At 39.3% G+C, this 72089-nt stretch overlaps 4 protein-coding genes across 5 annotated transcripts; 2 read left to right on the top strand and 2 right to left on the bottom strand.

The window, feature by feature from the left end:
• The first annotated feature begins 17733 nt into the window (after positions 1–17733).
• LOC113350166 (receptor-like cytosolic serine/threonine-protein kinase RBK2) lies at positions 17734–20900 on the top strand. Its single transcript, XM_026594257.1, has 9 exons — positions 17734–17989; positions 18534–18649; positions 18739–19107; positions 19186–19437; positions 19519–19676; positions 19760–19839; positions 19925–20060; positions 20159–20308; positions 20424–20900. Exons 1-9 carry the CDS (start codon positions 17958–17960, stop codon positions 20592–20594), a joined length of 1464 nt encoding a protein of 487 aa, XP_026450042.1. The 5' UTR covers positions 17734–17957; the 3' UTR covers positions 20595–20900.
• Positions 20901–21126: 226 nt separating this feature from the next.
• Positions 21127–24929, bottom strand: LOC113350167 (cytochrome c1-2, heme protein, mitochondrial). 2 transcript variants are annotated; one of them, XM_026594258.1, is made up of 8 exons: positions 24770–24929; positions 24597–24681; positions 23925–24127; positions 23436–23715; positions 23278–23349; positions 21852–21968; positions 21654–21719; positions 21127–21563 (listed from the first exon to the last, which is right to left on the bottom strand). In XM_026594258.1, the coding sequence occupies exons 2-8, from the start codon at positions 24654–24656 to the stop codon at positions 21447–21449; spliced, it is 915 nt and encodes a 304-aa protein (XP_026450043.1). In that variant the 5' UTR covers positions 24657–24681; positions 24770–24929; the 3' UTR covers positions 21127–21446. The 2 variants fall into 2 exon arrangements, with proteins under 2 accessions (XP_026450043.1, XP_026450044.1); XM_026594259.1 differs by having other exon boundaries at positions 24597–24670; positions 24770–24925.
• A 292-nt stretch (positions 24930–25221) lies between these two features.
• Positions 25222–27759, top strand: LOC113350168. Its single transcript, XM_026594260.1, has 5 exons — positions 25222–25744; positions 25881–25958; positions 26720–26819; positions 26927–27069; positions 27440–27759. The coding sequence occupies exons 1-5, from the start codon at positions 25376–25378 to the stop codon at positions 27647–27649; spliced, it is 900 nt and encodes a 299-aa protein (XP_026450045.1). The 5' UTR covers positions 25222–25375; the 3' UTR covers positions 27650–27759.
• Positions 27760–28389: 630 nt separating this feature from the next.
• LOC113350169 (RNA polymerase sigma factor sigD, chloroplastic-like) lies at positions 28390–30973 on the bottom strand. Its single transcript, XM_026594261.1, has 5 exons — positions 30184–30973; positions 29790–30020; positions 29556–29696; positions 28967–29170; positions 28390–28839 (listed from the first exon to the last, which is right to left on the bottom strand). Exons 1-5 carry the CDS (start codon positions 30739–30741, stop codon positions 28558–28560), a joined length of 1416 nt encoding a protein of 471 aa, XP_026450046.1. The 5' UTR covers positions 30742–30973; the 3' UTR covers positions 28390–28557.
• Positions 30974–72089: the final 41116 nt, after the last annotated feature.

Genomic DNA, 72089 nt, shown 5'->3' on the forward strand with positions numbered 1-72089 from the left:
GAGAATAATAATAGTGATGATATCACTCGATAGAAGTTTCCTCCACACTTAATTAGTCCTTTCTACAACTGGAAGTGTATAGAGAACACATAATTTGGGAAATTCTATGGATTCTTCCTGGTAAACCTGCACAACGTGAGAATCAAGTATTTCTAATGATGGATATTTAGAAGAAAAGTAATCCAATAGAATTTCTGAAGCAAATACATCCACGCCTAATTGAGGTAATGGAGAAGAATTAATATGCAAAGGATTAGTCAAACCTTGCAAAAAACTCTTGTATTACGAAATCCTCTTCATCCTTAGAGAATTCAAGTGAATTACTTACCTTTCGTATCTCTTGGTCCTCGATCAAACCTTGCGACCATTTTTCGTCATTTTCTGCCTCAACTACAGTCTCAACATCATTATAATCATGGGAAAGTTTAATTGGGTGTTCCACGAATTCATTCAACTTGATTTCATTCTCGAGCATCATCTCTTCAACATTCTCATCATCGGAATCGGGCCATTCTCCAAGAAAGTCCTCCTTGTTACAAATCTTAAGATCTTCTTGTGAGTATGGTACATCGTTTACAACAATAGATAAATTATATCCACTCTCCTCCTTTTGAATAGGTGAAGGATCGTTATTATGATTCGTAGAAGGAATAACTTCCTCATTGTTGTGAGGAATTTGCAAAGGTTCCTCATCTTCATCAGAATCTTCGTCATCCTCATAATCTTCAACATCCCAACGACGTTGGAATTCCATTCGTATGACTTTGTTAATTTCTTCAAGAGTCTCTTCTGATGCTCCGGATTCTTCAAGCTGATCATATTGCTTAGAAAGTTTTCTAATATTAATACGTTTTCTTCCATCACTCACGATAGAGTCTCCGTACCATATCTCTTCTCTTGGAATGAGAGAATTAAGAATATGATAAATAGGAATAAGTCTAGACTCGCTATCATAAGGATTCTCCCACATCTCTTGTTCCAAACGGTGAATACTAAAAATTCATAGTGAACACCAAGAATGGTACCTGAAATAAAAAATTCTAGACAACAAAGTTAAAAACTAAAAATAAAACTATATACAAAAAATAAACTAAAAAGAAATAACAACTAAAGCTACCGACTGCTCCCCGGCAGCGGCGCCAAAATTTGATGCATGTCGTAGGTGCTCAAATTAATTCACTTATATTCTACTTAACTAATGAATAAAATAGCAGTAAAGAAGGTTCTCTCCCACGAAGAGCAGGGAGTTTTAGTTGTCGAAAGTGTCATAATGGGAGATTGTTTTAGATTTTAAAGCTAAATGAATAATAAAGCAATGAAACGTAATTAAGATTGCAAGCAATGGAGAGAAATATGATCAAGGAATCCTTCTTCGTTACTAAACCGTCATCAAGTTATTATATTCATCCATTAATACAATTAATCACATATTATTACCAACCATGGAATAACAGCTAGCTCAGTGTTATTCCCTAAATTCCTTATATCACTGAGTACGGAAGCTCTCCAATACCAGATTCTATTCGTCTAAACCACCTAGTAGTAGCTCACTCAAGGTGTAATTTGTCTGAATGTCTTATCTTTTGTGAATTATAGATTGATCCTAGTAGTTAGACTCTTAGATCAAGGTCCACTTTCTAGTGTTGTTTATATATACAATCGCTACACATAATCCCTCTGCAAGATCTTATATTCTCTACTTTTGTATGAATTATTCGACTATTACTTACCTCCTAACTCAATACTAGCATTGATTGAATCAAAAAATTAGTTCAGTTGGTCAGCAATCGTAAATATTCTAATTAGTATAAACAATCAATAATCATGTGAAGAACTTCAAAATAGATTTATATAATAACTCAAATCATGTCTAGAATTTAGAACTCATCCCCAATCACTAAGAAGTTTACCTACTCATGGTACTAACAAAACCCATGAGTTTCATATGTAAAATGGTAAAGAAATAGTTACGGTGGTGGAAATAGCTCCAAACCCTAGCTTTTCTTCTCTTGAGTTCTCCTCTCCAATGGCTTGATAAAAGATTATAAGATAGCTCTCAAAAATATTAGAAGAGTCTCTTATATAGATGTCCAAGTATAGGCGCGCCCGTGCCCCAAATCCCGTGTCAAATAGTTGCCAAAACTCACAAAAATTCCAAGAACAGCTCACGTCCAAGTCTGGCCGTGTCAAAACTAACCCAAACAGCTATTGGGCTTTCGCATGGCTGCTGTAGAAGTCCAGCCCATTTCAGTTTTAATTAAGGGTGCACACGGTACGGTTCGGCTCGGTTCTTGCCGAGGCCGAGTACCTGTACCTCCCAGGGATCAGTTCTGAAATTTTGGACCGGTACCGTGTACCTCGGTTCCGGTACCATTCGGTACTTTCCAGACGAAAAATAGCACATTTCTTCGCACATTCATGTTTTTTCAACTCCTCAATTACAGGGATAAAACCAAGTCTAAAGCAGTGACTTCCAATCTTCTTCTCCCATTCTTCATCAATCCAATAATCAAAATCACAAACCCATTTATTAAAATCAATAATCAAACACCCCTAACCTATATCATGATCTATTCAAAAAATGGATAAACAACATTCCTAAGTGGATCAAAAGAAGCTTCATTTATGTTGAATGGATCGCACTTAAGTAAATATTCTGAACTTCTTCTCTGAACCACTTTAATCACCACTCTACAATGTAAGTTTTGAATTTACTGATTAAAAGAAAAACAATAAACATGAGTAGCGAACCACCGATTCACATTTCAGAAGAAAAAAGAGAGAAGGAGAAGAACGAGTTTCTTAGAAAAAGGATAGGGCTTAATCGTTGACTCGTTGGGTGTTACAGTGATGTGTTAAATGAACAAACAACCCACATAACTTTCCTAATTTGTGGACACCTGGTTAGCATGCGGTTATTGGAGTGGTACGTGTGGGGTACTGTACAGCAAGGCGGCAAGTGAAATATGGTTATCATTCGGGACTTTCGGTCTGGTACGGCACGGTACTCATATGGGACCGTGTACCTGTACCTCCCAGACCTCGGTTCTTATTTTTCGGACCGGTACATGTACCTTGTACCTCGGTTCGATCCAAAACCAGGTACGGTTCCACCGGTTCCGGGACGGTTCCTCGGTCCGACTCGGTTCATGTGCACCCTTAGTTTTAATTGTTGTTGTCCTATCAGTTCCACGGAACTGATAGTATAAACTGTCATTCTATGGAAGTTGGCCTGTCAGCTCCAGCAGACTGACAAGATATCTTTCTTGTACTCGCGCGGATAGTCACATGGCCGTGAAATATTTTTCTCCCTGGATTCTGGTTTTATCCCGTCAGAACCAAGGACAGATGAGTCTCCGTGAGTTTTCAAAGTTACGAGAATTTTATGTTTTTCGTCCAACTTCCACGGATACTCTAGTAATCGTGAGTTTCCGAAACATCTGAGTTTGCAGCTCTGGCAAATAACTTCACGAATACCAGGCTCTCCGTAAAAGCCATCTTTTCCATCACCCCAATGATAACAGCAAAGCCAACTCGAGTTATTCATCTCTGCCAGCATAAATCGATCTCGTTTTATCTTGAGCTCTTCTCCATTAATCTTCTATCACGACCGATAATATGAACATCAGCATTACCATCGATGGAAGTAGCTTAGACTCAACACCGTAACAGCCTTCATCAACTGCCATACTCCATATCTCTCTGTCTCATCTCTCTCGAGATCTCCATTCAATATCAGCAACATCAACTTCTATGTTATACTCGGGTTTCTCTGAATTTCCTTTACAGAATCGTCCTCCACTTCTTTGTCTGTTCAAACTCCAGTTTTACCATGGAAGCAACTCACGGAAATAACAGCACACCTAAACTCACATCCCATGTCACAGCAACATCTCATAAACAAGACAGCAATGGCAGCATATCCATACTCGAGTTTTGTCACCGTTAAACCTTATCGATACTCTTCTCGACTTCTATCTATGCCATCAGCTTTACTTCCAATAGCTGCAACCCGTCTCACCTGCTAACTCGAGCTCTTCCTGTCTCTCGCCATTGCTGTCATCAAGTACCAGCATCATAACTCCAACCCGATCACCACAGCATCAACTTCTCTTATTCTAAACTCCATCTCGATCATCAGGGTTCAGTTGCATCACCACTACACTGAGAATCACTATCAACTTGATTGTATCCTCTCTTCCAAACTCGAGTTCTCCATCAATCACACATCGCTATACATAACTCGATCCATCTTTCTGTTGGGTGCAATAATCAAAAACAAAGAAAAATCAAATAAGCAAAAAATTATTGATACTTAGCTCCTTTATAGTGGAAGTGATTGCTTTGGCGAAACGAACAAGCTCCCCATATCTCCGCAATAGCAACAGGGCAAAACTTTGGAAAACAGAGTGAGTCGCGTGTTCAACACGCTGTCCTTAAGACATTAGCGTCCGGCTACACTCATAAGTGATGATATAGCCCTCACGGGAAGGATATCTCCAGGATAAAACACCCTAATACACCTACTACTAGCATATGTAGTAGATGCTCAACTTGATCTTGGCAACTCCGAAAAAACATTAAGGAAAATCGCGAATGCTAAAGAAATCAATACAAAATATTTTCCCTTGGGGGTCTCTCTAAAATATAAAGAATCCCCTTGGGGGTCTCTCTAAAATATAGAGAAACCCCTTTACCATATAGGAGTCCCTCTAGAATATAGATCAACCCCTTTTTTCCATATATTTACAAAAGAAGCGAATTTGTTCATATAATTGACAAACTCAAGTTAAGAAGAGATCCTCCCCTATGTGGGACTAAAAATCTTATATAGTCTCTTAAAAACAACTAAAGAGTGGAAACTCCACTATGTGGGACTAATAAGTTTTCATTCACAAAAGAAACACTAAATTAAAATCTTTAAAAAGAATTTTTATTAATCGTTTTTCCAACAATCCCCCACATGAATGAAAACTCAATAAAACGTGAAAAACACAAATAGATCTTGGTAAATCAACAACCCAATCTCACGACCCGAACTGACTGAACAGACAGACAGATCGTGCATGTTGAATTCATATTAGCCATTTCAACGTCCTCTCCTTCACACAATAGTGTGTTGATCCCAGGGTCATACTATGGATTGCATAAATCATAATAGTATAGAGAGCTTTCATCTTTAGTTTCTCACAAGTGAGACTAAAGGTTTCTTTCACCAAAGTGAAAAATCATGAACTAGTGAATCCTTAGTTACCCTTAGGTCCTAAGAACTAGTAATACCAAGACCATAAAAACAACATAAAACTCATTTTCTCAAAATGAATTAAAAATAGATAAAAACGAAAAACAAGAAATACCACTATAGGCAGAGGTGTCCATGAGGTCTTGAACCTTTGCTTAGTGAGAGATTACCCGAACTACTTGCTAGACAGTGAACGTTATGTCTTGAACTGCTAGCGTTTGGTGTAATCCGCGATAATAACCACGCATGATATCTCCAAGGTTGCTGCCAAGCTCGTGCCGTTGTGTCCGTTTTGGCCCTGGACTTATCCTGTTTCTCAGAATGCTCTAGAGAATCAGCTCATATTCTCATAGGAAGCGACCCACTTCCCCATTCAGATAGGTGATATCCATCAAGAGTGTTTACTGCTACACCCCACTTCAATCTTAAATTGAAACTATAGAACTCATTAAGACTTATTAAAAAGTCATCCTCCACATGCAGTCACACTATCACGTCTACACCATAGGGAAGGGACAGAGAATGAAAATCTCTGATAGTGTTTACCTTTACCCACCACAAATTAGTTTCTCATTCGAAACCTTGATCATGGGATCTCCAGTCAGCAAGGTTAAGTATCCTTCATGGTAAGTTTAATATATGAGCTTAAGCCCCAACCCCCTCGATGCATTTTAACTATCTCTTTGTACAAATCTTTCGTCAAAGGTTGCGCGAAATTCTCCTTGGACTTTAGCCAATCAATGGAAATAACGCCGATTGAGATTAGTTATTACTTAGCTTTAACTATTATAGCTTGGCTAACACAATGTATAGATATAGCTGGCACAGGCCTATGCCAGAGAGGAATGTATTCTAAAAAGCATCTTAGGCACTCGACCCCCTCTCGTGCTTTATCTAACGCAATACTCTCAGATTCCATAATGAATTTAGCAATATATGTTTGTCTGAAAAACTTCCAGAAACAAACCCTCTTGCTAGAGTGAAAACATATCCACTCGTAGACTTAGACTCCTCTGAGTCAACTATCCAGTTTGCATCACAAAGTCCCTCAAGGAAAACAAGATACCTTTCATAAATAAAACAAAAGGTAATAGACTATTTTAGGTACCATAATACTCTATTAAGCGCATCCTAGTGCTCTTGTTCTGGACTACAAGTATATATACTTAACTTACTCACAATATAGGTAATGTCTGGACTCTTACAGTTCATTAAATTCATCATACATCCTATAACTCTTTAGTATTCAAGTTAAGATATCCCATTACTCTTATTTTTCTCGAATCTACAAGAAGAATTGTACGGAGTAAGGCATGCTTACAATCATACTGATTGTATATCATAAGCACAAATTTAACACAATGAGAATGACTAAGACTATAAATGTTAGATTATCTTCTAATCCTCATCCTTATGATTACATCAACAAGGTCTAAGTCTTTCAAGTCAACGTTCCCATTCAGCGTATGTTTTAGTGGAATTAATTATATCTACGTTTATATCAAGTATAAGCATATTATCAATATACAAGCATACAATAACATAGGCATCCTTAACAAGTTACTTGCAAATATACTTTTCAGATTCATTACCTTAAATCCACTACTCATTATCACATGATCAAATTATCATGTCACTATTTACGTGCTTATTTGAAAACAATACAAAGATTTGTTCAACTTGCAATCTTTGTCTTCACAACCTTTCACTACAAAGTCCTCAGGTTGGTCTATGCAAATTTCTTTATCTAATTCACGGATTTATAAAATTTGTATTAACATCCATCTGATGTATCTCTAAGTTGTTTATGGCAGTAATAACAATTAGCATCTCAACGGAAGTAATTCTTGTCACAGGCGAATTAGAATCAAGGAAATGTACACCAACTTTTAGTTTATATCCTTTAGATATCAACCTAGCCTCATAACTTTTCCACTGTTCCATCTACCTTACGTTTCCTCTTAAAGACTCATTTACATCCTATGGTCTTACTCCCAGGAGGTAAACTAGCATGATCCCAAGTCTGGTTCAGACGGATTTAGTCCATTTCAATAAATGAAGCTTCTTAGCAGAGTGGGGTTTCGGTAAATGTTATGGACGAAGCTATATTTTTGGGTCCTATATTTTAGTTTTAGGGATGGAAACCTTAGCCAAACACCCACACACTTTGAAGTATGCATAATAAGGTTCTCTACCTTTCCACAGTTCATATGGAGTTTTATCTGATCCTTTAAAAGGTACTCTGTTCAGGATATAGCAGGCTGAGAGGACAACTTCCCCCCACAAGTTCGAAGGTAATCCTGAACTAATTAACATGGCATTCATCATCTCCTTAAGGGTACTGTTCTTACGTTCAGCTATACCACTCGACTGAGGTGAATAAGGAGGGGTAACTTCGTGTATTATGCCATGTTTTACACAGAAATCTCCTTTCGGAATTTTGTACTCACCACCACGGTCAGACCTAATGGTTTTAATGGTAGTATTCATTTGGTTTTCAACTTCAATTTTATACATCTTAAAGGATTCTAAGGCATCATCCTTACCTCTAAGCAAATATATATCACAATACCTAGTACAGTCGTCTATAAAAGTAATAAACCATTTCTTACCACCTCTAGTTTGAACCGGATTCATGTCAACTAGGTTCGAGTTAATTAATTCTAAGGGTTTAGAATTTCTATAAACATTTTTCTAAAAGGTTTTCTATCATATTTTAATTCTACGCGAATTTAACTTTTGTGTTCAATATCCAAATTAAATTTGGGTACGTAGCCTATGCTATCCAGTTTATGCATTGACTTATAATTTACATGTCAAAGTCACACAAAAGAAAGCACAAGAATCAACTATGTTCATTTTATTAGATTTTCTTTTAAGCTTATAAAGACCCTAAGTCTTATAACCGTCGCCTAAAAAATCACTGCCCTTAGTTACAACAAGTTTTCTAAATTCACTTAAGATCTTCAATCTTTTACCATCTACAACATAAAAAGATACAAGATTCTTGCATATGCCCGGAACATGAAAACTTCATTCAATGTGAGAATATTACAGATATGAGCTTCTGCTCGACCTTTTCCTTTTATGCAACCTCTGTTGCAGATGAGTTACTCATATAGAGTTTCTCGACATCCCCTATCCTCTAATAGGAGGTGAACAGGTCTCTGTTTCAGAAAACATGCTTAGTGGATCCAAAGTCCACCCATCAATATCTCTCACATTGGTTATTAAACTAGCTTCCGATATCATGCCACTGAACTCGTTCTAGTTTGTTTCAACTAAGTTAGCATTAACTTACTACTTATTAAGGTTTTTACGTTGTCTACAATTTACTGCCATATGGCTAGGAATTTACAAACATAAAAATCACCCTTAATTAAAGTAATGCTAGATTCAGGTTTAAGAAACATACCTTTATTATGAAGACCATGCTTAATGTTGCGTTCGATGTTCTCACCTTTGCCATCTTTGGAAGATTTGTTTCCAACCACATGCGGCTATTAGCCATGTCCCTCGGAGATGACACCTTTATTCACAAATCACAATTCCAAATCAGAAAGTAAAATATGAGTTTTGAAGATAACATCTAGATATACAAACTTTGTTTGAATCAGCGTTTCAAAAAACTCATGGTTACCCCACAAAAATTAATTTAGTTTACAACAAATTTCTGCTCGTCAGAATTTTTCAGAAACGTTTTTCTGTTTTGTAAAATATCAAAAAAATATTTTTACAACTCCAAAAATTCTGAAATTTTAAGCGAGTAACTATCAGGATGTCTACTACGTTGTGTCAAAATGGGTCATCGAAATTCCTTCTATGTTGAGAGATAAATTCGAAACTCTACAGCTGACCAAAAATTCATTTTTTTGTTTTTCACTCCACAATTAACATCCATGATTCACAAGACCAACCATTTTCAATTATTACAAATAACTAATGTCTTAAGATTGTTGGGCGCAATAATCAAAAACAAAGAAAAATCAAATAAGCAAAAAAAATTATTGATACTTAGCTCCTTTATAGTGGAAGTGATTGCTTTGACGAAACGAACAAGCTCCCCATATCTCCGCAACAGCAACAGGGCAAAACTTTGGAAAACAGAGTGAGTCGCGTGTTCAACACGCTGTACTTAAGACATTAGCGTCCGGCTATACTCATAAGTGATGATATAGCCCTCACGGGACGGATATCTCCAGGATAAAACACCCTAATACACATACTACTAGCATATGTAGTAGATGCTCAACTTGATCTTGGCAACTCTGAAAAAACATTAAGGAAAATCGCGAATGCTAAAGAAAGAAATACAAAATATTTTCCCTTGGGGGTCTCTCTAAAATATAGAGAATCCCCTTGGGGGTCTCTTTAAAATATAGAGAAACCCCTTTACCATATAGGGGTCCCTCTAGAATATAGAGCAACCCCTTTTTTCCATACATTTACAAAAGAAGCGAATTTGTTTATATAATTGACAAACTCAAGTTAAGAAGAGCTCCTCCCCTATGTGGGACTAAAAATCTTATATAGTCTCTTAAAAACAACTAAAGAGTGGAAACTCCACTATGTGGGACTAATAAGTTTTCATTCACAAAAGAAACACTAAATTAAAATCTTTAAAAAGAATTTTTATTAATCGTTTTTCCAACACTTCCCTGCATCATTCTCTGTTTATGCTCAATCTCTGATGATCTGCAGATACAAACAGCAGCTACAGGTGATACAGCTACAGGTTTCACGTACCCCATTAACAGCAACATCATTTCTTCAATCACCGATAACCACCAGACCTCCTCCATCTTCATTGATACAACACAGCAACCACCATCGTCATCAAACTTCATCATCATGTATTCTGATCACTAGCAACAGCTCATCCTATCACTGCCAAGCCTTCAGATCCTTTCCCATTTACTCGATATAACAACATCACTTTCCATTTTAGTCTGCAAGCAAATTAACTTCAAGACTCAACCATCAGACCGTAGCAATTCCCGTCTCTTCTCTCGAGCTATCATCACCATCGCTACTGCCGGCGGCTTGTCGACCACAGCAACGATCAAACTCATACTGCCAGACCTTCTCACGCTGGAAGCACCTGAACTCAGTCTTCATCGAGATTATTGGCAACAACCAGTTATCTCATCCATCATTATGTCTCTGTCATCTTCAAACTCGAGAATTACTTCCTTATTCTTCTGCTCTGACTTCGTCTAGCCATTATCTGCAGATCTGCCTTAAACATCCTCATCATCGACAGTACCCAACTCTATCAGATTACCTCCTCGTCACTGCCAAAAGCTAATGGAACCAGTTCAACTGTCAGTCCTAGAAAAACTGACAGTTCAGTTCTCGAACTGCGGTTTCCCCTAGTAATGTAATCGGGTGCCTTTATAAATTCCATGCCTTTGCAAAATTCAACAACTTTGACTCGCTTCAAAAGATTGTAATTAGAATGCCTTCATTTTTTCGCCGTTCGCTTCGTATTTTCGTCCTCTTCGAGATGATATCAAGGACTCCTAGATATGAACGAGCTCTACTTGGACTTTGGCCCTTCTCCGCTTGCGGCTAACTTCTTTTATTGCACAATTAAGTGCCAATTCACTTCTTTTGGATGATTCACCTAACAAAACATAAGTAAAAGAAAACAAGAGTAATATACAATAATTCGCAAGAATATATAGCAATTACTAGCATGGATTCGACACTAAATATATGCAAAATATGCACTTAACATTAGGTTGTCCTTCCAGTTATGAATTCAGTGACTTATTTATATTGCCAGAATGTAGACACATTGATCTCCAGTAAGTGTGACGGTTGCTCGAGTGAAAAAGTGGGGAAGTGGGAAATCGTGGTTAAACCAGTTCCAGGTCGTGCAGAGACTTGGTTGCTTGTCCACCCACTAATTTGCTAACTCCCTCAACTGGTTGCACGACCTACTCACATTTCTCATCGTGGATGAATACACGCGTTGTAGGACGCTAGATCAAAACCCTAATTAATATCCCCCATATGTGACGTGATTGATGTCTCACGAACGTGGAGTCTGCAAGGCAGACGTGTATTTAATTAGTCAGTTGTAGACTTGACTAGACGATGAGTCTAAGCATGTTGAATCGAACATGATTGACGAATGCTCTATGATACATGGATTGAATATGTCTGTTGGGACATATGTATAGTTCTCGAATGCATGTTGATAATTGAATCAACATGATGAATATTGATAGCATGAGATATATTTCTCGTCTGAGCGAATATTGCTCGTTTAAACAATTTTTGGTAGCATGACCAAATAAAATATTGGCAGCTGGACCAAATACTATATAATCAATCAAGATGTTGATTGTTGGATCAAAATAAATTTATTGGTACTTGAACTTGCTCAGAATTATGATTTGCCGAGTATTCAGTTCAAAACCCTAATTTTGATCGATTGTTGATCAATTGATGATTTTCTGAAAATCAATCACTGGGTGAGAGAGAGACCAGCTACATGGCAGTATGGTCGACCATGTAACGTCCAGGTACTTGAGTGAGCATGCACCAAAGTCATTTGTAGACCAGTTGGCGAAAAGATGATTAAATGCGGGTTTAATCATTTATTGAAATAGTGCTCGTCTGAGCATTAGGAAATAAACCCTAATTATGGAGAGATGAGGGACTGACCAAGAGGTATGAAAACGGCCCTTGGTGGTCGTGGGACCAGCTGATAATCGATTGAACAAGTTCCAAGTTGGTTGGAAAGAGTTTGAACCCAAATAAAAAGTAATTAGGTCAAAGTTGTTAAAGTATGTGGGACCGGATCCTTTCAAGCCTAAGGGGCGAACTTGGTCGGTCAAGGTGGCATGGCCGTGCCACCATAGTGTCCGTGTCTCAATTCTGAGAATTTTGTTATTTTCTGGTGTGCGTTCGAGCAATATTTTTGGTTTTCAGAAGAGTTTGATCTTTGACTGAAACTCTCGATTTTGCTCGAATGAGCAAGTAAAACTTTGCTCGTGCGACCAATATTTTTAAAAATATTAAAATAATAATATTAATATTTACGTGAGAAGCCTAGCAGTCATGACCATTTGAATTTTTGGCTTTTGACCGTTTGAGCAATATTTGAGGAAATATGGAAAACCAGGGTTTTTGCCCAAATGGAGGAGTTTCATGAGATGAAGGAAATAATAATAATAATAATTAAAAAAAAAGGATCATAAGGTGTGGGATGATGTGATTTTCAATTGAGTTGTAGTTGTAATAGGTTCGTTGAGACTTGTGAAGATTAAATTTAAAGGTTTAAATAAAATAATAAACAAAGGCAAGAGTTACTGGGACTAGGATCCACCAAATATTCAAATTCATGTGATTCACCTATTTATTTTAAACTATGATAGCTCATTCAATAAGAATTTTGACTCTATTTCTTTACCTAAGGTAGATTCTTAAAATATTAATTGTAAATCTTAAGCATGGCATATCAAAAGAATTAATCCTAAGCATAAACCATCAAACGAAATCACAATTAATTAAGAAAAATCTTTTATTTATTTATTTTAATTCAATGCAAATAGTCATATAAAGAATTAAATGAATTTACCACATGATGTATTTTGGTTTCCTCCGTCGTCCCAGAGAAAGGTTTAGCTCCACATAGTGAAAAACACGCTCAAAATATATTTTTATAGCTCAAATGGTGTTTACAAAGAAGAAAATTGAGGAAAATAATATAAGCCAGAAGTTTGCAACTCTTAATGGTCGTTATAACTTCAATGTTACAACTGTTGCGAAGAATTATATTTATATGGTGTCGCAAAAGAACTGTCGTTTATGAATAGAATATGTGGCGGTCAAGAACGACAGTTCTTATCAGTTTATTGTTCTTCAGCTTCTCCTTCTCTGCAGCTTCTTATTCTTCTCTGTATCCTATCCCAATCTCGATATCTCTTCCTTGCATATCCCTTCACTATTTATACCTCTCTGCAGTAAGAAAATCACCGTAATAACTCCATTATAATCCTCATTAACGCTGTCAACCACATGAATATTTTCTTTCTTTTTTCTTCTCCTGCACGCACCTGTTGTAGTCATCCTCTGTCCAAACACTCTTCCACACATCCCAGCATGCGTCAAACACGCTCAGGTCACATGAAATCTTCCCAAACATACCCAGAAATCCCGAGAATAATGTAAGCTTCCCTGTTTCTTCTTATCATGAGAAAATCCTTCTTTTTTTCGAACCAGAGGAAATTACCGGTCCTGTTTGTGGTTAACATGCCCAAATCAAGCTAAAACTTCGATTGAATCTCACCAGAAGCTCTCCAAACCAAATCCATAAGATCCCGTATAATATTTTTCCCGTGAACCTCTATTTACCTAAACTCAATGATTTAGCCAATTCTGGACCAATAAAACACCCACATCATCTTTATTTATCCATAACAGGCCTATCCCTTGGAAATCAACGGTTGAATCTCTGTAAATCCCGTCCAAAACTTCAACCCTAATTCTGCCAGTGAAGACACGTTTTCCCACCAATTCTTGAATTTGAAAGGTAGAAGAAAGTGCCTTATCCATACCAGGGGTGCGAATAGCAGTTGGCGCCTGGAGTTGCAAATAGTAATTGAGTGCCCCTTAGTAATTGAGTTTCCCCTTATCCAAAGTAGGGGTCCGTTTAGCAAGTGTCCTCCAGGGTGCAAAAATCACTTTTCGAGCAACTTTCTCCATAAGAGCTTATTTCCTTCAAAAGACATAAAACAAGTTTATTAGTAATAAAATGAGGCCTAACTAATATAGTTATGGGTGAAAATGCGCCGCACTTTCGTGCTCATCATGGGACCGGCCACGGCCTGTGATACCTTTTCTTATTTTTAATTATTTTTTATCATGTGAAGGAAATATGGAGAAACTGAGAGTTTTGCTCAAACGAGGGAGTATGCTCAAACGAAGGAGTTTTCATGAGATTAGGAAAAATAATAAAATAGAATAAAATAAAAGGGAGAGGCGGGACCGGCCACGACGGCATGACCGGCTGGCCGGTGGGCCTGGTTCCCTTAGGCGCTTCTTTATTATTTTATTATTGTTATTTTTCTTCCCTATTTTGCATAGGTTTCCTCGTCCGTCCATATTTTTGAGTGTTCGTTCGTGCGCTCGGGTGTTCGTTCGTGCGTTATTTGCTAAATACACTTACACCATTTTCTTGGGGCTTACTTGGTGGTGGCACAGATGCCCGATCAGTGAATATTTATTACTAATTCATGGATTTCATCTAAGGGTCAGCCATGAAACAGAGTAATGAAATAAATGATTATCTATTACTAATCTGAGGATCAGTTATGGAACGAAGTAATGAGATAAATAGATTTTATTTTAGGAATTCAATTGATGAATGATACACTAGAATTAACCGATGAGTTGTAGAATCGAGATATGAGATAATGGAAGCATCATACTCGTTCTGAGAGGGGTATAGTCAAGGAACAAAAAATAGTGTGACGTCCTGAAGACGTTAGCGTTGTATACTAGCATGCAATATGTCTAGGAGTCGTCCAATCATTAAGCGATTCTATATACGTTCTCTCTACATAGTCAGGGAACAACGAATAGCGTGACGTTCTGAAGGCATTAGGCTATATATTGGCATGCAATATGTCTAGGATCCGCCCAATCATTTTGATTCTGTGTAGAGGTGATGATGAAATGTGTGGAGCATCGAAATCTCAACTAAGATGCTTTTCGAGAAACATATCCATCATAGCTCTGAGAAGATATTCGCTCAATCAGAGATCGTGAAATAGTTCACAGATCGTAAAATATGAGTTTCACATATATTTCTGAAGCCGGGTCAGAAACATGCATCATTATGATTTTACGATTTTAACCTTTGTCAAAAATCCACCATCAACAACTAGATCCAACTTTTTCCTTACATTTTTCATCTGATTTGGATCTTTTGATATCACCCATTGAATCTGTATTACTACTTAATCATTTAAAATCAACCATTTTTTTTGGAAAATCAAAATGGACGATTTGCAGAGAGGTTGATGGAAGATGCATGATGAAGAAAATTAAGAGTATTTTAGGTTTTTCATTTTAGGGTTAACTGATTAAGAAATAGGTTATACTTTTTATGTTTAATTAGTTCAAGGGTAAAAGTAAAATCATCAATTTTAACCACCCTTTAGCAAGGGTACTAGGTCCATTTAAATCTGGGTATACCCCAATTTGGCCAGGTTATGATTGCCTAGCATTTTTAGGGGCGGCTCGAAAAGAATTTGGGGCGACTAATAAAACAAAATAGGGTCATCCAAACCTAAAACAACGCCACCCCTTATCTCAAATTTTTCGAAATGGCAAATATGCCCTCCATAATTGGTAGTTAAGTTTACAATCGGGAGAAATTTGTTATATAGAGGAGATTCCATTTTCACATGATTGAGAACAACCCAGAATCGATAGATAACGGAGCACCATGTCTACCGATTGTAAACTACTGAGATAAAATATATCTATAGTCGGTACAAAATGATATTTAATTGGCTTCCGATTACAATGTAGCCCCAAACTCAAAATTTTCAAAAATCAATGAGAATTTTGGATTTCTCAAATTTCACAATCGGTAGTTTCATGATGGTTATTGCATACCGATTGTACAACCGGTAGTTGCATTATGTTCATTATCTACCGATTATGGTAGTAGCCCCAAATTCATTTTTTTTCAAAAACCAATGGAACTTTGGATTTCTCTGTTTTCACAATCGGTAGTTTCATGATGTTTATTGCCTACCGATTGACAATCGGTAGTTTCGTGATGTTCGTTATCTACCGATTGTGGTAGTAGCCTCAAATTCAAAATTTTCAAAAACCAATAGAATTTTGGATTTCTCTATTTTCACAATCGGTAGTTTCATGATGTTCATTATCTACCGATTATGGTAGTCGCCCCATATTCAAAATTTTAAAAAACCAATGGAATTTTGAATATCTGTTTTTCACAATTGGTAGTTTCGTGATGTTTATTAACCTCGTTTAATTGGGTGGCCCAAAAAATAATTAGGGGCCCTTACCAATTAATACCCACACCAAAAATTATGAGGGGATTCCAAAAATAGATGAGAGTACTATTTTACCCTTTCCCTAATGATAAAAACTTAAAACCTAATAACCCTACATCTAAAAGCCTAACAACTCAGAAAACCAAAACCCTCCCTTCCCCTCCCTCACCCGACTCCCATCTCTATGTCTCTCGCCATTAATGACACCTGAAGAAAAATAATTTCTTCAATCGATTTCATCGTTGTAAACGTCGATTCGAAATTAAAAACCCCAAATTTAATTCATGTTTGCGTTTAATTTGGTGGGTTACTTCCGAAATTAGGTTTTCTAACCGAAAAATTGCAGTTACAGTTCTAGGGTCGTCATATCGATGGGTTTATACCCTAACGACTTTTTATTTATTTTTATGAAAAATCGTCATTGTGTAAGATGTAGGAGATAGCGACCCTAATTCTGGGTTTTAAGATTTAATGGCCTAGGTTAGAGTCGTTTGGGTTTATACATAACCAAATGACGACTCTAAAGGGTATATTTATACAGAGTCTTTGGGTTGTAGAGTCGTCTATGTATATAGACAACCCTATAACGACTCTTCCTTAGGGTTGTTATGCTATAAAATAAACATTGACGACTTTTCATAACCTGGAAAAGTTGCAGGTTTGAGTCGTCAATGCTAAGGCCAATACAATAACGACTTTTAAGAATCGTTTGGGTTTAGACCCCCGATATTGACGACCCTTTCACTGGGTGGTTACCAGGTAGCTGTGATTCGACTACTTTGAGCAACATATAGATCATTAGAAGAGTATATGAAATTTACCTGGTTATTTTGAGGTTCGGGTTGTTCATTTCCCCCACTTGAATCACTCATTTCTACAAACCTTAGTTTTCCTTCTAAAACCTACTCTTCTTCTTCTCAACTTACAAAAACCCAATTATTTTGTTTTTCGATTCTAACTCTAAAACCTGATTTTAATCTAATCTAATCTAATCTAATTAATTAATCTAATCAATTAACTATTAACACTAATCATCCAGGAGCGTTTTAGCCATTTAAAAAAGATTTGATTAAGGGGTACCTTTGAATTAAGTTTTGGTAACCTTTTTTGTCTTCTAGTGCAGGGCCCCTAATTGTTTGTTGGGGCCCCCAATTAAACGAGGTAAAATTAACTACCAATTGTGATAGTAGTCCCAAATTTAATTTGTCAAAACAAAGCAAATAAGAGAAGAACACGGGCATAATCCGCTGATGAAATCAATACTAAACTACTGATTATAAAATGGGATATAAGTATTTTCTAACCATTAGTACATCTCATAACCACACCTATGGGTTAGGAATAAAAAAGTCCCCCTAAAAAAACAGACAGTTTTGAAATTTAGGGAACATTTTTCCTTTTAATAAAACCATCTCTATTCAGAATAAATTAGAATCAGGGAACATGGAGAGATAGGGGCCGTGAGATACTAACAAAACTTTCTTGAGAAATCTTACTATTTTAGAAGATAATCAGGGGAAAATTAGAAATCCGTTAATTTAGTTGGAAATGCCGCAAAATGTAGAAAATGAATTCGAAGAGTTGAAATGCCCCTTGTTTCCTATCTCTTATTTTTAGTTCTCCTTCACTTTTTGCGTTTGCTCTCTCTTTTCTGAAAAGAATAACTCATGGAAGAAAACCTTGATCCTTCACCTGAATGGTACTTTTTCTTTCTTTTTTCTTCTACATTTCTTTTTAAATTTCAATTTGATTTCCATTTTGTGGGTTGTTTTAATTTGGATGCGAATGTTGTAACGAAGTATGCATTTTTATGATCTCATTAGCCATTCCCTCTTGTATTTGCAATTAGTTTTTCCAAAAATAAAAGATAATATTTTTAGCTCTTGTTTTGATTTATATATTAGTCACCGTCGTCTTTAGCTCTGCTATCGAAATTCGTGTCGGAGACAATTTGTGAGTTAATTTTGTGGCATATTGGCAATCTGTAAAAACTAACATTTTATGGCCATTTTATGGTTCTCCATGATGGTTTGTATCACTGTCGAAGCTGTGTAGGCACAACTTTTAAGGGTCTCTTATCTTTGTTTAGTTTGGTGCACGTTCAATACTGAAATGTATTGATGTTATCATGTTCAGGCTTCCTCACCTGCATGTTAGTATGTATTAGCTCTATTTTTCTTCGTTTTTTGTTTTTAAGAATGGGCTAAATATATGATCCTTTTGTTATCATTTTGCCACTGTAGTGAAATTGGTAGTGCTTACTGTGGTCTAGCTATAAGAACATCACCAAAAGATGAGCTTTTTTCGGTTATCGATAAAAACTCGATTTCTCCACTAGCTTCATCTGCTTCTGCACAAGGTAAAATCCAGTAATTACTTATTTTTAACAGAATTTCTCACTTAACTATGCTTGCTTACGTTTACTAATGAACTGATATGCCTTCTTAGACTTTAGTTCTTTGGATTTGGAGAGGGCCAAGATTGATGAACATTCTCCTAGAGGAGTTCTTGGAGATTGCATAAGCAGCTTCGAATCAGAAATAGGCTCCTCCAATGCCAGCACATCAGATTCTGAACCTCAACCTCAACATCGCTGGCGAGGATTCGCTCGCTTACTAAAAAGTAGATCCATGAGACGCTTACCTAGCATAGGGCCTATGCGTGTTCCAAAATTAACACGAAGACACAGCAGAAGTGCCAGAGGAAACCCGGTTACTACGTCCACTCCTGCTGAAGATAATGATTTTTGTTTATTAACTACATGGAAGAACTTCAGCCTCTCTGAACTTCAAACTGCCACAAACAATTTCAGTCCTGGTTTGTTATTCTTTCTGCACAACCAGAACTATTTTAATGTGGTGGTTAAACATTAACTTGACTTCTTTTATCCATTAGAAAACTTGATCGGCAAAGGCGGCTATGCCGAAGTTTATAAAGGGTGTTTACAAGATGGGGCACTTGTAGCAGTTAAGCGGCTGAACCGAGCAACAACGGAAGAGACCGTTGCAAACTTTTTAGCTGAACTTGGGATTATAGCCCATGTTAACCACCCTAATACGGCAAAGTTGATGGGTTATGGCGTTGAAGGGGGAATGTACATTGTTCTTAAATTTTCTCATCTTGGGAGCTTAGCTTCTATACTTCACGGTTTGTCCCTTAACATAGTGTTGCTATTGCCTATTGGTTATAGACTGGAATACTGTAACCGCTGTATGTATTAATTTTTAGGAGGATCAAAGGGAATACTAGATTGGAATGTTCGTTATAAGGTCGCTTTGGGTACTGCCGAGGGCCTTCTGTACCTGCATGAGAGCTGCCAAAGGCGAATCATCCACAGAGACATCAAGACTTCTAATATTTTGCTTACCGACGACTTTGAACCTCAGGTACTGGACACCTTTTTTGGTTGCCCTATCATTTCCCTTGTATATTCCTGCTCTCCATATAAAGCAAGTCAAATTTAATGCAGATTTGCGATTTTGGGCTTGCAAAGTGGCTCCCGAAGGAGTGGACTCACCTAACTGTCTCAAAATTTGAAGGCACAGTCGGGTCTGTTAATCTACAAGATTAGCATGTTTTCTGACTCTTGTTAGATTTCTCATGTTTGTTTTTCCTTTACCTATCGCTGTCGCAGCTATCTAGCTCCTGAGTACTTCATGCATGGTGTAGTTGATGAGAAAATTGACGTGTTCGCTTTTGGGGTACTGCTGTTAGAGCTTGTTACTGGACGCCGAGCTTTGAGTAGCTCCCAGCAAAACCTTCTGATGTGGGTAAGTTTGAATCCCAATCTTGATTCTCATTTAAACATCCCTTTATATTTAATTGATAATTGAGGATTTAAAATGTCTCATTTTACCTCTATTTGTAGGCAAAGCCATTGCTTGATAAGAAGGATAGCAAGGAGCTTGTAGATCCCTCCCTTGGTGACCAGTATGATCCACATGAGCTGAATCGTGTGCTCTTGACAGCGTCATTATGTATACAACATTCTTCTATACTTCGGCCTCGAATGAATCAGGCATGTTTAATTATATTACTGTGCTTTCGTGCCGTTAATAATATGTAGTTCGCCAACTCTTAACTGAAATATTAAGTCGACTTATAAATTTCAAATATGATGTCCTCGCATACAGGTGGTACAGCTATTAAGGAATGATGCTACCAGTTTGGAATGCATTAAGCAGTTTCAGAAGCCTGTACTCAAGAGAACATATTCCGAGGAGCTTTTGGATGCAGAGGAATATAATTCCACAAAGTATTTGAGAGATCTTAATCGACATAGACAGATTGCTTTGGAAACATGAAATGAATGACAATCCATGATATCTTACAGTATGTTTATAGAAAACCTATTTTTTTCTATGACTAGTTTGTACACAACAATTTTGGATGATGTTTGAAAAATAAAAAAACAATTTTGGATGAAGAAAACAGATCTCTGTGCTGAGTGAAGCAAATAACACTTTCTACTATGTCCAGGACTTGATCTCATTGTAAATTCTCCCATAAAATGCCAAGCAAGTCCAAGTTCAAGATTGATATGGTTTCACATTCTGACTCACTTTACTTGCAAAACAAAATCAGCTTGATTAGTGATTCCTAATTGTCATACCAAGTGTAAGAATACAATCTTGCCATCTTTCATCCATAATCTCCAACTTTGAACTGGGGAGCAAACCAGTGCTTGATTGATTCGAATTTATTCCAAAAGTGAGAATCAGTTGGTGATCAACATTCATTTAGACATGGTAATGGTCAGCAGTCTAGAAGCTGCAGAAAAAATCTAATACTGCAGAGGCTTGTTGAGTGCCCTACTACCACACACAAAAGGAACCATATCCATGAAACCATTTAATGTGAATCTGTAAACCATATAACATCAGCTATATTGAACATAATAGAATTATCTCCTGGAAAATTCAGAAGATAAACCAAACTGAAGCAAATTATAAAAGCAAGAGAAAAATTATGGTATCAGAGCTTTATTTTGCCCTCAAAAAATAGTTTTAAAACAGGGAAAACAGGTCTCGTAGTTTGCCACTGTTTGCCGTTGTATGTAAAATGCCAGGTATTACAACATGATTAATCTTCTACACACCCATTATTGACATTCTAGTAACCACTCCAGATGCGTAGAGGAAGGAAGTCCAAGCAGATTAGTTGACCACATCCATGACAAGCTTGCGGGACTTCAGCACAGACCACCTCATTCGACGGTAATAACCAGCTTGGAGAAGGGCAAGGGAAAGCACAAAAATCCATTTGAATCCCATCTGCATCAAACAATCATAATTATATTGTTAAGACAACAAGATAAGTTAGCCCCAAATGCTAAGCAGATTAAATTGAGCATGCCCAGATACCAATTTCCGCTCTTCCATTTCTGGTTCTGCTGCCCAGGATAAAAATGACACGACATCTTTACCCATCTGCAGTAACATTGTGCACACAAAAAAAACCAGTTACATTCTGTTTCACAAGTGATACTGTAATGAATAGTGCTTCTAAATCTACTGAGCTACCTACAAGAATATATTACAACATGTATTAGGTCAAATTACCTGAGCTTCTGTGGCAGGGGTGCCATCTTCGTACTCGATAGCACCATCGATAAGCATTTTGGGCATAGCTATTGCTCCACCGGGGAAGTAAGGGTTATAGTGTAGTCCTTCTCGAATCTACAGCGTCATATTAAGGACAACTTCAGCACACTAAATAAATGAATAGGACACACCAGCAACTAACACAAATTAACCTTGCCATTCTTGAGCAACGCCATAAACACACGATTGCTAAAGGCTGATACCACAATTAGCGGAGCGGGTACCAATTCATAAAAGACAAAGTAATTCTGGCCATTGGATTCTGGATTGGTACCCGCCTTTAGCAATAATGGTACCAACCTTTAGCAATCATGCATAAACTTTACATAGAAGAAGAAGCAACCAGATTTTACAAGATGACACAAATTCAAAACCGAAAGGACTAATTAGTGTATTTGTGGATGACATTCACATCCATTATAAGGCTAAAACGCTAAAAGTGGCCAGGGTATGCCTCAGGTTCCTGGACAGTTAGCACCAAAGCACAGGTACTCCAAATGCAAAGACATGCATCACTAAGATGCAGTGAAAATGCAAACATGGTAGAACTAAAGGAATAACCAAAAACCCCAAATTTTGAGATGTGCAATAAACGCTAAGAAACTGTTCAACCTTTCTCTCGCCCTACGAAAACCCTCAGCTAAAATCAGAGCACCCATTTTAGCTCAGTCATTGGTCTTTCTTTGACATGTGAAATCGTCCAATGCTTTTTCTCGCTTGAAATTCTATTAATTCATTACTACAGTACAGTACACTCCTTAAAGTGCAAATATTCCATAATAACTTTAACTAATTTTGCTCCCATCTATCAAATGATTTGATGCACCCATTTGCTAGTTCAGTCATTGGTCTTCCTTCGACATGTAAAACCAACCGATGATTTTTCTCGATTGACATTCTACTGGATTCACTACTACACTCCTTCGAGTATACATATTCCATAAAGTCTAACTAATTTTGCTGGTATCTCAAAAAATCTTGATAGATAACAGCACTCTGTCGTCAGTTCTTTTTTTTATCTCTTTCATGAGCAAATACAGAAAGCATGAGTTGTCTCGTAGCATAAAAAACTTGTCTTTCTGGGCTGGTACATCTGCACTATACCAGTTGCTACTTGCTAACCCTATCAAGATGGGAATTGCAGTGCACACCTATTTTTCAAAATACTGCATTTTTATCCTCCAAATGCCTAAGCAAAAGACTGAATTGAGAAGTTTTGATATACATCCACATGGGTCTTTAATAGATGACCTACTAGCTATTACTATTATATACAAATGTCCGAAAAAGGTGGAGACCAGAACGGAAGACAGACATGCATTGCTTCAACCGGTAAATTATGATTTTACAGATACATCATCGAACAAGGAGGGAAAATAGTTACCGTAACACCAGCAGGAGGATCACGGTAGCCAGTAAGAAGGGAAAACACATAGTTCTGACCATTGTGACGAGCCTGAAAGCAAGATGGGTTAAGACTCCGATGGTATAGAAATAGCGGCATTAGAGGAAATCAACGGTGGGAGTAAAATAAGTAACCACCTTAGTTATGAGACTAAGATCAGGAGGATATGCTCCTCCGTTAGCAAATCTTGCTGCCTGTTCATTTGCATATGGCTGCGGGAGACGATCGCTAAGCTTCCCTGGGCGGGTAAACATCTCACCTTCATCATTTGGCCCATCAACCACCTCAATCTCTGCTGCCATAGCCTTGGTCTCCTCTTCTGTGTATGCAACACCCACAAGATCACGGTATGAAATCAAGGACATCGAATGACAAGATGCACAGACCTGCTGGTAAACTTGATGACCACGGCGAATCCTGTTCATGTCAATTTAAACTTAAAAGTGTTACACAATACTCTCAGTAACTCCGGGATTGTATAACAATTGCCAGCATTTAATTCACCAGAACATTGACATCACTCTACTAGGAAAACAAACTAAGAAAACAGTTCATGATTTTGACAACGTAACTAGTCAATTAAACACTTTTGATTAGCTGAAATAAAAAGGAAGTCATATACTTACGAGGAATGGTCATATGAACTGAGAATGCCTTCGTGTGGCCATGGATAACTTGGACACTCCAAGCCATGTTCTGCCTCATCTGCAGATGCTATTGTTGTAAAACCCAAAAACCCAGTAACACCAGCACCAAGAAGTGCCAACCCTCTTAATGACTTAATTCCAACAGATCCAACTCCATCTTGGGATGACAACACTGGAGATGCCTGCAAATTTTATTTTCACTCCTTTTAGACAAAGAAAGTAGAACCCCTACAGCAAATAAACCACCCTTAACAGCTAAAACCTAGAACAAATCATTCAATTCGTATAACAGGGAGTCACTAGGGTTAATTATTAGACTCACCCTAACAATCATATCCACATACCAATTTCTAAGCATATCAACCAAATAATTACCACTTAATATCCTAACAACATTATTTTACTTGACAGTTAACACCCAAATGAACACTCCGAAAACATTACTTCACAGAACCTACTCTTATTTAGTTTTTCATTTTAAACACATCACTCTTGACCTCAAAACACATATTGAGCAAAAGAAATAGTTGATTTCAAAAGTGGATTTCAATCTGATTGTTTCACAAAAATGATAACCATAATGATATAACCTAATTGAGATCCCATAGAATAATACTAAGCAATCCATATGAGAGAGAGAGAGATTCTTACAGAAGATTGAGATTGAAATTTTCTTCTGAGAAGCTGATGAATCGCTCTACCGGTAGCCATTTCAATCGATTTTTCTACAATTTTTCTATAAATTCATCAAAAATAAACAACTCTAAGATCCAAAACAAATGAAGAAAACAAAATAGATAAAAAATTCTAGGGTTTGGTATTACCTGATTGGGATTACCACCCAATAATACGAACGTTGAATCAATTTCCGATTCTTTCCGATCCCAAATACAAGGAAATACTGAAAAACAAAAAGAAAAGAAAAAAGAAAAATGGGAAATACTAAAAACTAAAAACTGCGGTCTCACTCTCAGAGAGAGAAACAGAAAGACGGAAACAAGGGAAATTTAACCAATAGTAAGGGCATTTTAGTCACTTGATGATTATTATTGTGTGTAAACCACAAGTCTAGGGTTGGATTTCGTCCTTTGTATAATTTCCACGTAGCACAATAAATACTTCCTGAAGTAACCACTAGTTTCAACTCTCATTTTGTTCACCAGATTTAGGTGTGTGAAGAATACACTTAAATCCAATCCCCTTAAGTGTTGCAAGGTGTACTAGTCTGAGTGGTGACATATGTCCGTCCTCATGTACAAAATACATTGATTTTGACTCAGGGGACTAGAACCACGCAAATTTGGCCACTTGATGAATGATTTTACCAAAGAGTTTAGTCAAAAGAGAGATTCATCTTCTCTTCAACCAGTAATCATCAGAACTGGTTCTTCTGAATCACTGCATATATATCTTGCTAGTTAAACTAATCAATGTCTCATTTAATCACTTGCCTCATCTCTGCTACTGCTACTACTACAAATGTCACAACCCTCAAAAGTTCTATTCCATTACTCTCTATAAAGAACCTTACAAGAAGAAGAAGTAGTAGAAGAAAACCCATTGTCCTCAGTAGCTCATCAGCATCATATCCTTCTGACGCTTCTGCTTCAGTTGTTCCCGACGAAAGAAACTCCAATTCTTATCCCAACAAGAAAAATTCTTCCTTTGTGGAACCCATTACAACTAGTAAAGTCCCATCGGCAGCTAATAATTCCAGCTTCAATCATGCCTTGCCGGCGAAACCCACTGGTGGTCCCCTGTTCCTATTCCTTCAATCTACCGAAGGGAACATTGAGAAAGTAAGTGTTTTTGTATACTTGATCACTGTTGGTAATCCTTATGTAACATGAGATGAGTCTTAACTTGTAGCCCAATAGATTGGTGCGTTATATCCTCTTCTTTCTTCTGATACTGTTTGTTGTTTGTCCTCTGCAGGCAATTTTTGACTTTCGGTTCTTGGCACTCTTTGCTATTGCAGGTTCATTAGCCGGTTCATTGTTGTGCTTTTTAAACGTAAGTCGATCCTTATTGCAGACCCTAAATTTACTTCTATTGAACTACATAAGTAGTCTTTTTTATTGCTATTGCATCCCTGTGAAGTGTATACATATATATGTCAAACCAATCTTGCTATTTGTCGCTTTGTTCATAGCTCCATTTGTCGCCAAGGAAACTCTTGCCTTTCTAACCGCACATAAGGATTTAAGAGACAAGTAGGGCGGCTAATAACATTTTTGATATTTATGAACTAGGAATCCTTTAATCAGGTAGCACTTGCATATTGAACTTTGGTTTACAATAAAGTAGATGCTTAAGAACAATATTTATTAAACCATTCACAGCTTGCATAGAATAAGTGGTTTCCAAGGAAATGCGAGAGTTACTATGATTAATCTCTTAGTTAATCTACCAAACAAAATGCAATGGTTGGGTAACAAATTATTGTTCTGGCCGTATTGCATCTTGTAAGTATTCCGAACCCATTCTGACAATTCAAAGGGAAAACTTGGTAAATGGCGAAGATGGCATTATTCCCACAATAAAGAATGATTTTGTTTATGGTCCAAACAATTCTCTGTTCTGAACCAAATTGGAGGAGAGCTTATTATGAAAATTTGAACCAGGTGTAGAATTGTAAGACAAGACTACCTGCCATGGCATATGGAATGATATTTTGATAATTGTTAAGTCAGCCTTACGGAAAGGTTTTGTTTGTCTTTCAACTTTTGGCTGAGTGAACACTATGTTGATCTTAAATTGTGTCTGTTGTTTAGGGATGTGTTTACATTTTTGACGCATACAAGGTTTACTGGACAAGCTGTGTCAGAGGGAATCACTCTGGACAGATGGTTCTACGATTAGTTGAAGCTATTGGTAAGATCCAAATATTGTGTTCAGGGGATAGTTTCTTTGGTTATGTAGTCACTGCTCTAATGAAAGAATGGTATGCATTTGATTGATGCTAAGAATCACTGGTGCAGATGTTTATCTTGCGGGTACTGTGATGTTGATATTCGCCATGGGCTTGTACGGACTGTTTATAAGTAATTCTCCTCATGATGCACCTCCAAGCAAAGACCGTGCTCTAAAAGGATCTTCTTTGTTTGGCATGTTTGCTCTAACAGTAAGTACACTTCAAACCTTTACATGTGGATCTAGCAAAATGAAAATTCTAGTTCTTGATGTGATTATGTTTCCTTCACCAATTTCAATTTTCCAAACGGTGTTCTGGATTGATTCCATTTTGGAGCTCATTATCCTGGGTACATTTTTCACCTTTTATTGTAGTTCAGTTTACAGTAAAATTATAGTCCGGTTGCGGGTAAATCATGCAACAGGCAGAGGTGAATATATGGAAATAGCATAACGGATGTTGTGTCTAGTCTGCATCGTGGAATCCCATTCCTATATATTAATTGAGCGAAAGCAAAGTTTTGTTTGACAATGAAAAAATGATCTAGTACTTAATATCTGTACTTTATTTTGTTGTGTAGGAGAGACCTACATGGATGAAAATAAGCTCACTTGACGAGTTAAAGACGAAAGTGGGACATGTTATTGTCATGATTCTATTGGTAAAGATGTTTGAGAGGAGCAAGACAGTGATAATAACTACAGGCGTGGATCTGCTAAGCTATTCTGTATGTATTTTTTTCTCCTCGGCTTCCTTGTATATTCTCCATAATTTGCATAAATCAGATTAGTAATCTTACAATAGCTGTTCCACTATGCTATAGATGAACTTGAGAAATTACAGTGTATAAATTTGTAAAAGGTGATAAAGAAGAAGAAATGGAATACTTTGCAATGTCTAGAGTTTGGTTACAAATGTTTTGTTTTATTGTTCTTCACTGGTCTATCCTTGTCGAAACCTCTATACCGAGCTTGATCGAACTATTCCTACTAACTTGCCAATAATGCTACACCTGTACATGTCTGGGTTTTCTACACTTCAGTTATTAGATGTTCAAATCAGTCACAGGTTTATCTCGACTCCTGCTCAACTTTAAATGTGTGTTTATCTGGACATTAGTACAACCTAGTTGCTTGACGAATTACATGAGTTTCTACAAAATCATATATTACAAGGAATACACTGCAAGTTTCAAAAGATACCTTCACTTGTTATAGCCTTACGTCCCTCTGCATAGAGATATAGATTGTTTTCTATAGGCTCCATTAGATCGTCTGTTCCCACTTCCCAAGCTCAACCTCTTGTATCCACTTAATAGTTGGACTTGTTCGATCATGTGTACCTACATGTAAAGCTAATATATAATAGGGAGACCTCATGCGCACACAATTTGAGACAACTCCGGAAGGAAATAGAATGCTGTCAAACACTGTCTATTTCGTTTGAGATAAAACCATGTACTCCAGGAAAAACCAACACACTACAAATAGAATAGTTTTAAAAAGATGAAACAGACACCTAAAATCATCGTTTGTGTAAGAAACATCAATTAAAAATCGTTTTGTTTACAAGGGTGATCCATACACTGCTTCGATGACCTTTATGTTAATTCATGATTTTTGGGGCATTGCCATAGTATAATTTCTTATTCTAAAATTACTTTGCATTTACATTGCACAAACTAATCACAAAATGTATCTACAACGCATATACTCCGAGATTATCTGTAGCACTAGCATCTCGCAGTTTTGCCAGGGCAAATCCTCGTATCTGTCGAACCCTCTCTCTAGAAAGATGCAAAACCCTCCCAATCTCATCGCAGGATTTAGGAGTATCCCCATTGAGTCCAAAGTGCAGATACAAGACAAACTCTTCTCTTTCTGTAAGCGTTGTCTTGAGAAGCTCATGTAAATTTTGCTTCATTTGTTGCCTTCTAAACATTGTTTCTGGTCTTGTTTCATCTGGCCCTGGTATGATCTCCTGTATTAATTTACAAAAACCAATTAAGTTGTGCAAGTGGTTCCAAGGTGATCAAATTCCTGAACTTTACAGAACCAAATTGATGTGTGTGGATCTAGTATAATTTAGGAATGATGAAGAAAAGAACCTTTAACGTCACGCATCCATGAAGTGTTGGAGGGGTCCGATCCAGTGAGATTGGAGTCCTATTGCTCATCGATGCCAGTCGTATGACTGAGACATCGATGCCGGCTGTATCTGCAATTTCTTCATAGGTAGGCCATCTCCCTAATTTGCTGGTTAATGCAGTGTTAGTCTTTGCAATTTTTGCCACCATCTCACACATGCTTCCCTACACACATGACAAGCTAACCATGCATTCACTGATTACCAGCTTAATTAAGGATGTTAAAACACTGAGTGATATTATATCACGAAATATTGTATGAAATTAAATTGGAACTCATCCCCATAGTCTATGCAATGCCTGAACCAGGACAAGCTACATTTTTATTTGCTAAAAACATTGAGGGAAAATTTCAGCAATTTCTGTAGAGCTACCTTACAGTTATGAAGATCTGAGGATAATGAAAATACTTTAAAAATTACTTGTATACTTATTCTCTCTGAACATGCTTGTCCAGGGTAGAAGTTGGTCAAGTTGGCCCTTCTTAAAGTCCCACCAACACCCAGGCATTATGGAGTTGATGCATGATGCAATAATAAGTAGTGCTTACCGGTAATCTGATTGTCCTGGATTTTTGTTCGATTGCTCGGATAATTGCTTGTTTGATCCACCAATAAACATATGTTGAGAGCTTAAATCCTTTTCCTGGATCAAATCTTTCAGCTCCTCTGAGCAGCCCTATGCTGCCTTCCTGTCATTGTTATCACCACATTATCCATTTTAGTTAAAAATCGACCATTTGTCTCCTTTTTTCTTATGTTATAACCATGTACAACCAATATACCTGTACAAGGTCTTGAAGGCTTAATCCCCTTCCTTGATAAGCCGTAGCTATGGAGACAACAAGTCTTCTGTAGCTGAGAGTGATCCTATTTCTAGACTGGCTTATCCTTAAAATTGCCCTTTCAAGGCTGCTTCTCTTCATCCCTACGGCTTCAGCCCATTCTGATATTGTTGGTTCCTCCTTTCTCGTATCACATAATTTATTTCTTGCTGCTTCCAAACGTGCTCCTTCCTGTCCAAAATGTACCAATGAAATGACAACTGATTTTGGGTCCTGTAACTTCAATTTAAGCGTATGTTCTATTTGTGTGCTTTGTCTTGGTTGTACTGTTCATTTGAAGAGAAAATGAATATTTCTATTGTTCATTTGAATAGACAATGAAAGTAAGGATTACCTTGAGATCCATGGAGAACTCAGCTTCTTCTTTTGCTGTAAGATAATTTGATGATGAAGACCTGGATGATCTGCTTTTCTCCAAGTATTCATTCCTTGCATCCACCTCGAAAAAATGTACACCCTTCCGTCGCTTTCTCCTCCTATATCTGCTACTATCGGTATTACTAACACTACTATCATGAACCACCACCGGCAAGCACCTCCAATCACTTAAAACTGATACCTCATTGTCACTATCATTGTCAAATGTCGTGGCATCCGTTTCATGAAATGAGGCAAGACTAGTTTGTGAGGAAGAAACAGAAGCAGCATCTTTCGCAGCCTGAAGGGCTGCATTTGCAAGAGCTACGGCATTGGCTGTTGTTGTTATCAAGTCGTCAGAAACAGGAATCAGTCCTAGTTTATGTGAAACAGAAGAAGATGAGGATTGAGATAGAAGGGGTTGTGGAAGTATTAAAATTGATGATGGTTTTGTTGGAAGTGAGCAATAGAAAGAGATGCTAGGAAGGTGTGGAGAACGGTTTGAAGATGAAGAACAGACATTGGATGAAGCCATTATTATGAGCGGGCTGATCCCATCGATGAAGGTTTCATGTTAGTAACTAGGAAATAAAATCATATTATCAGTTGAAAGTGTTTCCATTGGCAGATGAAGACAATGTTGTTATTCGTTTTTTGTCCATAAGAAGAAGATAAGGTAACGAGAACTTCTCCATACCATTTGGTACTGATGATGTGTTTCAGTTTCTACTTAAACATGAGCATCTAATTTGTGCCAAACCTAATTATGAAAATCCATGGACAATTGAGTAATGGGACCTGTCACGGCCCTACTTAGCAACTGGCGAGCCGCAAAAATAAATAAATGTGTGAATTCGTGTTTAATGCATTTTGATTATCTTAATTCCGTTTAATTATTAAAATCTCTTAACTATGTCTACAAATGAATCTTTGCAAGCGCTATCTATATCATTTTAATTAGAAAATATTTCCCTAATGATTAAAAATTATAATTTAGAATTAAAAATCAGCGTAGTATAGGTATTTTATTTTATTTTTATAAATACGATTTCATTAAGATAGTCTACCCGCGGTCGAAGCCGAAATTTTAGCAACAGAAGACATTTAATATAGAGGATTATCGATTACCTCTCCCATATTTAGACTTATCTACCGAAAGATTTGCAAAATACATAAGGGAGGGGTGTCTTCCTAATCAAAATTACAATTAAAAGACCTAGCTCTTTGCCAAAGCATCTTCCTCTGCATTACCAGTTCTGAAAACAAACTAAAACCCAATGAATTAGATTGAGATCTAGCTACTTAAACCGCTTCTTCCAAAAAAGATCTGTTGCGGCAAGAAATGTCAGCTGATTTTCTGTTTTTACTAAGCTTTCGCGGTCTCCTTCAACACTGAAGTGGTTCATAATCTTCTCATTTTCCCAACTTGCTACTTGAAGTAAACCTACAACTTATGTTTCTTGTGAATCTGGACTTGTTGTTGGTCTTGCTCTTTCTCTTTCGAAATACGTGTATCATCTCTAAGTATTAACGCAGAACTTGCAGGTTGATTTTTTGAAATCCTAGCGGCTTCAATATTGATTTTATGATTGTGATTTTCATGAGCGGTCCAGGGTGTAGTCTGAGTCTTATGTTCTTGTGTATTGTTTTTCCTAGAAGGGTTGTTCTTACACCAAAATCGCACATGTCTTTGAATCCCTAAAGCCAACTGAAGGGGTGTTTTTTCTTTCTCCTGAAATACCTTACTACGTCATTCTTTCCATATAAACCACATTTTAATTAATGCCAAATCTATGGAGATTTCATCTCTAGGATTTTGCATTCAATCTTTACATACGTCTGGAGTCTTGGTAGGAGAACTGAACTCGAGTGTAGGGGGATATGGAGTTAATTCCCAGACAACTTTAGCATAAGAGCAGTGAATTAAAAGGTGTTCAACTGTTTCATCTTTTTCCCCACAAAAAAGTGCATAAAGGGTTTACATTCTTTACCATTCTGTAAAGTCTAGAATTAGTTGATAATGCATTTTGTAGACATATCCAGGTGTTTGAGGGTGAAAACAGTTTCTGCTGGTTTCGGTAATTTTGTGTAATGTGGGTGAGAAACAAGTCTAAACCCTAAACAATATACTCCAAGGGAGTACGTTAGGTTCGAGAGATCAATCTGTACAAGTCCGGCCTAAACCAAGAAATGTTCGTTCCAGACTTGCTTCGGTCACAAAGTGGAGGAGAAGGGTTGGTTTTGAGGAGGGAAGCGAAGAGAGTGTTGAGACCAGAATAGTTGATTCTGTAAGAGTAGTTGTTTTGACTTGTATCAGAAAGAGTAAGCTAACAGATGGGAAAGCTAACAGGTGATTTCTAAGTGTTGTATGCTCCTGACCAAAACTTGTTTTCGGTGGAAATAGGTAATGCCTATTTATACAAGTCGAAGTGAAACGTACTCTGGTCTCATTAAGAAATGAAAAACGGGTGAGTAAATGGGAGGAGGTGGTAACCGGTAACGCCTGGAATTGATGTTCCATAAAAGAAAGAGTTTTACCATTACTCCCTGTATTTACTAACCGCCTCATCCTTATGACATTTTCTTATAACGGGCATAGTGTACGCCGCACGCTGTAAACCGCCAAACCAATAACCAATGAGCATCCCCCAGTTTGTGACATGCGTTGATGTCTCGAGTATTTTCGTGGAAAACATGTAGCACGTTGTTGTTGTCTGGCAAGTTGAGCTTGGGAGACTTGTCGGCTCGGTGGTGACCTTCGACGGTCGAGATTCTGCATCTTAAGAGGAAAGGTAGCCGTTGATTATTGCATCCCTTCATTTGGTAGCCAGTGGCATGAAAGCATTGATCAGTATGGCTTTAATATGGCCTAGTTTAGCCGCGGCCAAAAGTTAGGGTTTTGGCTTTGTTTAGGCACGACCAAACTAGGGCCAAAGGTTGTCATAGTTAGTTGGTAACCTTGGACGGCTAAGACTGCACCTTAGATGAAAAAGTGGTCGTTGATTGTTGAAGGCCTTCTTTTTAGTAGCCGCATAGGGAAGGCCGGCATGGTATGGCGCGGCAAGGTGGTTGGCATGCCATTGGCACATGTGGCATGGCATGCCTTGGCGCGGTTTGGCGTGGACAAAACTAGGGTTTTGGGCCAAAGGTTACCATGCGTTTTTTGGAAACCTTGGACGGCTAGGATTTGCATCTAGGATGGAAGGGTGGTCGTTGATTGTCGCACGCCTTTGTTTTGGTAGCCACATAGGGAAGGCCGGCATGGTATGGCGCGGCAAGGTGGTTGTCATGCTATTGACACATATGGCATGGCATGCCTTGGCGCGGATTGGCATGGACAAAACTAGAGTTTTTATCCAAAGGTTACCATGCGTGGTTTGGCGACCTTGGACGGCTAGGATTTGCATCTAGGATGGAAGGGTGGTCGTTGATCGTCGCACGCCTTCGTTTTTATAGCCGCGTAGGGAAGGCCGGCATGGTATGGCACGGAAAGGTGGTTGGCATGCCATTGGCGTGGCCAAAACTAGGGTTTTGGGCCGAAGGTTACCATGCCCTGTTTGGCGACCTTGGACGGCTAAGATTTGCATCTAGGATAAAAGGGTGGTCGTTGATCGTTGCACGCCTTCTTTTTGGTATCCGCATATGGAAGGCCAGCATGGTGGGGCCAAGGAAAATGGCGTGAATGGCTTGGAATAGTGGGGCTAAGGGTTTGGCATGGACGGCTTGGCATGGTGGGGCCAAGGCAAGATGCGGTTGGCTTGGCATGGTGGGGCCAAGGGTTTGGCATGTCATTGGCGCATGGTGCGGATAGCATGGTTGGGGCAAAGGTAAGGTGCGGTTGGATTGGCATGGTGGGGCCAAGGGTTTGGCATGCCATTGGCACAGTGGTGCGGCTGGCATGGTTGGCATGCCTTGGCGCGGAGATGTGGCTGGCATGGTTTGCCATTGGCACAGTGGTGCGGCTGGCATGGTTGGCATGCCTTGGCGCGGAGATGTGGCTGGCATGGTTTTCCATTGGAAAAGTGGTGTGGCTAGCATGGTTGGCATGCCTTGGGATGGTAGCATGATAATTAGGGTTTGTCATAGATGATGTCGGTCAATGTTAAGGGTTTTGCCGTGGAACATGACACATTAAAAAAAAGGCACCCTGGTAATTATTGCGTAGGCATGCTGATCGATTCAATAAATGTGCCAATGGTCAAAGTGACGTCATGTCAGATGTGCGGTTTTACGATTTTAACCCTAAGCCAAAAACCACCATCAACATTAAGTCCCATGCTTAGCTCGGAACGGAAGCATCTTTGCGAGGTAGGCATAAGATGGTGACAGGCTAGGACAAAAATCGAAACAACAAGTCGTGAAAAGATGGTCAGGAAGGTCTGACTAACCTTTTTCGAAAGGTAAAGAGAGTTTGTGTTTCCCGTGTTGGCGGACTTGCATAAATTGTACTGGTGGTGCAGATTGTGGAGTGGTGAGATGAAAATCGTCGGCTTAGTCTGTCCATGCATCACCTTGGATGGGTTAGGGAACATCGTGATGCTGGCTTGGCGAGTTTGGTTTTGTTGGCGCGACAAGTCATGGCGCGACACGATGGTGCAAGGCATGACGCGGTTTGGCGAGGAAAGCATGGCGCGGACGGTGGTGCATGGCATGACACGGTTTGGTGAGGCAAAGCATGCGCGGACGGCTTGGCCCAGTAGTGGCTTGTCTTTGCGGGCATGGTTGTCTCTTTTCCTTACGTGACTCACATAGGAAGTTATTTCCTTATTCAAAACCCCGCAAGTGTTATGCCCGTAGAAAGGGGGCATTATTCCTTCTCTTCATGTCACCTTGTCGGGTTTTTTTTTCAAGTCTCGGTGCTGGCAGTAGAGAAGTAACAATGCGGGCAAGCGTGTCTTAAACATGTACTTCCACATTTTCTCACCAAACCCTAATTTACCTCACGTGGCCAGGCATTCCCTTATGTTCGCTAGTAGAGAACGATTTTATTAGAATCTGATATCACGCCTCAATCCACGGCTGGTAGGAGGCTTTCCTTTTCGGGACCTCATCGCTCTGCTGGTTATAAGAGATGATCTTGAATCCTTCATTTGCACAGGTAGTGCTGAAATCGTGTATATTCTTTATTCTTTCTCTAGTTTTGTAGCGCATAATGGGATCTTCCAAGACATGTCTAAAAATTTTTAGGGAGAAACTTTGGAATCGACGAAAACCAGTCTTCTTCTCATGGGGAGGCGTTTAATAGAATTGAATCTCTGTTTCGTGAAGCTGGCAAAATCATTCGGGACATACCTTTGGAGAAAGAACGGGAAGTCGGCGAAGCATCCCAGTGCGTTGGGAGGATTTGGTGCAACAAAACCTCTTCACGGACCACTGTTAGGGCGGGACAGTTTGCTTCTCAGTTGAAACGGTGGAAGACCGATCTTGTGAAACTTTTAGGGGAAAATCAACGTAACTCCCCTGTCCAGGACGGTGTCATAACCCTTGATTCCGATGAATCGGGAAATTCTCCTCGAAAGGTCGCTAAGAAGACTTCCGAGGAAGATGATGATGTTGCGGTTGATGAAACTGAAACAACTTTTGGAGAAGACGGCGAAACTGTTTTCGGTGGCATTGGAAGAGTCGTGATGGCATATGCTGGGTTGGTTGCCGAGGCGGATGTAGGTAAAAAGACGGATAATGTTGCTGCTGAGACGACTTCCGGGTGGAATGTTGAGGCTGCTATTGCTTATGTGGCTTCCGGATGGAACCTTTGCTGCCCGAAAGATTGTTGGGGAAAGTGTTAGAAAAAGCTCTGACCGAGGCATTGGAAATTCACACATTAGCTTTCTATGACTAGCTTCTTCTTCTTCATTGTTTCTATTCGTCGCTTAGTTGTCCTGATGTTTTGCAGACTTTTTTTTTTACCTTCCTTGTATTCACGGCGAAGTTAGGGTTTCTTCAATTAGCATCCCGCTTGCGGTTTCTGTCTTCGAATAAAACTTCTCATTTATTTTTTTGAAAGACCCAAGCCTTCCCTTAGAATGGGTTGGTGTTTCTTGTTGTGATTGGATGGTTAATGGCTTCTCAATGATTTGGGATTTCTTTGGTATATTTTTCTGAGATTTGGAAAACTCATTCGGAAAGAAATGTATGCCTTTTGAATAAAAACGAAACCCTAAAGAAGAATACAAACGGTGAATTCATCTTGGGGAAATACAGATATCAAGCGGGAGGAGAAATTGCTGAAGAAATACTAAAGGGAGAGTGCTGGAAGAGGGTAGTACAGTGTTTTAGGGATTGAAAGCTTGAGCCATCGAGAGTGAACTATCACACCTCCCAGCTTGTCTGTGTTGATGAGCTTGCAGTAACCTCCCAAAAGGACGTCTGGCACCAGATATGGCTCGTCTTCTTTTTCCTTGGGTGAATCGGTCCGAACAGCTATCTTTACCGTCATCTTCCCAACTTGACACGAGTTCACTTTGACCACCATATCTCCGATTTTGAAACGAGTTCAGGTGTTGTGCAACCGTTTCAATCTTTGTCTCGTCAGTTTCGATGGAAGCTTTTAAATTCTTTGCAAAGCGTTTGAATGGCCCAGCGCCCCACTCACATCTCTTGACAGCGTCTGTGCCAGTAATCGCGCTGAGTCCCCATGATGGAATAAGGGAAGAAATGACTGGTTGTAGAGAAGATCGTTCGTCCAAACTTACTTGTGTTTGGAATCTATGAGTTAGCGCCAACAGGTCATCTTCAGGTTTCCGGGTTCTATCGGTAACTCACTGATGCGGTAGCAAGTGGGACGGTTTATTGGATATTCTTTCGGGCGTTGACATCGGTAGAGGGGATGTTCCCAATTTTGCCTTTTTTTCGAGTACCCACAAGTTCCCCAATATCATGTCGTAACCCAGTTCTTTGACAATGTGGAATTTGCTATGCGTTATAGCGTTTCCCATCTTGATCTCGAGGTTAATGTAGTCGTGCGTGTTCAAGGATTCCCCTCCCGGGTTCTTAATCACTGATGGGGAATGGGTAGCCTCTTGTTTCGTAAATCCCGCAGCTTTCAGAGTCTTGAGAGTAACAATGTTGAAGTCAGAGGCCGTGTCGATTAGCGTGTTGTCGAATTCAATACCTCTTAAATAGGACGTGGTCAGCAGTCCCCAGTTGTCCTTTTCGATTCCGCTTGCTGAGAGAGCTTGGGCTCTTGGCGTGTCTTCCGTGGAGGGAAAAAGCCGTTTGCCCGACATGACACGATTGAGATCCGTGAAGATATCTTGGAGCTGCACCTTGGAAAGGTAGAGAATTTCGCATACGTGCTGCATCATGGATCGCATAGTCTCGTGCATAGAGTCCCCAGAGACTCCACAATTCCTCACCGGAAGTGGATCTCGATGTACTCCCTCGTTTCCTAGTTGAAATTCCCATGCTTCTATCATTTCTTTGAAGATATGCTTCAGTTTGTTGTAATCACTGGTTAGGTGGTGAACAAATCTGTGGTAGTGGAAGTATTTGGGGTTTGCCATCTCGGCCTCAGTCGGTGGGCTTCTGGGAGATGGTAGTCTGATAACATCATCTTGAATCCATGCTTCTAAGAGATCGATCACCTCCTCAATGGGAAACGGGAAATCCAGGGTATTTCCTTCAGCTTCGTGATGACGCATGGGAGATTTAGCGGCGGCCTTCCGTGGCGGAGTTGCTCGTCGTGCTGGTGCTTCGCGTTTAGGCTGCTGGTCTGCAGCTGGGGCCTTATTTTTTCCTCCTTCGTTTACTACGCTCACCGAGGAGGGACCAGCGTTGTACTGTTTGTTGATGAGACGTCTATTCCCGCAAGTTTCGCGTACGTCTTCGGCTCTGGTTGGTATAACTCTTTCTAATAATGCTGGTGATGTCGTTGCTGATCGCCTGGCAGCCTCATGGAGCTCAAAGAATGTCTGGAAACACAGGTTCTCTAGCAAGGCGCGGTAAATAGGAGCCATACCGTTGATGCATGAATTCACCAGTTGTTGCTCGCTCACGTTTGGGTCATGACAGTCTAGTGCTTGAACCCTGAATCTCTTAACAAAATCATTTGGATGTTCGTTGTCCCGTTGGTACATACTTCCTAAGTCCTAGAAGGTAACTTGTTCAGACACAAAGAAGTACTTATTGTAAAATGCGGTAACCATGCCACCCCAGTTGGGGATGCTGTTTGGCGCGATGCTGTTGTACCATGTGTACGCTCTTCCGGTAAGCGATTTCGAAAACTCCCTCAGACGAAGAACGTGATTGTATTCATGTTCGCCTAGGGACTCCAAGAAGAGAGAGACATGCTCACGTGCATTTTCGGTGCCATCGTACAGGGTGAATTGAGGAGAGGAGTATCCTCTTTGAAGAAGAATTCTTTGTATTTCAGGTGGGTAAGGAGGTTGATGCTGATGCATGTCTATTTCATCATTCTTGATTCGATTCCGGAGAAGTTGTTCCAGATCCTATCGTATGACAAAATTGGAAGGCTGACTTCTTTCCAATGGGGTTCTGGAACGAATCTCCTCGTCCGCGGAGACTCGTTCCGCCGAGGTGCTAGCGTCGGGGGTGTTGGAGGCGTTTCTAATCGGCTCTGGAGGGCGTGACTCGCGCGGCAGCCGCTCTGTCAGGGCTTTGAGAAAGACGAGTACTTTTTTCTGTGTAAGAACCATATCCGTCTGGGCTCTAGCGAGAATCTCCTGTTGTTCCATCATATCAACGATGGTGATATAGGGTCGGCTTCCTCTGGTTCCTCCGGTTTCTCGTCCTGTTGGTAGGGTAGTTGGAGTCTTAGTGGCGGTTGGAGGTGCCATGTTTGACGAAGCGTTAGGAGCGGTAGCGGCAGCTCTGTCCTTGGTGACTGGTGGTGTAACGCCTGAAGGAACGCTTTCAGTACTTCCGGGATTAGCAAGTTGCATAGAGACATTAGAGGCGGCGGCGGCTCTGGCCCTGGTGATCGGAGGTGTCACACCTGAAGGAGTGCTTTCGGTATTACTGGGGTCAGTAGGTGGCGTAGTGATGCTGTTGGAAGTAGCGTTAACACCAGGGACAGATTCTGCGTTGGTGTTCTCGGCAGCTGATCCGAATATGAGTTCCACCATGTTGGAGTTAGAAGTGAAAGGTGATATTGGAAATTTGGAAATCGATATTACAACCGAAAGATTGATCCCCATTGTGGTCTCCAATTTTTTGAGGGTGAAAACAGTTTCTGCTGGTTTCGGTAATTTCGTGTGATGTGGGTGAGAAAAAAGTATAAACCCTAAACAATGTACTGCAAGGGAGTACTTTAGGTTCGAGAGATCAATCTGTACAAGTCCGTCCTAAACCAAGAAATGGCCGTTCCAGACTTGCTTCGGTCACAAAGTGGAGGAGAAGGGTTGGTTTTGGGGAGGGAAGCGAAGAGAGTGTTGAGACCAGAATAGTTGATTCTGGAGGAGTAGTTGTTTTGACTTGTATAAGAAAGCGTAATCTAACAGATGGGAAAGCTAACAGGTGATTTCTGAGTGTTGTATTCTCCTGACCAAAACTTGTTTTCGGTGGAAATAGGTAATGCCTATTTATACAAGTCGAAGTGAAACGTACTCTGGTCTCATTAAGAAATGGAAAACGGGTGAGTAAATGGGAGGAGGTGGTAACCGATAACGCCTGGAATTTATGTTCCATAAAAGAAAGTGTTTCACCATTACTCCCTGTATTTACTAACCGCCTCATCTTTATGACACTTTCTTATAACGGGCGTAGTGGAGGCCGCACGCTGTAAACCGCCAAACCAATAGCCAATGAGCATCCCCCAGTTTGTGACATGCGTTGATGTCTCGAGTGTTTTCGTGGAAAACATGTAGCACGTTGTTGTTGTCTGGAAACTTGAGCTTGGGAGACTTGCCGGCACGGTGGTGACCTTCGACGGTCGAGATTCTGCATCTTAAGAGGAAAGGTAGACGTTGGTTATTGCAACCCTTCGTTTGGTAGCCAGTGGCATGAAAGCATGATCAGTATGGCTTTAATATGGCCTAGTTTAGGCGCGTCCAAAAGTTAGGGTTTTGGCTTTGTTTAGGCGCGACCAAAATAGGGACAAAGATTGCCATGCGTTAGCTGGTAACCTTGGACGGCTAAAATCTGCACCTTAGATGAAAAAGTGGCCATTGATTGTTGTAGGCCTTCCTTTTGATAGACGCATAGGAAAGGCCGGTATGGCGTGGCCAAAACTAGGGTTTTGGGCCAAAGGTTACCATGCGTTGTTTGGCAACCTTGGATGGCTAGAATTCGCATCTAGGATGAAAGGGTGGCCGTTGATCGTCGCACGCCTTCGTTTTGGTAGTCGCATAGGGAAGGGAGACATGGTATGGCGCGGCAAGGTGGTTGGCATGCCATTGGCACATGTGGCATGGCATGCCTTGGCGCGGTTTGGCGTGGCCAAAACTAGAGTTTTGGGCTAAAGGTTACCATGCGTGGTTTGGCGACCTTGGATGACTAGGATTTGCATCTAGGATGGAAGGGTGGTCGTTGATCATCGCACGCCTTCGTTTTGGTAGCCGCGTAGGGAATGCCGACATGGTATGGCGCGGGAAGGTGGTTGGCATGCCATTGGCACATGTGGCATGGCATGCCTTGGCGCGGTTTGGCGTGGCCAAAACTAGGGTTTTGGGCCAAAGGTTACCATGCGTTGTTTGGCGACCTTGGACGGCTAGGATTTGCATCTAGGATGAAAGGGTGGCCGTTGATCGTCGCACGCCTTTGTTTTGGTAGCCGCATAGGGAAGGCCGGCATGGTATGGCGGCAAGGTGGTTGGCATGTTATTGGCACATGTGGCATGGCATGCCTTGGCGCGGTTTAGCGTGTCCAAAACTAGAGTTTTGGACCAAAGGTTACCATGCGTGGTTTGGCGACCTTGGACGGCTAGGATTTGCATCTAGGATGGAAGGGTGGTCGTTGATCATCGCACGCCTTCGTTTTGGTAGCCGCGTTGGGAAGGACGGAATGGTATGGCGCGGTAAGGTGGTTGGCATGCCATTGGCACATGTGGCATGGCATGCCTTTCCGCGTAGTGTACGCCGCACGTTGTAAACCGCCAAACCAATAACCAATGAGCATCCCCCAGTTTGTGACATGCGTTGATGTCTCGAGTGTTTTCGTGGAAAACATGTAGCACATTGTTGTTGTCTGGCAAGTTGAGCTTGGGAGACTTGCCGGCTCGGTGGTGACCTTCGACGGTCGAGATTCTGCATCTTAAGAAGAAAGGTAGCCATTGATTAGTGCAACCCTTCGTTTGGTAGCCAGTGGCATGAAAGCATGATCAATATGGCTTTAATATGGCCTAGTTTAGGCACGGCAAAAAGTTAGGGTTTTGGCTTTGTTTAGGCGCAACCAAACTAGGGCCAAAGGTTGTCATGGTTAGCTGGTAACCTTGGACGGCTAAGACTGCACCTTAGATAAAAAAGTGGTTGTTGATTGTTGCATGCCTTCTTTTTAGTAGCCGCATAGGGAAGGTCGGCATGGCATGCCATTGGCAAATGTGGCATGGCATGCCATTGGCAAATGTGGCATGGCATGCCTTGGCGCGGTTTGGCGTGGACAAAACTAGGGTTTTGGGCCAAAGGTTACCATGTGTAGTTTGGCGACCTTGGACGGCTAGGATTTGCATCTAGGATGGAAGGGTGGCCGTTGATCGTTGCACACCTTCGTTTTCGTAGCCGCATTGGGAAGGCCAGCATGGTGGGGCCAAGGCAAATGGCGCGGATGGCTTGGCATAGTGGGGCCAAGGGTTTGGCACGGACGGCTTGGCATGGTGGGGTAAGGCAAGGTGCGGTAGGCTTGGCATTGTGGAGCCAAAGGTTTGGCATGCCATTGGCGCATGGTGCGGCTAGCATGGTTGGGGACAAGGTAAGGTGTGGTTGGCTTGACATGGTGGGGCCAAGGGTTTGGCATGTCATTGGCACAGTAGTGCGGCTGGCATGGTTGGCATGCCTTGGCGCGGAGATGTGGCTGGCATGGTTTTCCATTGGCATAGTGGTGCGGCAGGCATGGTTGGCATGCCTTGGCGCGGAGATATGGCTGGCATGGTTTGGAATTGGATCAGTGGTGCGCCTGACATGGTTGGCATGCCTTGGCGTGGATATGTGGCTGGCATGGTTTGCCATTGGCACATTGGTGTGGATGGCATGGTTGGCATGCCTTGGGGCGGAGATGTGGCTGGCATGGTTTTCCATTGGCATAGTGGTGCGGCTGGCATGGTTGGCATGCCTTGGCGCGGAGATGTGGCTGGCATGGTTTTCCATTCGCAAAGTGGTGCGGCTGGCATGGTTGGCATGCCTTGGCACGGTAGCATGAGAATTAGGGTTTGGCATAGATGATGTCGGTCAATGTTAAGGGTTCTGCCGTGAAACATGATACATAAAAAAAAGGTACCCTGGTAATTCTTACGTAGGCATGCTGATCGATTTAATAAATGTGCTAATGGTCATAGTGACGTCATGTCAGATGTGCGGTTTTACGATTTTAATCCTAAGCTAAAAACCACCATCAACACCAGGAAAGAAAAAAAAACTTAATTTCTTTGTGAAACTTCCAGCTTCCGTAAATATCTCCAAAATGAATCATTCAAAGACATACTAGAAAAGTTAATTCATGCTTCATTTAGTTTGTTATACATGGACTTAACACTGAATTCATATGAAGATGTCAAATTCCATCTTGATTTATCCCTTTTAATATAATCGAGATTGTATTATCTTAGAGATATTTTGTTGCTACATTTTCAGGAAACATAACGTTGATGAGGGAAATATTCCACCTTTAGTTGCAGGAGATATAAAATCCGTCATATATGTTAGAGAATTATTTATTGAATTACGATATATAGATAACTTACATCTTAATCCTGGTCCATTTATATTCACAAATACATATACTTAACCCATCTTCCACTTCTCAGGTGTTATTCTTGTATACTAGTTTCAAGTCTTTACATATGCATTTCCAAATCCAAGAGCATTTAACTGGATGTTTAGCTCTAAAAGCAAATTTATTTTTGAAGTACTTAGATCTAAGAGAGGTTACCAAAGTGATTTAAGTTCATTATCCTCTAGGATACCTTTGCTAGCATAGCCAAGTTAACTTTATGAGCATCTCTAAATCCTAATCCATCTTTGCTAATTGGCTTACAGAGATTCGGCCAAGCTTAGGAGGTTAATAAAGAATTTATGAGCTTATATGAAAAAAAAAAGAGAAGATTATAATTTATTCAGTATTTTTCAAATAATAATTTTCCAAATATAGTTATCCCATAGGATTTTAGAACAAATTTTGAAACATTCGTCAAAAATCGCGGCTAAATCACCTGGTCCGAAAAAGTCATGTTTCAAATTTATTGTTAAGTAATTTGAAAGAATTAATCTTAATCGACTAATTAGGAATATAACTCGTGAATTATGCGCTCATTTGCTAGCTAGGTCACAACTAACGTAACACCCGTGTTTTTAGCATGGTGCATGCACAAAGATGAGCCATGGATTGTGATGAAGCTTCATCCAAAGATTTTTTTTGCGTAGTAAGTGTGGCATATTGCGTAGGCATATTGGTTAAAGGCCAATAATGCGCCAAAGTGGCACATTATGTTGGGCATATTAGTCAGGCCAATATGGCACCAGGAGGGTGAAAGCTGCAAGCTACATTGGCCTAGAGCCAATCATGGCGCATTAAAGTAAGTTATATTGGCCGAAAGCCAATCTCGTACCGAATGGTGCATTAGGCCAGCTGAGTAGATGACCTTGAGCAAAGTTAGTGCTGACATAGCACATAACCATGTCATTTGCTTAGGGCCAATATCGCATCACTGTATTGCATCAGTGCAGAGGAGGTTGTCTTAGAAAATGTTCAGCCATCATGGCCAGACATTGGAATTGTCCTGTGGGACAGAACTGAATGTATAGACATCATGGCCGGTTATTCATAGAAACATGGAAACAACCATGAATAATGAAGAAAGCACCTCAAGAAATGGACTTGGTGAATGCCACTTTTCACTCCAACTTTCATTTGTAAAAATGTTTGTAAAACATATATAGGGAGGGGTTGTTGGTTGAAGGTGCATATGCGGACCATGCACCAAGTAAGATTCATAGCTTAGCTAAAAGAGCATAAATGATGCTTAGCCTAACCACTGGAGCATATTATGCATGGGCATTACTATGCCATGTTGCGGATTCAATAATGCGCAACCTTTGTGCATTTTGACGGAACGACCTATATGGAGGCCATTATCATTATTGTTTGTCCACGGCCTTGAAACACGAGTTGGCTTAAGTTGTTGTCCTTTCGAGGATGAACTACGGTATGTGCTTGATCTTTTTAGAGTAGGTAAGGGTACGAAGGCATTCGCAATGAGTAGCAACATTGTCTGTCCAGCATATTATCACTCATATCATCAAATAGCGGGATGATTGCGGCATATAGGCCTCTCATATCATCTGCCTCGGTATTGCGATGCAAGAGATGATTTTGTCAAAACATGATAAGGCAAGTTGCATTCCATTCCTTGAATTCTCATACTTCATATCAAGGAGTTCGACGTAGGCATGCACCAATAACGCATTGGGAGTGACCAGAAAAGTAAGTTATATCGGTATGCAAGTAGCGGAGCTTGCATAAGCCTAAGGAAAGTATGGCATGAGCCTGATTGATGCAACCTTGGCACGAGCAAGATCAGCACATGCTTTCAGCAATGTCTAAGTTAAGTAAAGAAGCTAGAAATATGCCGCAATAGCCTATGCGTAAGTTCGGACTCGAAAGCCAATGATGCCTGAAATAATACATCACATCATCCTTTATGATTTTAAAACCTTCACAGACAAAAGGAAAGTTGGAACAGTGTGAAATCTAAGTTAGTTGCATCATGCTCCACGATCATCTTGCAATGTCAAATGAACGTGCATTTACCTAGTTTTAAGATCCGATTAGTAGCATCAGTGTGGGGCATCGTGGAAGCTATGGCACGCGGGCCCTGGTGCGCTAGGCGTATTTTCCGGTCCGTCACATTTGGTATCGGAGCAATTTTCGAGGTAACTCTAAGGACTGTGCGGGAATAGCTCGTCAGCGAGCATTTTCCTTAAATGAAAAACTTAAAGTTGGAGAGTAGGCCAACTTTTACGCGGAAAGATTTTGTAACTGCTATGCTAGTTACTTTGCGAATCGAGTTGAGCTTGTCTAAGTATTGTGATTTTTCAGGCCTCTGTGGCACTCCACTTACGAGTGGGATATCCGGATGACCATTTGTAACGGTAGGCAGACAATATGACTGATCATCCACACACGTTGGCAGTAACACCCCGTGTTTTTAGCATGACGCATGCTAAAAGATGCACCATGTCCTGGGATGAAGCTTCATCCAAATATTTTGTTGCGTAGTAAAGGAAACTTTGGCTTAGGCCAATACGGTGAGAAAAATGGCATGTTGCGTGGGTATATTGGACAAAAGCCAATATCGCATCAAACGATGCATTAGACCAGTTGGGTAGTTGGCCTTGAGTAAACTTAGTGCTAACATAGCAAATTACCATGTCATTGGCCTAGGGTCAATATCACATCACTATGTTGCATCAGGCCAGAACAGGCTGGCCTTGCCAATGTGCATCCATCACGGCCGGACATTGGAGTGGAATATGGGACAAAGCCGGGAATACAACCATCACATCCCTTCACTGGACCTGGCTCAGTAAATGTTCAGCCATCATGGCCAGACATTGGAACTGGCATGTGAGTTAGAACTGAGTGTACAACCATCACGGTCGTACATTGTAGTTGGGCAGGGTAGTAATGTGCAGCCATCACGGCCTTGGGACTTGATAAATGATTCTTCCTCCCCCAATTTAAGTTGTAAAAGTGTCTTTAAAACATATATAGGGAGGGGTAGTTTGTTGAAGGTGCATACGCGGACCATGCATCAAGTAAGCTTCATAGCTTATCCAAAAGAGTATAAATGATGCTTAGGTCTCATTTATAGTTGTGTAGCCTTGCCAATGGAGAATATTGAGCATGGGTATCATTATGACATGCGGCGGACCAAATATGCATCACTTGATGTATTTTGACGGAACGACCTACACGGACTAGGCCATTACCATTACTACTTGCCCACTGCCTTGAAAATGAGTTGGATTAAGTTGCTTTCCCCTTCGAGGATGAACTACAGTTTTTGCTTGATCCCTTTAGATTAGGGATGGGTACGTAGGCGGTCGCAATGAGTAGCAGTATTGCCGGTCCAGCACTTTGTCGTCCATATCATCTAATTGCAAGATGATTGCGGCACATTGGTCTCTCATATAATCTGGCTCTTTATTTTCATGCAAGATATGATTATGTCCAAAATTGATGAGGCAAGTTGCACTCCAATCCCTGGATGCTCATACTTCATGTCAAGGCGTTTCGATATAGGCATGTACCAACGCATTGGGCATGGCCTAGAGAGTAAGCAATATTGATATGCAAGTTAGCGAAGCTTAGATAAGACTAAGGAAAGTATGACATGAGCCTGATTTATGCACCCTTGGCACGATCAAGACAAGTGCATGCTCTCAGCAATTCCTAAGCTAAGTAAAGAGGCAAAATTAGGCATTAATGGCCTATGTGCAAGTTTAAGGAATGTTTTATACCTAGAAAGGACCCAAAGGCCAGAGATGCACATAAACATGCATCGGCCATAGCCTATATGACTTTAATCCTTTCGTAGAACAGGGGGTAAGTTGGAACGGTGTGGAAGCTAAATTAGCCGCATCATTCCCCACGAGCATGCTTGCAAAGGAAAATGTGCGTGCATTTTCCTAGTGTTAGGTACCGGTTAGTAGCATAATTATGGCGATCGGGGAAGTTATGGCCTACGTGTCCTGACGCGCTAAACGTAATTTTTCGGTCCGTCGCATTGGCAATTGGCCAGCGATGTGCATTTTCAGGCCGGCTAGCATCCCACTTACGATTGGTAACTTGTATGATCGTCAGGGATGGTGAGAAACTGGATCTTGTTCCACACAGTACTATGCTAAGATTTTATCATTTTGATTACATCTTCAACCTTGTGAATCCTAAGGATTCCTGGGTGGTGGTATGAGATGCCATCTAGGATACCTGGTTAAGATATTTATTTGCAAACTAGCCAAATCGATATTCTCGACAATGTTGTGGACTAGTTTTGGATTCCTGAGTACGCGGTATGGGACGTTTGCTCAGAAGGTCCTAATTAATGTTCCATGATAAACTGAAGAAACCTTGTGATTTGTGAGCATCTGGTATGAGGCTTTTGATCAGGAATCCAAACCGAAGAGTTTGTCCATAATAGTTTTGTATTTGAATTTCTGGGACAAAACTCTTTAAAGGGTGTACTGATATAAAATCCGTGTTTTTATCATGGCGCATGTTCAAAGATGCGTCGTGGATTGTGATAAAGCATCATCCAAATTTTCCGTTTTATAGTAAGAGGCATATTTTCCAAGGGCCAATACTATGCCAAGTGCGGCGTATTGCGTATGCATATTGTCTAAAGGCCAATAATGCGCCAAAGTGGCTAGTAGTAGGAGTAGGGAATTTTGATGAGCACGAACCTCCCTGTAAGTGTAAGGCATTTTGGCATCCACTCCTTTTCTTTTCGCACTATCCGCTGGAGTAGAGGTGCAAAGATGTGACAAGATGTTCTACCTTGATTGAAGTGGACTCCAGGTATATAGGTAGGTTTGAGGTGGACGGTGTTAGAGCATTGCTCGGTCGAACTCACAAGTGCTATATCAAGCTTGTTGTCAAATTTAGTTGTCAAACTATATCTTGATTTCTAGTCTACAATTAGTTAAGTCTCGATCTAGGATAGAGGTAGTTGAGAAATGATACAGTCATCATTTGCGTTCTACCGTTTAAAGGCGAAGATCAACCGAAGCTTTTGGAGAACTTCATCAACAAAAGGTAAGTGGAGACTGAACCACCTATTTCTCAAGTTTTATTCACCTTTCTATCCTTGAGACGATTGTCGTATAACTAACTAGACTATCTTTCAGAGACAAGATTTTCGAGTCGAGAACTAATTATTTAGTTTACGAATTTCTCGAAATATAATGACTAAGCTTAATGAACATTTGTTCATACTTGATAAAATTTCGGTGGAGAACCAAATCATGATTCAAGTTTATCATTCAAAAATAGCCTGCAACACTGATATGTGTCATTGATGTTATTTAGGAATATTTTGAATTAATTTAGAGAAATATAGAACTACTATATTTGGAATACAAGACAATGTCATTAGTCTTACAAACTGAGAAAATTTTTATATGTCTAAATTCGTATTACATGTACTTGTACACGTAGTGGAGTAGCTATATATCGACTTTTAGATTTATGTGATACGCATACTCGTATGCACATCATGGGAAAATCTGTTCGTTTCGTGGTCCGGATAGGTGTGCATATTCTTATGCAAACCATTTTTGAAATGTGGTAAGGGAACCGGGTTTAAGTATTCAAACCGGTATGCGAATCAATACAATTCTATTTTTTAGAACCAACTTAGTACCCAAACCGGTACGCAAACTGAAACAATTATGTGAACTCCGGAACCGGTAAAAGTCTTAAGTTTGCAAATCGGTACGTGAACTGAAGAAGTTTTGTCAACTCCGGAACTTAGTGTTGCACCTAAGTTTGCAAATCGGTACGTGAAATGAAAAAGTTCTGTCAACTCCCAAACTTGGTTTTGCCTATTGTTGATGGTGGTTTTTATCTTAGGGTTAGAATTATAAAACCTTACATCTGATGTGACGTCACTCTGTAAGAAAACGGAGCCATGAGTGTCATCCTCTCCTCCCTCACATTTATTGAGTCGTTCAATATACTTACATGAAATTTATCCAGACTGGCGCAAGTAGCAACAATCCCAGGAATTCTGTAAATTTTGGCACCTTGCCTACACTCAATTAATATAATTTTCTTTAAATGTTTTCTGTGCTATGTTCCCCGGATGAACCCTTAATATTGATATGGCATGACAATTTTTGTTCACTCGCAGCAGAGTAACACGAATTTCCAAATATCAAGGATAAGGTCTTTGCATAAGGTATTCAATCAGAAAGCATGCGCTCTCTGGCAATGAACTTAAAAGAACTTTGTGTCAACACATAGAATTCAACCAATTACTTTTTCGCCTTGCGTAGTATACCATACCTTGCTTGTCGAAAGTAAGTCTAGGAAAACTAGGTAATTAATCCGCCATGGATCAGTAGGTGCAAAACCTTGCCCAGAATCAAAAAACAGGGAGCTGTGGCAGCAAAGGGAGGCGTGCTGGCGCCACTTGTCATTGGCCACGGCCCATCCTAAACCGGCCATATTTCCCTCGACCAATCAGGTCGCCTTAAACCCACCACATGCACATAAGTTGTGACTGGGCCCATACTCTAGCTAGCCCCATTTCCCATCAACCAATCGGGTTGCTCTAAAGCCGCCACACTCACACCAGAAGTGTAGCCACGCCCATGCTTGTCCGGACCCTCTCCTTCCTACCGACCAATCGGGTCACTTTAAATGCGCCACAAGTACTAGACATGCGGCCGCGCCTTATGTTTGGCCGGCCCCTTTTCTTGACCAATCAAGTCGCTCTAAACTTGCCGTCATACATTAAAGGACAAACGCACCCTGTCGCTCCACCATACTAACTGAAAAGACAAACGCGCCCTACCACAACAACATATTAATCGGCATGCCAACATGCCACTCTGTCGCAGTAACATGTCACTCTGCCGCAGTAACATGTCACTCTGCCGCAGTAACATGCCAATGTGCCACAAATGACGCCACGTGCTAATCCACTTTTTGTTCGTGGCCAATCCCATAACATACTCCAATTAGGATTTCATGATCGAAACAAGACTTTTGCTTCAGTAGCATTATCCGAAGCCCTAATTTTTGGTCATAGTCCACAACATGCCACGAGCCAATTTAGACTTGGCCAAGCCCTAACTTTGGCCACGACACCAAATCCTAGCCTTGGCCACGCCGCCAATCCCTAACCTTGGCCACGACGCCAAATCCTAGCCTTGGCCACGCCGTCAATCCCTAACTTTGGCTACTGCGCCAAATCCTAGCCTTGGCCACGCCGCCAAGCCCTAACTTTGGCCACGCCGCCAAATCTTAGCCTTGGCCACGCTGCCAAGCCATAACTTTGGCCACGCCGCCAATCCTAGCCTTGGCCACGCTGCCAATCCCTAACTTTGGCCACGGAGCCAAACCCTATCCTTGGCCATGCCGCAAAGCCCTAACTTTGGCCACGGAAATCCTATTTTTGGCCATGCTACAACGCAACAAGCGTGACCACACCACAACGCCATGGCTACGTCACTGGCATGCCGCTATGCCATGTCTACGCCAGGCACCATTGTGTCAATGGCGCCACCTTGCTATACAACGAGATATGTCCATAATCAACAACCACCCTCTCTCCTGAATTACAAATCTAAGTCGTCCAAGTTCGCCAACAAACTGACAGACTTGTGGCAACTTTTAGGCGACCAGCCTCCTAAATCCCGTGGCCATGGCTACGCCAGGCGCCACTTACACCATCATGTCGCTGGCATGCACAAAATATACCAGCCATTCCGCCGTGTCACTGGCATGTACGAGCCATGCCATCCATGATGCAATGCCGCTGGCATGCACCAAAGGTGACATTGTGCCATTACCAGGAGCCAACAGAAGGTAGCCATAATCACGGCTACCCTTCCTCATGAGATGCGATCTCAGCCATCCAAGTTTGCCACCGAACCGACAGACTTGTGGCAACTTATAAGAGACCCGCCGCCTAAATCTAGTGGACATGGATACGCCAGGCGCCACTTGCACCACCGTGCCACTGACATGCACGAGCCATGCCAGCCATGCTGCAACGCCGCTGGCATGCACCAAAGGTGCCATTGCGCTATTACCAGGCGCCAACAGAAGGTAGCCATAATCAACGGCTACCCTTTATCATGAGATGAAATCTCATCCATCAAAGTTCGCCACCAAGCCGACAGGCTTGTGGCAAGTTTCAGGCAACCAGCCAAGACAAGCCTAACAACATCACATGTTATTTTTCTACGACAAGCCTCTTAACTTTAACTTGCCACTCGTAGCAAAGTGCTATATGTTTTTCATGAAAACACTCGAGACATCAAAAATGTCACAAACTGGGGGATACTCATCAAGGTATTGGTCTGGCGGTTTACAGCGTGCGGCGCGCAATATGCCCGTTACAAGAAAGTGTCATGAAGAAGGGAGGTTAGCAATGGCAAGATGTAACGGTGTAAACGTTTCCTTCATCATGGAAGCATAAATTCCGACGTTACACGTTACTCCACTCTTCCGCTACTCAATCGTATTCACCTCCTACGAGACCAGGGTACGTGTTACTACGACTTGTATAAATAGGTTTCACCTATTTCCACCAAACAATAAGTTTTGGGTCAGGAGAGCAACACAGTATACATAAATCACCTGATAGATTTCATTCAACTAGCCAGTTCTACTTTCTGATACAAGTCGTAAACAACCACACCTTCAGAATCAACTATTCTGGTCTCAACACTTTCTTCGCTTTCCTCCCTAAGACCAACCCTTCTCCTTCACTTTGTGACCGAAGCAAGCATGAAACGACCATTTCTTGGTTTAGGACAGGATTATACAGATTGATCTCTCTAATCAAAAGTACTCCCGTGCAGTACATCGTTTAGGGTCTAGACTCGTTTCTCATCCACAAACACGAATTTACCAAAATCGGCAGAAACAGTTTTCACCCACAAACACCTATAAGTTTGCAAAATGGTCCACGTACCTTGACTCATGAACGACTCAAGTATTTGTACATTGTGCATTTACCAACTATGTCGATTATGATTCAATTGCAATTAAATTATTTCTATGGGATGATTTGAATTTGATCAATTCTCTATAAACACTAGACTCATTTGATCACATGATTGTGACTCAAAATTAACATCTTGTGTACATGAAAATGAGTGTTAAGCTTTTAATTTCAAACCGTCTAGTTTCGGCTAACCATGTTGAACATATTCCTTATATACGGTTCGGTTATGATTTACCTAACCAGAATGTATATCTTGTTTATGTGAATAACATTCAAAGTTGTCATCTAACGGTGAATATTGTTTGCTTGGTTCCAAATATATCTAAGCTTAAACCTAAAGCAACCTATGCTTTGAAATCTATATAAGGGGAACTCTTGGAAACTAGGATCTTTTAATCCCGACACTACCTTTTAGTGTGTCCTAGTTATATCTAGAGTCGTCTTCTTCAGAAACCCTTTTAGGGTTTAGCGACTATTAAAGACTTCACTGGAATTCGTGAAGCCAGGTCCAATTATCTTTTATCTTGATAACTTAATCCTGATCTTGTTCGATTGTTGATTTATCACTTGAACAAGATAGTTAGAAATCACAAAGTTCTCTTCGTCTCAACTTTGTGATTCCACAAGTTATATACTTGTGAGGTGAATAATAATCTAGGTTGCACTTAGGGTTGCATAAGTCCGGATTTTGGATAACCATACTTTTGTCAAGTTGCTATCGATTTCCATCACCTGCATCTTACATTTGTTCTGATCATCTGTTTTGATCGTAAATCAGGAAATCAATTATAGGATTAATCTGTTGGGAGGAAGATTTGGTTTAAAGTCTTCAATTGAGATTGAAGAAAATCTTAGTTGGTGGGAATCTTTCTAGGGGAATCAATTGCGCAGATCCTGTTGGGATTCAAGAGGCGTAAGGAGCGCGACTGTACCTTAATCGGTGGATTTCCTTTTAGGGCTAAACAACATTCTAGACCGAAGTTAAAAGGTAGTAGGCTAGTGTCTGTAGCGGCTTAATACAGTTTGGTGTTCAATCTGGACTAGGTCCAGGGGTTTTTCTGCATTTGCGGTTTCTTCGTTAACAAAATTTCTGGTGTCTATGTTATTTCTTTTTCCGCGTTATATTGTTTATCTTTATAATTGAAATATCACAGGTTGTGTATCAATCAATCACAGTAGATAGGTCCGACCTAGTTTGTTGGATAAGACTTGATTGATCATAGGACATTGATCTTTGGTACATCCCAAGAACTCTCTTTGTAGTTAGGTTCACGGACTCAGTTCTGCAAACGTCCTAACAACAAGAGAGACATATGTAACTCTAGACACTTTACTTGATTGAGTTCTTACTCTCGGAGTTGTGTGGAGTTTATCCATACAGATTTCCTACGAAAAATTGGTGGTGTATTTTGGTACCCCCAGTGTTTTCAGTTGGCATGTTGAAGTATTGATGTAGATTGTCCACCTGTTGTTATTCCAGTATTGGGTGATGAATAATTGTTGACTTTGTTGTATCAATTGCATGGACCGCTGAGGTGTTGTAAGATTGAAGTACCTACTTGAGGTGATTATTACTTTCTGCATATTACGTTTAGGTGATGAGGAGGTCATCTGCATACGTCGTATGTAAGATGCATCGGTGACGCTTTTTGAGATATATGTAGTTCTTACATAAGCTTCTAGGTTTCTAGATTTCCCTAGTTTTTTGGCAGTACATGTGCACATTTGGGTTTACTCAAAAAAAAGGGCTATTTAGCTAAATTCAGTCGCTAGGCTTGTTTTGGATCACGAGATAAATTATATTTCACTATGAAGGTTTACATTGGCATGTTTTGGGTTAAGTTGAAAATTTTAGATTATGATCCCATTCTTGGGTCAAGAGACAGATTATGCGTCATATGACAATATTATATTTATTCGGGCTATACTTAAACCTAAATATAAACTAAGCTTTTAGTCCCAAACAAGATATGGTGGGCTAAAAAAATGAAAGTCAAGATATAAACCAAGAGGCTCGCCTCGCTTTTTTGGCATAACGCTTTGCAAAGAGGTTAACACCCCGATGTTTATATGTTTTGGGTTTCATCTGATGAATATATGGCTAAGTTTTCTTTCAGCTCACCAAGCCTGTCACCATCTTCTCCTTTTATCCTAGATGAAGACATGTTATATAGGTCAAAGCTACACAAGCGTTTTCTGTGCCCTGGGTTCACTATTTCGACATGGGTATAGGGCGTTAACAAGACTACCGATCAGATCTTGGGTTCATAATTTCGCAAGTCATGGCCATTTCGAAGGTTTACAAGTGGATCTTAGGATATGCAAATATTGTCCATTACCTCCACGTGCGCAGTCTCCTGTTGGGATTCAAGAGGCGTAAGGAACGCGACTGCACCTTAATCGGTGTAAGACTTGGTTAAGGCTCAACTACATTCCAGTCTGGGGTTTTTCTGAATTTGTGATTTCCTCGTTAACAAAATTTCTGGTGTCTGTGTTATTTATTTTCCGCATTATATGAAATATCACAGGTTGTGCTTGGTTCAATCACAGTTGATAATTCGACCTTGTTTGTTGGATAGAACTTGATTGACACTTGGGCATTGGTCTTTGGAATCGTCCAAGCTATTCTCATATCAATCAATCTCACGAATTTATATTTAGTTGATTTACTGATTGTATTGAGAAAGAGATAAAACTCTTTGATATATTTCTTGATTGAGTCTCGTTTTTAAGTTGGTATTCTCAGAATTATATTGGAGTTTAGTCCATACAGATTGCCGAACGAATTATTAGGTGTGGTTGTTATACCCCCGCATTTTCAATTGGTATCAAAGCAGGCAAACACGTTAATACCTCATAAGTCTGTATTTGTAGCAATCTGACTATGAACAAAAGTGCTATTTCTATAAACGTACCGCCAGTCTTCGATGCCTCGAATTACTTGTAGTGGAAAATTATTATGCGTGCCTTTCTACAAGCGTGTGATTTTCAATCATGGGTTCATGTTGTTAACGGATATAATCCTCCAATGGTTACAGTATATGGTGTAACTATTGCGAAGGATATTGGTGATTATGATGATTTAGAGATTAGTGCTGCAAAGTAAATTTCTGACGGATTAAATGTTATCATCCATGTAATTACCCTAGATTTTCAGCACCATGTGACTACGTGCACTCGGTTTAAAGATGCTTGTGATATCTTAGAAACCCTTTTTGAAGGGAATACCTTTGAAAAATAATCTAGGCTTCAAAACCTAAATTCTGATTGGAAAAATCTTCATATAGCTGATGAAGATTCGTTTGATGAGTTTAATCACAAAGTGTTAGAGAATAGCTCGGTTGAACCCACCAAGCGTTGGTATGTGAAATTTGGTTGTCATATTTTAGTGTGTCAAAACTCATCTATGAGTCGCTTGATTATGTACTAGAGACAACTTCGTTTAGGTTAGACTAGAAAGTCTGGGAATGTTGAGACATACAAGTATTGCTCGAAGACCTAAAGAACGTGAATAAGTAACGAACTACAACAGCGACATCATCCTTCCTGTTGAGGTTAGTAATATTGACTTGAATTTTTTTATTCCTAACGTATCTTTCAAGCCATGTTATATTGAAAGCATAACTGCGAAGTTGTGTATTGGATATATTTCTCTAGTAGTGAGACATGATCATATGATCATAGTATTAGGGAATTAGACTAAAAAGTGTAACACTTATATTTTGAACTTCGTAGATATGACATCCACATAATCTTATGAATGTTGTTGTATATGATTATGTGAATGGGTAATGGTGAAGATTTCATCCTAGGAAACAATGTTTTACATTTGTTTAATGGAAGTACATTCATGAACTTGTTTTATGAATCGAAAGTGAAATCGCTAGGCTTATTGGTACGGCTATTCATTGCAAATCTTTAGATTACCAATATGTGTGACATGGTATAACCGATCGTAACTTTATTATGTATCTTGGTACAACTAATCACAATGCCTGACTTATAATTTGGTATGACTAGTTTTGATTAATTAGTGTAACCGATCCTAAGTAATCACCTGAGATGGTATGATCGATATTTGTAATTGGTGTGACCGATACTATTAATTAGTGTGACAAATCACATAGTGTTGTGTAATCGATCCTTGTAATTGGTGTAACCGGTCCTAGTAATTTGTGTAACCGGTAATTGGTTTAACCGATCCTAGTGACTGGTGTGACCGATCACAAGCAATACCATGAGTATATGGTAATCGATCCTGATAATTGATGTAACCGATCCTAGTAACTGATGTAACCGGTCCTGGTAACTTGTGTGACCGATCACAAGTGTTTCCATATTAGGGTATAACCTATCCTAGTGATTGGTAGAACCGATTGAACCCACGGATTGATTTGATATTTGATCAATGACATAGTAGTCTTGGAATACGGGTGAACCAATTCTAAACTTGTTTGGATGTATGGTAAAACGGATTCCAAAAAATGTAAATATGAAAGATGATTTACAGAGAAAAGATGTCAACATACTTTGAACACGAACAATAACTCTTATCATTTATTGTTCAAAGATATTCCTTAGTACTCTAGGAGATCATGTACCGAAATTAATTGAGAATCTTTTAATTAAAGTTTTTAGTTATATATGCTTTTAATTACCAGCAATTAAATACATATCTCTAGAGAATAAAACTTAGTAATGTGCATTTACTAATTGGAGATTTTCTATTGAGAGATTCCAGAAAATATAGGACAAGCATTTACTGGAATTATGAAAACCGAATCTTGACATTCATTGCATATCTTGAGAATATTTTCGGTTTTGGAAATTTCTTGGTGTCCAAACTTCCTTGGTCTATAAATACCTCTAGCAAACTATCCTAAGAGCCAGGCAAACTTCATCTTTTTGTTGTTTCTGTTGGAGTCTTCTATTCAGAGAGGAAAGTACCATAATTAGGCGAAATTTCTTACGGCCGCTCGTTTAAAGACTTATGTGGGATCAAGAAGCTCTACGAGTACTGTTAGAGCATTGCTCGGTCGAACTCGCATGCGTTGCTATCTCAAGCATGTTTGTCAATATTAGTGATCAAAACTATATGTCTTGATTTCTAGTTTACTTGTGACTAAGTCTCGGTCTAGGATAGTCAAGTGTAGTTGAAGCTCCAGACTCCATAGCGATCATCTTACGAAGACGAAGAACTACTCGAGGAACCGGTGGAACTTCATCCGACTAAAAGGTATGTGGAGACATCAACTTATCTACCACTCAAAAGTCTATTCTATCTCCTACTCTTGAGACAAAGTCGTATAAGTATGATAGTTTTCATACATACACATTTGTTATTTCGGGACGAGTTTACTCGCCTATCTTTTTCTCGAAATATGTGTTGGTAAGCTTTCGCTTTAACCATTTTCATCTTTACCCGTGAAGAAAGTCATGATGACGTTTCAATATTGAAAATAGCTTTGATGACGATAGTCGTGAATAACGATTGTTATAACATTATAGAAGAATGTTTCAATGATTGAAATGTAGAGTTGAGATTACCATCTATGGATATAAGCATATATAGTGTGTTCGCACATTCGTGTATAAATTCATGTGCCGGAAGCCAAGTGCGTTCATATGTGTGCATGCGGTATTGGTGAAGGAGACAGGTTGAGTACGCGTACCAACGGAAGTTTTCATACCGAAAATTTCTGCTGGAGTTTGTAAGTTTGCAAACTAGTAAACCAGTCACCTTAGGTATGCGTACCCACGGAAGTTTTCGAACCGAAAATTTCTGCTGAGTTTATAAACTCAAATCCGGTAGCTAAGGTACGCATACCCGTACGCGTACTCAAGTTGGTGATATCTCAAATCGGTATTTCATGAACTTAAAACAATAAATTATAAGGAATGCAATCTTTGCAAACCGTGGCTATATTGTTCATGAATTGATTCAAGTGGATTAAACCGAGTTTGTTTCAATTTTGTCTATGAATAAAGACCTAAGCAATTGAATAACTCTTCAACTAGTTCTTATGAGTCATTTGAACTAGTTATGAGAAAGATGAATACGGTTAATATGAAAGTGCTCATATGGCTAACCATTGGTTAACTATTTGTGAACCAACTAAGTGTAGACGTTTAGGTACGGTTACTCAAACCTAAATGAATACATTTCATTTGTGTGTGTGACAAGCTAAGTTTCGATCTAACGGTTGAAAGATATTAGCTTGGTTGAATCAGGTTTTTCATGTAACGGTGAATATTGAATGCTTTTTTACCAAGGTAACTTAGATTGCAAACCTTGATTTGAAAACTATATAAAGGAGACATCTAGCATCTGGAAAAACTAATCCCCACACCTCATGTGTGATTCGAGTTGGTTTGCTACAGTCGATTCTCCTTTAACCTTAGGTTTATTCTCGAGACCCTGTAGGTTAACGACTGAAAGACTTCATTGGGATTGTGAAGCCAGACGAAACTACTTTTCTTATAGTTGAGCGATCTGATCTTGCCATTTTCTATCGTACGAGTTCAATTGAATAATTGGCTTGAGATTATATCTCCGATAGGGCAAGATAGAAAGAAATCACAAACACCTTCGTCTCATCATTTGTGATTCCACAATATCTAGTTTCGCTACCATATGATTTTGATTATTGTGAAGTGATTGATAATACTAGGCTGTTCTTCGGGAATATAAGACCTGTTTATCAATTAGTTCATGTTCACCTTGATTTATCAAAAGACGGAACAAAAACTCTTGGGTATTTCTGTGGGAGACAGATTTATTCAATTCTATAGACTTTTCTGTGTGAGGCAGATTGGTTTATCAAGACATCGACTTTGGGTCGTAGCAACTCTTAGTTGTGGGTGAGATCAGCTAAGGGAATCAAGTGTGTAGTATCCTGCTGGGATCAGAGACGTAAGGAGCGCAACTGTACCTTAAATCAGTGTGAGATTGATTAGGGTTCAACTATAGTCTAGACCGAAGTTAGTTTGTAGTAGGCTAGTGTCTGTAGCGGCTTAATACAGTATGGTGTTCAATCTGGACTAGGTCCCGGGGTTTTTCTGCATTTGCAGTTTCCTCGTTAACAAAATTCTGGTGTCTGTGTTATTTCTATTTCGCATTATATTTTTTTATATAAATGAAATATCACAGGTTGTGCGTTGTATCGATCAATTGTGAAATCCAACCTTTGGTTGTTGATTGGAAATTGATTGATCCTTGGATAATGGTCTTTGGTACCATCCAAGTTTATATCTCTTGTATTTAATCAAGACTCGCAGATTTACTTGAGTAAGAATTAAATCAAGATATAGAGATATAAAACTCTTTGATATACTTTTCTATTGATTGAGTCTATCTGTTTAGTTGATTCTTATAAAAGTATATTGGAGTTTGTCCATACAGATTGCTAATCGAAATATTGGGTTAGGTTGTTAGACCCCCGCTTTTTCAAGTACCATTGGTGGGAAACTAGATAATTGTAGTATTATTAGTTTTCGATTGAATTGATTGACTAAAGGTTGTGGAAACATTGATTTCACCGAGTTTGTTTATTCTTGAGAATCTTCTCTTCTGGTATAAGATTCACTCAAACTAGATCGAAGTATCAACGGGATCTTTAGAACTATTTGTAGATCTAAAGATATCTTGTGATAATCCATTGTTAGACTATGTTCTGTGCGTGATTAGTCACAAGAGATTCAAGTGGTGTTGTGCATGTTTTAATTGAAGATTAAAGAATATTTGAAGATGAATAAGATTTCTTATCAGTTTCTCATATCTTTGTATTGCACAAACATTGATCGGATGGGATCCAACTTGTTAGAGCATTGCTCGGTCGAACTCGCAAGCGTTACTATCTCAAGATTGTTTGTCAAGTTTAGTTTCCAAAACTATAAGTCTTGATTTCTAGTCTACTTATAGCTAAGTCTCGGATTAGGATAGTAAGTGCAGTTGAGTTCTAGACTCCACGGCGTTCATCAAATGAAAACGAAGAACTACTCGAGGGAACTTGTGGAAATTCATCGACAAAAGGTATGTGGAGACTTGAACTTATATATCACTCAAAAGTCTATCTACTATATCTCTTATTTTGAGACAAAAGTTGTATTGCTATATAGACTTCGATTATACACATTTTCTATTTCGAGCAGAGTTTATCTCGCTTATATATTTCTCGAAATATATGATGGTAAGTTTTCGCTTTTTCCAAGTTCATCTTTACTCGTGAAAAAAGTCATGTTGACTATTTCAATAACTTGAAACTCGCTTTGATGAAAATAGTTTGTGGATAATGACTATTTTAACATCCTCTAAGTAAGTTTCAATGATTGAAATGAGAGTTTAGAACAAGTAACCATGTTTGGATATAAACATAGTGTGTTCTCACATTTGTGTAAAAGTCCAAAACCGGGAACCTAAAGTATGCGTACCCGTATGCGTACTGGCAGTTGTTGAAAATTCGGGCAAGTACGTGTACCCGTACGCATACAGGCGGAAGTTTCACATCCGTGAATTTTTGATGGAGTTTGGAAGAGAAAATAGGTATATGCACTCGTACGCGTACTGGCGTAACCAAACTCGGTCCGGCCACTTAGGTATGCGTACTCATTTGCATACTTAAGTAGGTTACTTTCTAAATCGGCTTGTTCATAAACTAAAACATTTATATAATAAGGAATGCAATCTTTGCAAACCATGGCTATAATGTTCATGAATTGATTCAAGTGAATCAAAATCGATTTTGCTTCGATTGTATCTTGTATACTTCTATGATATCTAAGAAATTGAACAGCTCTCAAACTAGTTCATTTGAGTCATTTGAACTAGTTATGTTGAAGATGAATAAGGTTTATATGAAAGTGCTCATTTGGCTAACTATTGGTTAACTATTGTTGAACCAACTAAGTGTACACGTTTAGGTACGGTTACTCAAACCCAAATGGAGGTGCATTTCATTTGTGTATAACAAGCTAAGTTCGATCTAACGGTTGAAAGATATTAGCTTGAATCTAATCATTTGTGAATATTGAATGCTTTGTTACCATGGTGACTTAAATTGCAAACCCTGATTTGAAATCTATATAAAGGAGAACTCTAGCAACTGGAAAACCTAATCCCCACACCTCATGTGTGATACTAGTTGTATAAGCTAGAGTCGATTCTCCTTTAACCTTAGGTTTTTCACGAAACCCTGTAGGTTAACGACTTGAAGACTTCATTAGGATTGTGAAGCCAGACCCAACTATTTTATCTGTAGTTGCGTGATCTGATCTTGATGTTTTCTGGTGATTGAGTTCAATCGTAAGATAGGCTTGAGATTTATATCTCCGATAGGCAAGATAAAAAAGTAGTCACAAACACCTTCGTCTCATCGTTTGTAATTCCAAAATATCTTGTTTCGTTAATCAATTAAGATTATTGTGAGGTGGTTGATAATACTAGGTTGTTCTTCGGGAATATAAAGTCGGGTTATCAATTGGTTCCTGTTCACCTTGATTTATCAAAAGACAGAACAATATTCGTAGGTATATCTGTGGGAGACATATTTATCTATTCAATAGACTTTTCTGTGTGAGACATATTAGTTTCAAGTCTTCGACTTTGGGTCGTAGCAACTCTTAGTTATGGGTGAGATCAACTATGGGAATCAAGTACGTAGTATCCTTCTAGGATCAGAGACGTAAGGAACGCAACGTTACCTTGAATCAGTGTGAGATTGATTAGGGTTCAACTACAGTCCTGACCGAAGTTAGCTTTGTAGTAGGCTAGTGTCTGTAGCGACTTAATACAGTACGGTGTTCAGATCTGGACTAGGTCCCAGGGTTTTTCTGCATTTGCGGTTTCCTCGTTAACAAAACTTATCGTGTCTGTGTTATTTCTTTTCCGCATTATATTTTGTTATATAATTGAAATATCGCAGGTTGTGCATTGAATCGGTTAATTGGTAAATCCAACTTTTGGTTGTTGATTGAGATTGATTGATCCTTGAACATTGGTCTTTGGTACGTTCAAGGTATTTCTCTTATATTCATCATGCTCACAAATTCTTATTTGTTTGATTGCGATTGAATTGAGAGATGGAGATATAACTCTTTGATATACTTTTTTATTAAGATTGAGTCTGAATGTCTAGTTGATTTTCTTGAAAGTATATTGGAGTTAGTCCATACAGATTTCTAAGAGAAATATTGGGTGAGGTTGTTAGACCCCCGCTTTTTCACAACTTGAATCGGATTTATTCGATTGATAGTTGCGTGAGATCGACATTCACAATATATTTCTTTGAGATTTATTTGGATTGAGTGGGAATCTAAACTTGGATACTTCGTTAGTTATCGGATAGATTGATCTAACCAGGCAAAGAAGTTTATTAGCTTAAACGGAAGAGCCTTTGCATATGACTTGAGATATCTTTATCTTGAAAGAATAGAAAGAGTTGTTACCAGACAGATTTGTTGTTCCTTTAATATTTGGAATACGATCCAAAGGAATTGTTCCAGTGCGTGCACTCATCGAAGTCGGAAGCGCAAGGATACTGAGGAAACTAAGTGAACTAGGGGTAGTTTCTTGGTCTTAACTATACAAAGTTGGTTTAGATTTTGTATAACGTCTTAGTTTTGAGAGTATTCAATTATGGACTTGGTCCCAGGGTTTTTATGCATTTGAATTTTTCCTCATTAACAAAATCTCGTTGTGTGATTTACTTTTCTATTTCCACAATTATATTTTTTTATATAATTTGAAGTAAATTACACAAACGTTAACTCTGCTTTACTTGATAGTGATCCTATAGAGTTTGGTTAAGTCCGAACCTATTATCAACTAATCACACTTTGGTAGTCGTATTGTCTCGATCCCGTATCTATAGACAATCACACAAAGTGTGAATACCGATTTGTAGTATTGTCTCGACTTTGTCCATAGACAATCACTTTAGGTAAAAGTACTTATAGGTGGATAAATTAAAAATTATGGTGTATTTGGGTAGCCTCTCCTTTTCATAAATTGTCTGAAATTGTTAATGCATGTTTTACATTAGGTAAGACTATTCCTGAAAAGGACATTCTGATGAAAATTCTCAGATCTCTACCATATAGATACGATTCTAAGAAACATGTCATCGTTGAGGGAAATAACCTTTAAACTCTTTCCAGGAATACTCTTGTTTGAGATTTAAAGATAATTGATCACGAGCATTTATCCAAAGTTGGAAAAGATATTGCATTCAAAGCACAAAAGAACATTAATCTATTTAATAAAAGTAAAAGTGTTGGCAACTGTATGAATGATTCTATTGAGACTGAATCATCAGATGAAGATCTTGAAAATTCAGTTTCTCTAATCACAAGACAGTTCAGAGATCTTCTTTTGAAGAGAAGTACGCTTTACTAGAGACAAACCCTGATCATCAGTAAAGCCTCATGATCGTGTTCCTCTTAGAAACAGGGATACTGTCGACACTGATGATGAGGATATGCCACAGTGCTTCAAGTGTAAAAGTTTTGGTCATTTTGCTAACGAGTGTCCAATCATAGAAAATACACTTGTAACAAAGGTCTTGCTGCAACTATTGATGGAACATCTGATCAATATGATTCTACTGAGGATGAAAAATCAAGTGAAGCACTATTTGGTGAAAATATCAATTTTGATAATTGCAGCAATACGCACATCAATCTTGACATTTTTCCAAGAGATACATCATCGACCGTGTTGAAGGATGAAATGGATATTTCTATATCTAATGAAAAATCTACTCTTATATTTCAGGTACATCGCTTTGTCTAATGGCATGTTCGTTCATGGTGCCTGAAGACAAATTCATCCTAGGAATATAAATTTAATTCCTCTCCTAAAAAGTTGATTTCTAAGAATAATGTTAGATCACTATAGAAAATAACTAGGTCTAAACGACCTATGAAGAAGGGTGTTGATAATGTCGTGCAGGAACCTTGTGGTGAACAAATTACGTTCAACCCAACATAGTCTAGCTGTGTTGAAAGGGCATCTTATCTCATGTGCCCGTATTTCGAAAAGAGAGAAGAATTGTGCACAATTGGGCTCTGGGGTCAGAAACTATTTTAGTTTGTATCTTGAATACTATTACTTGAATTTCCATATTTTCTATTCATTGTTTTTTCTTCTATTTATAAATAGGTTAAAGTCGGCATTTGTATCCTATTACGGTTATCTGTGTTGAGCGTGCGTGAACCCTACTTCTCTGTATATAGGTTCCATAACTCTGCGGTCTTTTTCCTCTCTGAAACTCTTTTCATCAAAAGGTTGCTTGTAGCTGTTTTATTTGTGGTTCTTTTCACAAACCCTTATTTCAAATTTATGGAGACTCCAAGTAATGTGTTTTCAAAGTTGTTGTAGTAATATGATTCGTTCAAGAATTGTGAAAGCGGATTTTTAGATTTTTTTTAATAAATAAAAATAACGAACTAAATTAAAAAGATGTTGTGAAAATTATGGAGAAAATAGGGCTAGGATTCCACCATTGGTTGATATTAGTGATTTAATAAAACAATAATTATGCAACTCAACATTCAAACTGATTCTAATAGTATTGCCTAGACATGTAGATTTCCAAAAGAATAGATGTTAATCCAAGCATTGAATATCAAAACCCTAAAGCAAGCATATTCTATCAAGAGAAAATACACCTAACTAATCAAAATCATATAAACAATTTTTAGTTCAATGCAAAAATCATAATAGAGTTGTTTTAATTAATTAATAGAAATATATCACTTTTACCGAAGCAATGGCTTCCTCCATAGCCCCAAGGATTGGGTTTAGCTCATCACGATGTTGGAAACACGCTCAAAAGTTGATTGCATTGCTCAAAGTAGGTGTACAAATGATGAAATGGAGAAAATGATGAAAATTGGGTGTTTGCAACGTTTATAATTGTTGCAAAACACTGTTACAAAGAACGATAGAAAAGAACTGTTGTTGTTGTAACTCTTCGACCCTCGTGTGGCTGTCGTTGTCACTGTTGATAAACGACTGCCTCTGGTGGTCTTTTGTTCTTCATGTTCTTGGTGCAGCAGCAGAAACAGAGTTCTGAAAACTCTTGATTCACGCCTCCTGAGCTTTCCTCTCGACCCTAAAATCTCCGTCCCCCTTCTTTATGATCCCAGCAATCTATTTATACTCCTCAGCCTCATTTAATCACGCCATAATTCTCAATATTCTTCATTGAACTCGGGCAGTAAAGAAAATATTCTCACGCGTCTCTACATCTGCAAAATATCCTTATTTATCTTTGTCAAGGTCCAAAGTGTTGCTCGAGTCATCAAACATGAGCAGAACACGTTTAAATTCTCCAAAACTCATGCAATCCCATGAACTGTTCCTCTCATGCACGTGTTGCCCTGTTTTCTTCTCACGGATTTTTCAGCCAAATTTGATCAAAACAAACACCCATACCAGCTCTGTTAGGACATATCACAACTACCCGTAAAGTTTCAGCGATTGAATCGCACAAAAACTCCTCCAAAATCCGATCAAAAAATCTGCCAGTGAATGGAATATTTTCCCGCCAAAATATTTTTTTGAAATGTTGAAGATGAAGTGCCCCTATCCTTTCCTGGGGTGCGAATAGAAGATGGGTGCTGAGGACAAATTTGGGTGTTGAGGATGAATTTGGGCTACGCATAACCTTGGTGTCCCTTAGCCAAATCTGGGGTCCGTATAGAAAATGTCCTCCAGGGGTCCAAATAGCACTTTTTGAGCAACTTTTTCTGCACAAGTGTATTTCTCCAAAAACACCTACACAAACATAAAAACACCATAATAAGTACAAAATCAAGCACTAGCAATAGAGACACTGAGGACAATTCGGACACAAAAATGTGTCTATCACCAAACATCATCTCTTCTGATGGAAAAGATGTTAATATGATTGTAAAATCTTCACTCATGAAGGAAAAAGAAAAATCCCATTCTTCTACAACTTTGAAGAGAAAAGGAAGAAGAAGGAGAAGTCTTCAAATGATGAAAAGGGTTCTTCCTATAATTCCCTCTTGTCTGTTTTTTATCTTGATAATAACTTTAGGGATTCTGTGAAGAATTTTATCAGTCAAAGAAATGATTTGAAATCTCGAGTCATTTTATCCTTAGAAAGGATAACTCACTATGAACAAATGTTGTCTCTGATTAAGAACACCTTGTGTGAATTTAAAAGAGAGCTTAGTCAGTTTATTGACATCTCCGAAGACTTAGAAGAACTGAATGACCGTATCATAAATGAATTTTTCAATAATGAAAGGGAATTTTCTGTAGGTGCTTTGCGAAAGCTCTACAATGTCTAGGAAACTTCTTATGAAAATTTATTCTTATTTTTAAGAAGGATAACTAAGGTTTGGTATAGCAAATATTGTGATTACACACAGCTATTTTCAACAATTTTCATCTTCCAATGTTTTTAGATTTATTTATTTAAATTCTAAGTTATTTGGAAGACGATCTTGCAGTATTTAATCTTATTAGTTTTATATATTGCAAATTTCTTATGAGATATATATGTGTTTACATTCGTGAATTGTGTTTATCTCATATATGCTCAAAGGTTAAGCGTATTACGTCTTTATGCAAATATTGATAAAAGATAGAATGAACTTGTTGAGAAAATTCCGCAATATTGATCTTTCCCTGATCCACTTTTATGTGAAAGTATTGTATGGATCCGTAATTTTTCTTATGTTGAGTGCTTCAGGCTAAATTAATCATTAAGGTCTTCTTGTGGTTAACTTATTGAGTTTACTGGATACAAATTCATGTGATTTATTAATGTCCAAAGAAATACTTCTTTTCTCGTAAAATTAAGGTCGCTCATGCTGTTCTCTTGAGAATCACATCAAATGGGGGAGAGTTATTAGATGAACTTGTGCTTAATTACCGTATCTTTATGGGGAGAGTGGTTATGGAATTTTGTAGGAGTTAACTTGTATCTTTATAAACTCCTTGATGGATACACTAAGTTTTAAATATGTGAAATCATCGAAACAAAGTTGATATGTTCTCTTTTAGTCATGGATTATCTTTTGATAATTTCATTATGATCTCATAGTTTGTCGTACCTTTGCCAATTTATATTGACAAAAAGGGGGAGAATTATTTGGTAGTTCACACTACATACATATGGTTTACGGATCAATATGTAAGAGGGAGTGTTTTTCATTATAAGTTTGAGGTATTGACTAAGGTGGAGTGATACATATCACCAATGTATTATTTCAAAGTTGTGATGCAATTGGACTTTGATTCTACATAATAATACTATGACACTGAATAACAATGTTTGAGAACTTTTATTTTTCATATTGTTATGGCTACGGATCTTCAACAACAATGATGCTGAGTTGAACACATTTAGAATCGATGGAGAACTTGAAGTAACAAAGAATTCAAGGAAGTTGAAGATCCGAGGAAATCAAGCATGATGGATCAGAAGCTACAAAGTTTATTTATTTTGTAATCCATATGTACTGACAGTTTGTCACTAAAATTGACAAAGAGGGAGATTGCTAGAGCACTGCTCAGTCGAACTCGCAAGTGTTGCTATCTCAAGCTTGTTTTCCAAGTTTAGTTGATCGAAACTATATACTTGATTTCTAGTCTACTTATAGCTATGTCTCAGATTAGGATAGAAGTGTGTAGTTGATCTTTAGACTTCACGACGTCCACCAATTGAAGAAAAAGATATTCTGAAGATCTTGGAGGAACTTCATCAACAAAAGGTATGTGGAGACTGAAACTTATCTATCACTCATAAGTCTATTCTATTCTATCTTCTGATAGGACTCAGTCGTATAACTATATAGACTTTTACATTATACACATTTGATATTTCGAGCCGAGTTTATCTCGCTTATCTATTTCTTGAAATATGTGTTGGAAACTTTTAGATTTAGCTAAGTTCATCGTATTCTTGACGAGTTTAGTTGGAGACAATTTATTTGTTGGAATATTAAGTCAAATAGGATCATGTGAAAATTTCATTGAACATCTTACATGATTTGTGCGAGGATGTCAACTTGGGAATTTTCGTATTGATCGATTAATCACTTGAAAATTACTTGAATCTAGTGGTATATGTAAGTTTACCATTGTTGTCTTCCAAGGGTGTTTCAATGATTAAATGAGAGTCTTAGAACGACTACCATGTTTGGATATAATACATGTTGTATACTTTGTATGCTAACTGTGTAAGTCTAGTTCAGGTCCGGAACTATTGTTTACGAACTGGTTTACCTGTGAAAAGGTCTGGAGATGTTGTTCGCGTACCCTGTTTGCAGACGGGCTAGACAAGGCCAAGCTCTGGCGTTGGTGTTCGCGTACCATGTTTGCGAACGGCAGGACAAAGCTACAGTCCGGAACTCTTGTTCGTGTACTCAGTTTACGAACAGAGTGGTCAGGTTCTAAAATCGGCAAGTATGGATTTTCATACTCATGAACTCGGGTTTGTTTGCGAACTAATCCCTGCAACTTTAATGGAATAAGGTATGTGAACTAGTTTTACAAACCGTGGCATTATGTTCATGAATTGCTTGTATAAGTACTTTGTCCAATTACAAACCAAACCAATTTTGTTTCAAATGGTTCATATATATATATTTCTATGATATGATGAACATTTGAACAACTATGTTGAACACATTTGATTCATTTGGTTATCTATCATGATTAATTGATCATCATATTTGATTTAGAAGTGTTGGATAAATATGGCTAAGTTATAAGCATTAATATGGCTAACTTCGGTTAACTATTATTGAGCCAACAAGGTATACACGTTTGGGTATGGTTCATCCATATATAAATATAAGTATATTTTATTTGTGTGTATCAAACTAATACCATCTAACGGTGGAGATTGATTTCTTAATTTCTAAGTAGACTTAGCTTGAATCTTAAATCAGGAGTTCATCTAACGGTGAATATCAATTTCTTCGTTACTAAGTTGTATTAACTTTGATTGTAAGCAACCCTGATTTGAAAGACTATATAAGGGTGGGAAACCTAATCCCGAAAATTCTGTGTGTCCTGGTTGCAAACTAGAGTTGATTCTCCTTTAACCTAGGTTTTTCCAAAACCATTATTAAGTTAACGACTTGTAGGCTTCATTTGGTATTCCTGAAGCCAGATCCAACCATTTTCTCTGTAGTTGCATATTTTGATCTTACTTGTTCTATCATATTGAGTTTTATCTTCTCTAAGATTTACTCGAGATTTATCTCCAATAGGTAAGATATAAAAAGTAACCACAACAGTTCTTCATCTCAGACTCTTGTGATTCCGCAATAACTTTTTCTTTTAATCAGTTGGTTATTGTGAGGTGACTGATATTTCTAGACTGCTCTTCGGGAGTATAAGTCCGGGTATTAGTTGAGCTTCATGTTCACCTTGATTTATCTAAAGACGGAAACAAAACAATAATAGACTTATCTGTGGGAGACAAATTTGTTTATAAGTCTTAGACTTTGGGTTGTAAAAACTCTTAGTTGTGGGTGAGATCATCTAAGGGAATTAAGTGCGCAGAGTCCTGCTGGGATTCAAAAGGCGTAAGGAACGCGACTGTACCTTAATCGGTGTGAGACTTGGTTAGGGCTCAACTACATTCCATTCCGAAGTTAACTTGTAGTAGGCTAGAGTCTGTAGCGGCTTAATACAGTGTGGTGTTCAAATCTGGACAAAGTCCCAGGGTTTTTTTGCATTTGCGGTTTCCTCGTTAACAAAATTTCTGGTGTCTGTGTTATTTATTTTCCGCATTATATTTGTTTATATAATTGAAATATCGAAGGTTGTACGTAATTTAATAACAATTGATAAATCCGACCTTGTTTGTTGGATAGAATTTGATTGACACTTGGGCATTGGTCTTTGGTACCGTCAAAGTTATTCTCATACCAATCAGTCTCACAGATTCTATCTAGTTGATTTACTGATTGTATTGAGAAAGGGAGAAAACTCTTTGATATATTTCTTGACTGAGTCTCGTTTTTAAGTTGGTGCTCTCGGAATCATGTTGGACTTTAGTCCATACAGATTGCCGAACGAATTATTGGGTGTGGTTGTTATACCCCCGCGTTTTCAAGTCTCATCCCAGATAAAGATATCCAACAGATGTAAGATTTATAACCTTTTTCAATTATGGATGTATGCATTGATAGTCCTATGTTCATGGTGGATTTTAGTTCAGGGCTAAAATTGTAAAACCAGTATTTTATGCGCTATCACCGTGCAAGGGAAAAGCCGTTTAAGAAGTGATGAGTACAAAAAACCTCTTCACTGTATTTGAAAGAATTTAATAAATACACGAAATTCACCCAGAATGGTGCGTGCAACAACAATCCCAAATATTCTGTGAATTTTATTAGCATTATTAATTAATAAATTATTTGCCTAGTATTTTCCGTTGAACTCTCATTATTGACATGACATGACGATTGAGTGTTCACTCTCAGCAGAGTAGCATGAATCTCCCGAAGTGCCAATATAGAGATGTGCATGAAATACCCACACAGTCTACATCACTCTCTGACATAGAGAGTCTCGCATCGACGCGCTTTGGTTAACCGATCGAGCATGCTTAATTTCCTTAAGGGAAATTTGGACTGTCCATGTCAGTCTCGAAACGATCACGGCCACGCAAGTTGGCCGCATGATTTAACCAGCCTAGCCAAACCCAAGCAGGAATGGGCGATCACCGTGATGACGACCGGCGGACCCACTTATGCCCTAGCCGGTCGAACACCACGCCATACTTCCCAGTGTGCCAAACGCCAGCCCTAAAATAAGGTGGCCGCCCTGCTTTGGAAGAAGCTCGAACGAGCAAGACTGTTCAGGGCAGTCTTAAAGCCATCACGGCCGTCCAACGTTTCCATCCTGGTTGGACGGGTTAGATCATCCCGTGAATGATCAGGAAAGCGCTAACGCACACGTTGGCGGGCCCACTTCTCCCTCACCCGATCGGTTTTCTCACAACAAAGCCATGGAGCAATGAACGTTTGCTCGAAACATGGCTGGCGTGATGCTGTGAAGGGTCGCGGAAATTCCACTAGCGTCTTAAAACGATCACAACCATCCAACTTAGACAGCATATTTGGATGGCTTAGATCGCGCCTAGGACCATCAGGAACATGCACATATGTTCACCGTCAGCCCAACGTGGGCCCCACACGATCAGTCTCTCCAAAGGAGAATCATAGCTCGCCAAACCGCTTGGCCAAAGTCACGTGTACGTGACTGTTTCAAAACCCTAATTAGGGTTTGCGGCGATGCATATCTGTCGTAGTCCGTTCATGACCATCCATCTTTGCCAGCCTGGACGGAGGGTGTAAATATAGACATAAGAGGTCCCAAGAGTGCCAACGTGATCACTGTGGGCCCACCTTTGCATGTGGTCGGCCGGCCTAGGCAGACTAGGACCAGAAATCTCGAAACGCGCGCCCCAAAGGGGCATGCCACGCGTCCTTTCATTCTTTTGCGGCAACACGTTTATGTCGCAAATCAATCACGGCCACTCATCTTTGCTGGTCAAATTGAGTGGCCAAGATGGAATATTTATGGGATCAAGAAGGGGAGGCACGCACGACAGAGAACCATCTTCACGCATTCCCAAACGATTCACCCAAAATCGGCGCCCATGTGTGGATTCGGTAAATCCAAAGAGGATGCTTGAGCACCTCTTAAAAACCCTAAAATTCCATCAACGGTCGCAAATATATGCCGTAAACCATATCGTCCGTCCAACTTTGCTAGCTTGGTCGGACAGCCTAGGTTAAAAACTAGGCAACCAATGAAGCACCTCGATGATCATCGTCCACCACTCTGCCACAGGGAGTAATCGACCAGGGGATGGCTCACCCATGCGGCCTTCAAACGATCACTCGAAGATGGTTGGACTTGATGTTGTTTTAAGACGCTTAATCCGCGAATTATTCAGTCAAGCTTTAAAATAGTGATGCTTCGTGCATATCGATTGTTTTGAGATGCTTGCTTGAAAACGATGCATTACATGCGTCGA

The sequence above is a fragment of the Papaver somniferum genome, chromosome 2, assembly GCF_003573695.1.
Source record: "Papaver somniferum cultivar HN1 chromosome 2, ASM357369v1, whole genome shotgun sequence".
NCBI lineage: Eukaryota > Viridiplantae > Streptophyta > Magnoliopsida > Ranunculales > Papaveraceae > Papaver > Papaver somniferum.

Coding starts and splice junctions, on each gene's coding strand:
- LOC113350167 (XM_026594258.1), bottom strand. CDS start 24,656: ATGGCTACCGGTAGAGCGATTCATCAGCTTCTCAGAAGAAAATTTCAA. Junction 23,716..23,924: donor AGTTCATATGACCATTCCTC/GTAAGTATATGA, acceptor TGACATGAACAG/GATTCGCCGTGGTCATCAAG. Junction 23,350..23,435: donor ATCTTAGTCTCATAACTAAG/GTGGTTACTTAT, acceptor TCTTGCTTTCAG/GCTCGTCACAATGGTCAGAA.
- LOC113350169 (XM_026594261.1), bottom strand. CDS start 30,741: ATGGCTTCATCCAATGTCTGTTCTTCATCTTCAAACCGTTCTCCACAC. Junction 30,021..30,183: donor AGTTCTCCATGGATCTCAAG/GTAATCCTTACT, acceptor CATTTTGGACAG/GAAGGAGCACGTTTGGAAGC. Junction 28,840..28,966: donor ATGGATGCGTGACGTTAAAG/GTTCTTTTCTTC, acceptor AAATTAATACAG/GAGATCATACCAGGGCCAGA.
- LOC113350166 (XM_026594257.1), top strand. CDS start 17,958: ATGGAAGAAAACCTTGATCCTTCACCTGAATG. Junction 19,840..19,924: donor AAATTTGAAGGCACAGTCGG/GTCTGTTAATCT, acceptor TCGCTGTCGCAG/CTATCTAGCTCCTGAGTACT. Junction 20,309..20,423: donor TTCGGCCTCGAATGAATCAG/GCATGTTTAATT, acceptor CCTCGCATACAG/GTGGTACAGCTATTAAGGAA.
- LOC113350168 (XM_026594260.1), top strand. CDS start 25,376: ATGTCTCATTTAATCACTTGCCTCATCTCTGCTACTGCTACTACTACA. Junction 25,745..25,880: donor CCGAAGGGAACATTGAGAAA/GTAAGTGTTTTT, acceptor TGTCCTCTGCAG/GCAATTTTTGACTTTCGGTT. Junction 25,959..26,719: donor CATTGTTGTGCTTTTTAAAC/GTAAGTCGATCC, acceptor TCTGTTGTTTAG/GGATGTGTTTACATTTTTGA.